At 37.0% G+C, this 71,646-nt stretch overlaps 7 protein-coding genes and 3 long non-coding RNA genes across 10 annotated transcripts in view; 5 read left to right on the top strand and 5 right to left on the bottom strand.

Moving 5' to 3' along the window:
- Positions 1-16,395: 16,395 nt before the first annotated feature.
- LOC121755961 (homeotic protein knotted-1-like) lies at positions 16,396-21,602 on the top strand. Its single transcript, XM_042151411.1, has 5 exons — positions 16,396-17,584; positions 17,698-17,823; positions 17,906-18,041; positions 20,364-20,617; positions 21,217-21,602. The coding sequence occupies exons 1-5, from the start codon at positions 17,258-17,260 to the stop codon at positions 21,418-21,420; spliced, it is 1,047 nt and encodes a 348-aa protein (XP_042007345.1). The 5' UTR covers positions 16,396-17,257; the 3' UTR covers positions 21,421-21,602.
- On the bottom strand, positions 17,689-20,357 carry LOC121755962. The gene is made up of 3 exons (XR_006040882.1): positions 18,223-20,357; positions 17,915-18,136; positions 17,689-17,829 (listed from the first exon to the last, which is right to left on the bottom strand). It is a non-coding gene; the product is annotated as an uncharacterized LOC121755962 (long non-coding RNA).
- A 17,069-nt stretch (positions 21,603-38,671) lies between the features above and the next one.
- LOC121755569 lies at positions 38,672-39,056 on the bottom strand. The gene is made up of 3 exons (XR_006040776.1): positions 39,022-39,056; positions 38,823-38,938; positions 38,672-38,728 (listed from the first exon to the last, which is right to left on the bottom strand). It is a non-coding gene; the product is annotated as an uncharacterized LOC121755569 (long non-coding RNA).
- Positions 39,057-39,708: 652 nt separating this feature from the next.
- LOC121754873 lies at positions 39,709-40,389 on the top strand. The gene has a single exon (XM_042150165.1). The coding sequence runs from the start codon at positions 39,709-39,711 to the stop codon at positions 40,387-40,389; it is 681 nt and encodes a 226-aa protein (XP_042006099.1).
- Positions 40,390-40,852: 463 nt separating this feature from the next.
- Positions 40,853-41,382, bottom strand: LOC121754872 (serine/threonine-protein phosphatase 7 long form homolog). Its single transcript, XM_042150164.1, has 3 exons — positions 41,345-41,382; positions 41,182-41,269; positions 40,853-41,095 (listed from the first exon to the last, which is right to left on the bottom strand). The coding sequence occupies exons 1-3, from the start codon at positions 41,374-41,376 to the stop codon at positions 40,853-40,855; spliced, it is 363 nt and encodes a 120-aa protein (XP_042006098.1). The 5' UTR covers positions 41,377-41,382.
- A 3,043-nt stretch (positions 41,383-44,425) lies between these two features.
- LOC121754175 lies at positions 44,426-47,132 on the top strand. The gene is made up of 3 exons (XM_042149524.1): positions 44,426-44,539; positions 46,301-46,723; positions 46,829-47,132. The coding sequence occupies exons 1-3, from the start codon at positions 44,495-44,497 to the stop codon at positions 47,042-47,044; spliced, it is 684 nt and encodes a 227-aa protein (XP_042005458.1). The 5' UTR covers positions 44,426-44,494; the 3' UTR covers positions 47,045-47,132.
- Positions 47,133-48,174: 1,042 nt separating this feature from the next.
- LOC121754871 (1-aminocyclopropane-1-carboxylate synthase-like) lies at positions 48,175-51,539 on the bottom strand. Its single transcript, XM_042150163.1, has 5 exons — positions 51,535-51,539; positions 49,883-50,042; positions 49,660-49,791; positions 49,415-49,575; positions 48,175-49,033 (listed from the first exon to the last, which is right to left on the bottom strand). Exons 1-5 carry the CDS (start codon positions 51,537-51,539, stop codon positions 48,175-48,177), a joined length of 1,317 nt encoding a protein of 438 aa, XP_042006097.1.
- A 1,741-nt stretch (positions 51,540-53,280) lies between these two features.
- LOC121756533 (probable pectin methylesterase CGR3) lies at positions 53,281-56,634 on the bottom strand. The gene is made up of 6 exons (XM_042152097.1): positions 56,322-56,634; positions 56,147-56,186; positions 55,592-55,630; positions 54,465-54,839; positions 53,844-53,899; positions 53,281-53,495 (listed from the first exon to the last, which is right to left on the bottom strand). Exons 1-6 carry the CDS (start codon positions 56,442-56,444, stop codon positions 53,343-53,345), a joined length of 786 nt encoding a protein of 261 aa, XP_042008031.1. The 5' UTR covers positions 56,445-56,634; the 3' UTR covers positions 53,281-53,342.
- A 7,059-nt stretch (positions 56,635-63,693) lies between these two features.
- LOC121755128 lies at positions 63,694-64,588 on the top strand. The gene is made up of 3 exons (XR_006040639.1): positions 63,694-63,758; positions 63,834-64,018; positions 64,104-64,588. It is a non-coding gene; the product is annotated as an uncharacterized LOC121755128 (long non-coding RNA).
- A 2,442-nt stretch (positions 64,589-67,030) lies between these two features.
- The window catches only part of LOC121754263 (ATPase MORC2-like), a 10,968-nt gene continuing 6,352 nt past the window's right edge, over positions 67,031-71,646 (top strand). The window contains exons 1-5 of the mRNA XM_042149634.1: positions 67,031-67,112; positions 68,162-68,225; positions 68,610-68,691; positions 69,614-69,767; positions 69,942-70,056. Coding sequence (XP_042005568.1) covers positions 68,171-68,225; positions 68,610-68,691; positions 69,614-69,767; positions 69,942-70,056 — 406 coding nt within the window. The 5' untranslated portion in view covers positions 67,031-67,112; positions 68,162-68,170. The remainder of the gene's footprint in view (positions 67,113-68,161; positions 68,226-68,609; positions 68,692-69,613; positions 69,768-69,941; positions 70,057-71,646) is intronic.

Here is a 71,646-nt window from a genome sequence, read left to right as displayed (position 1 = left end):
CGCACATATAAGATGCTCCGCGCTCACTTTGACCGAGTCGACAGAGTGGTCAAAAAATTATACGCTATCTACAATAATGAAGCGGCTCATTACCAAAGCGGAGCCACGGGAGCCGACATTCTGAGGTCGGCTTTGCGAGTCTACTTCGACGACACCGGCAAACAATTCAAATATGTCGATGTTTGGGATGTCGTCAAAGACGAGGAAAGGTGGGCCGGCGGTGTGAGGTCCAGCTCGGGCTCGACCTCGAAGCGCACGAAGCTCACGGCGGGTGGCCAATACTTGTCTAGTGAGGGCGGTTCGGGCAGCGCCGCACAAGAGTTTGCCTCGCAGGAGGTTGAGGGCACGATAGACGATGCCGGGGGGTCCCCCCGTGGGTGCCGTCGGCCGCAAGGGAGAAATTCGGCGAAGGCGGCTAGAGGGAGGAGGGTCAGGGCCGAATCAAGCCAGGCGGGCTCGGGCTCGGGGGGACCCTCGAACTCCCTTATGTCCATGTACATGACCGCCACAATGGCGGACACTTTCCGCATGACGCCTCACCAATACCAAGCCTATCTTAACGGAATTGCGTTTATGGCAGCACAACTTGGCATTCCGCCTCCTCACGGTTTCAGTGCACCTACACCGCCTTCGGGGGATGATTCGCCGGCGGAGTAGTTTTTTTTTATTTTCTATAAAATTGTATTTTAAATTATGTCATTTTTATTTTTTTAGGATTTTAATTATGTGTTTTTTATTTTTTAAATTTTAAGTTGTAATTTTATTTTATGTTGTAATTTTATTTTATTTGAATGAAGTATTTTTTTAATTGAATTTGGTTGTAAATAAAAAATTAAATTGAATGAATAGTAATTTAAGGGACGGCTAAGGGTCAGAGGGTTGCAGGTTCCGTCCCTTATTTAAGAGATGGAGTAAAAAAGTACAATGTGGCCCATGAATAGTAATTTAAGGGACGGTTAAGGGACGGATAAGTGACAGCGTTGCGGATGGCCTAAGAAGACAAAACCTTCTACTATTATTAAATACTAATGTGGTAATAAACAATAGAGTAAAACCATTTTCATTTGATTAAGATTACATCTGATTAATCTGGGGTATTAAATACCTCTAGCGCATCTTCTAATATTTAAGTACATTTTAAATCCGTTTAATCCTCAAAATAACCAAGTCATATCCCATTAAATACAAGACTTCTTCATCACCCATAATAAAATAACATAGGAGTACAAAATTAAAACATAAAAATAAATGTAATTAAAATATATCATGGGCTTTGTATCACGAACTATCAAAGTAATAAATGAATTAGCTGATTTTATCAGCTGACCAGATTTCACAAAACTAATTAACATCCCAGTCCATGCTTGTTTTCTAATAATTCTCGAAATTTCCAGTCAATTAATGGATTCCATATAGACAAATATGCCACTTCATCACAAGAAAAAAAATTAACTTCTTTGCTCATTTTCTTTTTACCTTTTTATTTGTTTGAAAATACAACGGGATTAATTCTACCAATGAATAGTTCTATTAAATAAAAAATATTAAACAAAACAAAGTGAAAAATGTTTTTTTAATAGTTTAAAATATGTTCCTTTTTTAATGATGAAATATGTTCTTGTAATAGAGGCATATAACAATTTTCAAATTAATCTATATATGGAATATGACTGGATTTAGCTTCTCTTATTGAAATAAATTTATAATGGTGCTCTGAAATTTAATTTTCGAAGCGGGCCACTTTTAATAGATGGGCCTTATGCAATAGTGCAATGTATAAGACTATATATATTATATAATTTTAGCATAAAGTTCCCACATCGGAATTGATACACAAGAGCGACATATATTTAAAGAGATGACATACTATACTAGACACTACCTTACTTGAACAAGATCTGTTCTATAAGCTCGTACTTCAATCTCCTTGATTCTAAAGATGACGAAGATGAGCCATAGTCGTCATGAATTTATTGAGAAAAATGTGAATACGGAGGCGGGCCTTGTTGTAAATGCCGTCAAATCGACTGAGTTGCCTCTTCAACTGTTCCCACCGGACGTTGTCCACCAGCGATTGAGGGACCCCCTGCCTACTCCCCCCGCAGCGACAGGCTTACCCATGCATCTGGGGCATCATCCCCGGCATCTAGGGCATCATCTCATACCAATGCGGGTACATGTTGTAGTACCCGGGCATCATTCCCGGTGGCACATTTGAGACTGGGGCATTTGAGGCATCGCAGCGGACATCGGCGTACTCCCGCCGATGAGAAAATGGGGCGCCGGTGACTCGCTCGAGGTGGGGGAATCGCTGTCGTGGAGCTCCATTGTTGATTCGAAAGAAATGTATTTTGAGAGTGCAAATGAAATGAAGTTCAACGGGATGTATATATAGGAACCGAAAAAAAATATTTAATGAAAAAAGCGGAATTCCGCGGATGTCAACGCAATGACGGACGTCCGCACGGAATTCCACTGAACGCCGCGGAACTGCGAATTCCTTTGCGGAATTCCGTATTCGTGCGGGAATTCCGCGTGGACGTCCGCAACCATGAATTTTCAAATCAATATGCAGATTCACATCTTTTCATAGTCAAACTAAATTCAGACGCATGCATTGTGACATGACTTACACAATGTGCAGTCTCAGATGTCATCATTAAAAATAAAATTTCAAAGTTGTGATTTAATTTTTGGCGTTTATTTTGACAAAAGTTTAAAAAAGAATTAAAATAATAAAATATCTAAAAAAGAAATATAAAATCGAGTAATAATTAATTTTTAGTCAAACTCTATTATAATTCAAATTCACTCTTGTACAAATAACATGCATACCACATAATTGAGACAGTCGGACTTATAGAATATATACTAAGCTATATAATGAAATTCAAAATTATCGATATTTTTGTATAATTTATTTTAGATTGCTAGTGGTGACACTTGAAACTTTGTTTGCTTTGAATTGGATACTCTCCATCTTGACGTTGTTAGGTTAAAAAAAGGATACCTATCATCCATTTGGGAAACTTAGATTTGACATATGTGGCTCTTATACACTTAACTTTACTTTTCAATTATTCAATACATTCAATTTATATGGATAGCCAAATGTCGAAATAACAATATTAGTTCAGAACGTGAAAATCAAATTGTACTCAATGTCTTGTATATACATTGGACATTTAAATAAAGTATCTAATATATTGTGCCCAAAAAATATCGAATTTTTTATATACCGTGAATTTTGGTAAGGTATCTATGATTATTAGGGGAGGGATATACATTGATATTCTCATGCCGGAAATATTCTAAATTTATCATCTTTAATGGGATATGGCACAAAAAAAATGAGTCATTTACGTTAGGGCATAGGATGTTAGTGCATCATTTTAGCACGTAGGGATATACTCGATTACGCAAATGGATGTCTATGTTACTTTAGCTTGTCATGTAGGGGTGAAGCCAGACCGTTAATTGCATTAAGGTCTGCTAGAAACGCCATGATCACATTCGATGTGCAAAATACTTTGTGGCATCTTCAGAATGCAAGAATGGCCAATTTCCCTCCAACGGCGAACACTATCGATTTACACACTTTTAAAAGATCGTATCTAAATTGTGCACTGATTTAAGATTTTTTTTTTGAAATTACATTGCTGAATTACAATTTTACTCTGAAAAACTTATCATATCTCCTCATTCAATCACTTCACACTACATACCATTTGCACACCAAAATTATATTCCAAAATCGCCACCATGTATATACTAATCATAATATCAAGACCTAGACTTCTCTTGCTATGATAATTCATGTTATCACCATCACCCTATAATTCATGAAATATTAATAATCACATAACCATATTATCCATGTATTACTTACTATATGGGAGTATATATGAATTGTACATTGTTGTCACACAATCATTTGGGAGTTGCGAAAATCACCGGTGGGACCCGCCGCCCCTAAAGCGGCCGTGGCCCGCCGTCACATCGAATTGATAGACTTCCACCACCAATATCTTCACCACTATAAAACTAATTACTTTTCACTATACTATGATTGGACCAATGTGTATTTTTTTAGTTTGGTGGGCCTAATTTCTTCACACACAGTTCCATTTTATGTCTGCCCCCACCCACATGCCCATACACCAACCTTGCCGGCCTCTCTCTCAATTCATACAATAATTATCAACTCTAATTATTGCTATTTACTTCTCAAATTGTTTCATGATTATGTGATTAGTTGGGGTAATTTTGCTAGGGTAATTTATATTGTCGCTTACATTACAACACAACTTATTTTTTTTCTTAGTTGGGAAGTGGTATCTGAAAATTTAGTAATCACATGTTTATATATTTCTTTCCCATTATAATTCATTGATATTTTCTGAATTCAAATATAACATTCAAAGTTACATACAGTATTTTAAAACAATATTAATTGCATATATTTTTATAATTTTAGATGTATATATATTACATTTATAAATAACGATAATAATCACTATTGTTATTTTTATTACTATATAAAAATTATATACACGTTGTTATCCAAAAATATATAATTATACTATAGTAATAATTTTATTTTTAAATGCAAGGTGTATTTTTTAGTTATTATCTATATATGCACATTAGTTTTTTGTATAAATTAAAAATTAAAAGTACTCCTATATATAAACTTCAAATGTTACATCTAATTCATAAAATACTAATGAATTTCGATCAATTATACTTTCAAGAGGTTCATAGGAAAAATGAGAAAGAAAAATTTAAGAACAACTTAAATGTGATTAATAATTTTATAGAGATTTGTGGTGATATTCTTTCGAGTTTAATAACCAAATTTGAACTTTACTCTATTTTTTTATAAAATGTGATTAGTAATTTACAGAGATCTAATTTATTTAAAGTTCACTCTACTACCATTTGTTTTGTAATTAATCCAATTCTTGATAGGTCCAATAATAAAAGTACTGGCAAACAAACAAGAACAATTAGGATTATAGTTAAATAAATCGGAGGGGAGACCCTCACTAAAAATAACAAAACCAGTGTCTAATAAAATACATGTCATCTTAACAAACTCCGATTCACTAAATTGAACACCTTTTTTTATTTTGAAAATAATGTATAAATGTTGATATATATAGTTGAGTGTGTGTGTGTGTGTTGAGGAAACAAGTCCCGCGGTGTTTTCGCGGGCTGAGAAAAGAGGGACCCTTCCACCTTTATTATCACTCGATATGTCTTGCATCGTCTACACTGTGTTTGTACTTTCCTTTCTACACACTTCTTCCCCTTTCTTGTTTAATTAAATCAACTCCTATCATTGTGTTTTTCCGGAGTTTAATTAGTTTTATCAAGAAACGTATTCGTTTGCCCGAACTCGGGCCCTAGTTTCACCTCTAAAATTCATCGCCGACGTGAGAATTGATGAGCTTCAATACCCTTGTGTTCTGCTACGGTTCACTGTTGATATATCTGGGTTAGAATCATTGTGCACGACCGTCCAAATTTAACGACCCTCTCAATTTTTAGAAAAAAAAGCACTGATTTACAGTGTTTGGAAACAAAGTCGTAAATGCTTATTAGTTTAGGATCAAAATAGACACTAGTCCAGTGTTTAAGTTACAAAATAAATCAACAATGCTTTTACCATTAAATTTAATGGAACTATCACTCTAGGATAAAAATAGATCAATTTATAATAGGATTGTATTAAGATGACAACCCTTCTTAAAGTGACAACGTATCACTAATCTCGTGTTGCCATGTGGCACATTATCCGGCAATATTAGGGGTGTATCCAACAATATTCATTTAGTAGACGTTTACAGATTGCATGATAGTAATATGTGAATTGCAGTGTAGATTGTTGAGTATTGCAGTATATGCATAGAATGTTTCAGTTGCAGTATATATATTGACATATTGCTTTTGTATACGGTTATTTTGCATTATAGACAATAATGCAATACTCAACAATCTACACTGCAATCCACTTAGTACTATCATGCAATCTGTAGAAATCCATCTAAAACGCGTACTATGATATTGCTGGGTACGCCCCTAATATTGCAGGATAGCGTGCCACGTGGCAGCACGAGATTGGTGGTACATTGTCACTCTAACTATAGCGGCACCCCAATGCTCCCCATTTATAATATACTACTAATGTTTAGGACTTGTAAATTGTTAAACATCCAAACTAAAATCATAAAATGGCTATAGTAATATTTTACTTTATGATATACAATTAACTAAAACACTATCAACTATATCAGATTGCGGGCTACAATGTTTATATTGATTTGGATTATGATTTTTCTGACTCTAAATTTTTAATCATAACCTTATAGTATTATCGGGTCATGCATTTGGGTTAATCCTTGAATTTCAACCCCTCGAATTTCCGGTTGAAGTGGCATCTCTAGTTATGTATAGACTAAAATCGTAGATCATATCATTATGATAAAAAATTAACTTTAGTCTATTATAGTTGTAACCACACGCAATATAATTAAGTGAAATAAGGTAACTTAAATAATAATCGTTTCCTATTATAGTCAATTCTTCTATCTAAATCACCGTCAATTTACCTATTCAAATTCATTAGATAATCAGTCACCATACCTCTTTAGTCAAAGCAAACATTGAAATTTAGATTTATGGAGAATATTTGAACCAACCCATAAATGACAGTTGTATATATTGGGATTAATTGATTTACCAATAATGCTAAGCAGCTGGATGTTAGACAAATATTTAGATCAATCAATGGATCAAAGAATGATTAGTTAGGGAAAGTAATTAGGTAAATGATGGTAATCCACACAGCTATTTAACTATATAATATTTGTGATTAATTATTTCCTATCTGGTCCCTTTTTGAATGACAAGAATTAACAAGAGTGAACCCAATTAGTTACCCAACAAATTATATGATTAGATTTAGAAGGGATGGATCATGTTATTACATACAATAGTGACTTCCCACACAAAGTTATTTAAGTACTGCGTATTATAATTAATATTCAAATATGATCGTATATTATCATTTCCTACCAATTTTAAATATAGATTATATGACTGTTGATTTGTTTTCTTTCATTCTCCCCCTTCAAATTATTTAGAGGAAAAACTAAACTATATGATTTTATTATTCGATTTTAATACAGTAGTAATTTAAAATCGAAAATTTTATATTACGAAAATAGAAACCTAAAAAAATAGTCATCATTTAACTTTTTCTAGAAATGCTTGGGCAACAATAATATGTCTATTTAGGATCATTCTATTAGATAACCTTAATATGATATGGTTGAATTCAAAAAAAGTGAATGTTTATAGGATTCTTGAAACTATGCTTAATCAGTAATTATAGTATTTGTTATGTTTTACTAATAGATTTATATGAACCAAACCCTTTAGACAAAATAGTTATAGTTTGTTTGTGATATGGAAAGAATGTTGCAAACTAGGAGTTTGTTTAATCGTTTATTGACACACACACGTGTGTTAATAATTATTACCTGAGAATATTTTCAATCATTAGATCATAATGATCTATGATTAAGGACTGAAAATAATTTCTAATTCCTATCCTAAGAGAAATTTTTATTTTATTCAAATTTACCCTGAATACTATTCCACATATAATTCTTATATTTAATATTTTCCATGTTTTTAATATAAGAATAAAGGGTCTATTTTTAGAACTTACATAGAGGCTAGAGCCCCTGATATCTTTGATTACATTAAATTTCACCTTATTGGAATCAATTCTCCTCATTGCTAAACTTTCAATCTTCATTTTGCTAAGATTTATGTACGAATATCATTAGTGAAAAAATAATTTAAAAAGTATATATAAAAAAAGAAAACCATATAGTTGGTGTAAGAGATAGAGATAAATAGAGCACTGCATATTCAACGGCTAATAGTGAAAAGTTTAGTGACTGAAGTGATGTAATATTATGTGTGTGAGTCATAAGATGAAAGTAGATACTGTTTGTGATAAAAAACCAAGAGTTTGCAGAAAAATGAATAATACATGCATCCAATATTATTCTAGAAAGAGGGTGATATTAATTAGCTAGAATAGTCATGTGTTAATTTTGTGAAGTGTGTGTGTTTTCAAGAGAGACAAGTGTGATATGTATGGCTGAGATGGGATGGGACGGAATGGAATGGGTGGCTATTAAATCCCAAGTAGCTGGGATTACATTAAATATTATTGTAGTTTGTTGAGCTTTGGTAAGTTGGAAATAATAGTATACTACTGCTATTTAATATCACCTTCACCCGTTAGCTCCGTTCTCATAATAAAAGTCATATTTTTCCATTTAGATCCGTCCCTCAATAAGAGTCATATTTCACTTTTACGATAAATATTAAGTAGGTCTGATACTACACGAAGGAGTGAACCAAAACGCCATTACAGTGAACTAAATCATTGAAAGAGTAAATACTTCACTATAAAGGTATTTTGGTTCACTCCTTATTTTTAAATCCATATTGTGAACTAAAATGTCCATATAGTAAACTAGATCGTTTTAATCTAATGACTGAGATTTATTCTCTAGTCATGTATTTAATATTTAATGGTTATTAAGGGTTTAGGGTTTATAAATAAATTAATATAAACTTGAGAAAATGTAAGAGCTAGTGACTGATGTCACCATAAATAGAATGAACAATATTTTGGAGAACTAACTAAAATGTCTAAAATTCAATTCTTTAATGTTAACGTTTTTTGAGAATTTTACTGTAGGAGAAAGTAAGAGAAGTCAATATCAATATTTATTTTAATGAATCAAATAAATAGATGCATAATAAACCACGTATTTTATAATTCTAAAGACTATAAATTAAATCGTGTGTCAGGTCATTATCGCAGCCTTATCACGACAACTATTTAATCATAATAAGACTTAACCTAACTCACAAATTACACGGTGTTTATATTGAGTTTTGTGTCATGTCCGAAATTCTAAGCCCTTTGCAAAAACTGAATCCCTTTTCATTATCATTAATTGTGAATTTCTTGTAGAGAAAATAAAATTATGACATTCCCTCGTCACACATCTTGAGTAGCATGAGGTGGAGTAGTTGTTAGAGAAAGAATAGAATGAAAAAGATAATTGAATATTTTAATAAGGAGAGGGAAAAAAGAAATTTATTTTAAATATAGAAAATTAATATTTTAAATGAAAAAAGAAAATGTAGACATTTTGAATGTGACAGATAGAGTATTTTTTTGCTAAACTGAAAAGCTTAAACCAATAAAAAACGGTGGCCAAACCAACATGTCGTAGCGCAGTTGGCAGCGTAAAGTAGTGGTGACCTTGAGGTCACGAGTTCAAACCCCGCCACTCGCTTGGAGACATTCTGTTTTAATTCGCAAATCCGGTCGAGCAGAATTAACCGGATTCCGCCAAAGATGGATTCGATACACACGTGGTAAAAAAAACAGTGTACAAAAGAGTAAGTACAACGTCCAAATGTGATAGATTAACGACTCTATAGCAATATATAGCAAACATGGTAGTGATAAAATGCAAACTCATATATTGTACAAACTCCAAACTATGATCTGGACCGTTAAAAATATCAACAGATGACAAAATAGTAGCAACAGAAATGTCAACACAGTGTAATTTTGAGTTTGTACAATATTTAGAATTTGCATTTGATCACGTTCCATAGCAGACATATATATGGTTTGTTTCACAATAAATGAAAACGATTAAAGAGATACAATTGCAAAGTTGACTTGTTAGGTCGTTCTCAATCACTGAGTACTTTGGTGAATGATTTTGTCTTCATCTCCTATATAGGAGTCTCCCTGTTTAACTTAATTCACTATACATCAATTAATTAATGGTCTTTCGATTAACTTTAGCACTCCCTTCGTCTCATGTTACTCTCATGATACTCGCACTTTTTATTTTAGGCTGTAAATTTGAGATTGATTTTTAGTGTAATTAAATTAAAATTTTAAGTGTAATAAAACATCACTTAATAAAGGAGTTCCTAACTTAAACTAGTATATTAATTAAATGCATTAATTCTAACTTAAACTATAAATATTGTAAGGAGTTTGTGACGAGCCGAAAAGCAACAGTGCAAGTAATATGGGATGGAGGGAGTATAAGATATCCACTCATAATTTAAACAATATATTAAAATTTACATATCCACATTATTTGGTTAATTTAAATAATTGTTTCTATTTAATGGAGTACTCCGTATTTGTATAGTTCGATATATCCAAGGTGCAAATTGTACCAAAAGCAAGTATTGTAGCAACGTCATTGACCTTGTGTCAGATAATATGTGGACGTGCATTAATGAGAATATTAAGCATTTTAGTGATAATGGTAGTATACTCAAATACATGAAATATTGCCAAAAATATGTTAACTCATTAAAAATTAATTGTAGTTTTAATAAGAGGCAATACGCCCATCTACACCAACTTAAATGCAATTCTGTTTTTGTAGGTAAACTAAAATATGATATTTCCAAATGCAAATTATTATATACTAATAATCTCATATATTCTACGTACGCACACTGATAGAAAGAAAATGTCTCATCAACTGAGTTGTGTTTGTGATCAAATGACTAATCCTTGAATTACTATGGTGTTTCTCCGCCCCATATATATATATATATATATATATATATATATATGGATGTAATCATTTACTTTTTGTATTTTTTGTTCTAATGTTCTTTTTAATCTCATCATCACGATTTTGTCATCCAACGGTTAGAATGATGTCACGTGTCATTTAATAATGCAGATTTTCAGTTGAATAATGCACACCGACTAATAATGCACCATTATAGTGTAATAATGCAGATCATCACAACCATCTAATTCAAGGATCCAATGGCTGTAATCTGATTGAAGCTTAGACTGAAAAGCTGCGAAGGACCTTAAAATACCCATATATATATATATATATATATATATACTCCTATTGAATCAGATCGGTAGAGTTAACTTTTAGTTTAAAATGAATACTCCTAGGGGTAGGGGAGAGAGAGGTAGAAGGAGAGAATATGTTAATGAAGGTGGGGTAGTGTCTGTGAAAGAAGAAACGTGGGGGCAGCAGTGGGTGAATACGCCCGGAAATTACGCGCTACAAAAAGGGTGGGGTTAGGCACTGCTGCCAAGTCAGTGAATGCATTCGCCTTTTGGCCCCCATTTGTGACATTGCATTTCCTTCCCTCTTTCAATCCTTCTTTTCTCTCCACTCCACTCCTAGATTGGACGTTTCCAAACCTCTCTTCACTCACCTCTTCTCCTCTACCACCTGCCACACGTAGCCATCCACGTATTTTAATGTAAAATTGAAAAAATACAATGTTTATAAGTATTATCAGACTATTTTTTATGGACGGTTCAAAATTAAAAATAAAACTATTTATTGCAGATGGAGGTGGTACTTTTCCTCCTTTGTGAAGTTATGACCGGTAAGGATCCGCCCTCATGTTTAGTAATGTAACTTGAATCTTTGACGTGTTGGTTAGAGAAGAAAAGTTTGTTCTTTTTCTGGCATGTAACATAGGTACCGAAAGCGATGTTGTTTGACGCTTAAATCTTTAAAAAAAATCTGCAGGATATGGGGACAATCATAGCGTTTCCAGCCGATCTTAAGAGAATATTAGGGCTTCTTGGTGACCGCACGTTCGTTTTTTTAAGATGTCAAGTGTGTATCTTGTTTGTGGGATGTTAATGTTCAAACCATCCCATATTAAAGAATTAGAAAAATGTGCAAATAAAAGTAGGTCTTTTGGGGATTGTCTCCATACTAAATTGTGAAGGTTTAGCACAAAACAAACAATATTAGCGGCACGTAGTTTGTTAAAATAATGGGTTGTGAAGAAATGTTCAAATTAAAATAAAATATTCTCATTTTTCGTGGACGACAATAGGGCGATTTGTTGCACATCTTTTGTGGATGCATCAATTTTTATAAGAATATGTGAAAAGCACTTAAATAATTAAACTTGTTTCTCTTCACAAAAATAAAAAAGATAGCTTTAGGATTTTTGCAACCTCTCAAAGTAGCAATGGTGTTTAGACAAATATTCTAGACACATTCATGTTTGCACACTTATGATTATGACAAGATGATGTCGCGTGATCCAAAAAATGAAACACCTTATACATACTGCATACATACATACTAATATTACGCATCATATATAAACATAGTATAATAAATAGCACTACAATATTGTGTATATTTGTAAAACCCATACTGAAGTGCTTTTTTTGAGTTCGTCAATATATATATATAAAAATATGCTAGGTTGTAATTTTTGACATAGTAGTGAAATTGCTTTTTAGGATGGCACCTTGCAATAACTCAAAATGAAAAGTTTTTTTTTTTCTTTTTTTTAGTTTTTTATTGAATTTGATAACTCTCCCTCCCAACTTGACTTTGTGAACTTCCAAAATTTAATATTAGCCGTGTAAAAAGCTATTTATCTGACGTTACATGTTGACAAAATTCACATTTTCTTTAATTAGCTAAACATTATCACAAAACCTTCAACAAAAACTTAGTTTAGTTAAGTGAGCTAAAAGGAAATCTACACATCTTTGGATAACATTTTATCGCCATAGCCTATATGCCTATTTTAATACTCATTAAGATACAAAGAAAAATGTCATTTCAAATCTAAACTCATTACCCTTTTAAAAATACTTAATAAATATTAAAAAATTTAAATGACATGACATATTACAACTGTTTAAGCTTGCTAGTACTAGTATGAAATTTTGAGCAATGTATTAAAAAAAATAAAAATCTAAACAATGACTTTGACAAGCTATCTCAAGATTCTGAGACCGAGAAATAGGCACATGAAATGATATTTGATACAAAAAAGATTATTTAAATTATATTAAATATTTCTTAAATTCTAAACATTTTTGATAAAGCGAATTTAATTTCCAAAATATAGTGCATTCTAGTACAATATAATAGAACATCAACTGTGGTAAGCATCAGAAACAAAACTATAGAAACATATTTTAGCCAATTTCACATTTTGAAATATAAGTAAGTACATGCAATGATGCAATTCTATTAAGCCAAACCAATAAAGAGTAAAGTACTCCGTGTTACTAAAAAAAGAAAAACACATGATCATTTTAAAGTTGTCAATTTACAATAAGATTCAACTTTAGGCAATTTGCAAATTTGGTTATAATATGCGACTTATCAACTTTTAATTATACAGATACCATGTCTTAATTGCCTAGAATTTCTCAAATTAACTAAACTTCAATGTGACATAACAAATTATAAACCTTATCATATATTATCATGATAATTTGAACAAAAGAGTAAATTTCTGAAGAAGGGGATTCCAACGGTCACATAAAAACAACTAACATATTATTCGCAACCCACAAAGATATGCATTATTTTTGAAGAAAAAAGTATGATCCATGTCAATAATTATGTTTATACATATAGGGAGAGAGGAGGAGTTAATATATAGTACTTGGCCAAGACCTAAAAATTTATTTTGTTATGGGCTATATATATTCTAAATTTTGTGCTCAAAATTTCAAGATAATAATTTTCTTGTGTTTTGTTGTTATTATCAAAATCAGCCATAGTTAAAAATATTTCGGTGATAATCTATGTGTATAGAACGTGGTGGACTGAACCTCCAACATATTAAATGAATGAGAAATATTTTACCAATTAATTAAATGCTATACATTGTCCTTTTAGTTGCATCTTTCGACATAAACAACATTTTCACACGTGCGAGGAAAAGGATATTATAATCGACATATAGTTCGACACATAAAATAAAATATGAAAATGAAACTATTTAGGAATTCAAACTATATCATAATCTCAAAAGGCTATAAATAACTAGTAATTAAGAGCATTTATTTATATACAGCCTTGCTTGTAGAACCATATTATTACTCATCACCTTTACAACACACAATTGGCCACAACTAAAACCTGCTATTGTTAGATGTAAATAATGATCATAACTTTTAATAAAAAGTACACTTGAATTTAATGTAGATAAATCCATAGTGCTGTCTATTTTCATTTCATGACAAGATCAATTTGAAAAATGAACCTATAGTAAATTCAACTTGAATTTAATGTAGATAAATCCATAGTGCTGTCTATTTTCATTTTATGACAAGATAAATTTGAAAAATGAACATATAGTAAATTCTATCGGGACAAGCTAGAACCTTAACATCATGGTGGGATTCAAACTTTAGTTTTTTAGGAAATGAACACATGTCATCCTATGAATTATTTTCACCTTTTATCCATTATGGTTGTCGAAGGAAACTGTCATAAATTTCTTTAACTATGTAACTCTTGTGTCATTTTTCGCAACACATACTTTTTTGTTAAATTAAAAGCTATTTCGACCTTCTTTTTAACTGAGTGCAAAAATGCTCAAAGCTGATATGAATCGACGAGTCAGAATTCACCAAAAAATATGACAATCCAAATAACAACACACCATTAGAGCATCCACATCCGTGCTCTTGTCAACGATCACGGATGTGAGCCCGAACCCCCATTTACTCTCTGCTCTTAGGCAAGAGCACAACACCCACATCTGTGCTCTTCCGCAAGGACAAGCTCAAGGGTCCCACCATTCTATTATTCAATTTAAATAAAAACATTTCCACAAAATTAAAATGCATTAAAAATATCGGGAATACTTTTACAAATTACAAAATAATTAAAAATTACATAATTAAATTCATAAAATTTAAAAAACCACTACTCGTGGCCGAATTTTGTCCAAATGTGTTTGATTAGGTCTTCTTGTAGCTCAATGTGGGCTCGGGTATCGCGCAATGTGTTCCTTGTTTCGATCCTCTCGCCCACCGTCGTATGCACACCTCGGCGTGAGGGAGACCTCGCGGTTGAGCTTCCGGCTTCATCCTCGTCGTAAAAGCTAGCCGTCATCTGTCCTTCATCAGCTATAATCATGTTGTGCAAGATAATACACGTGTACATGATGTCGGTGATATTTTTCATGTACCACAGCTGAGACGGGGCCTTCGCAATGTTGAATCGGGCTTGAAGGACCCCAAAAGCGCTTTCGACATCTTTTCGAGCGGACTCTTGACGTTGCTCAAAAAGAACCCGTCTCGGGTCTTGCAGGTTGTTGAGCATCTTCACGAAAGTCGACCACATTGGGTATATACCATCGGCGAGATAGTAACCCATGTGGTATGCATTTCCGTTGACGGTGAAGTCGATCGCCGGTGCTACACCATTCAAAACATCATTGAAGAGTGGTGAAGATTAGAGCACGTTCAAGTCATTGTTGGATCCGACAATACCAAAATATGTATGCCAAATCCATAGACGGTAGTCGGCGAGTGCTTCAAGGATAAGTGTTGGGCCGCCGACTTTGTGGCCGCTGCCTTTGTGGCCGCTTAAGTATTGCCCCCTCCAAGCAGTCAGAAAATTCTTCCACCTCCAATGCTGCAATGCATGCAGTCAATGCTGCCGAGTATACCGGGAAAACCATGGACTGTTTCGTGAAGACGAAGCAACCGTTGGCAATCATCGGTGGTGGGTACCCGAAGGAATTCCTCACCGAAAGCTGAACGAACGTCGTTCCAAAAAATTTTAAGGCAAAGGATTCCAGTTGACTCACCGACATGCAAATACTCGTCGAAGAGGTCAGCCGTTTGCTCAATAGCAAGTTGTCGGATGGCACACGTACACTTCTGCAACGCAGAGAGACTTTGCCGACCGGTTGCATCTGTACTTGTTTAAAAGTATTCAACACGGGCGGATAGCATAAACAAGCGTTTTGACATGTGAAAACGGTGCCGAAAGTAATCTTCCGGAAACCGCGGCTGGTCGAAAAAATAGTCGGCAACGAGCCTTTCGTTGGCTCCCTCCCGGTCACGATGGATGTAGCGGCGAGTTGATCTAGTTGGTCGAGGAGGAGGGGCGGGGGTATTCGCGGTGACATAGGCTTTATAGGCGGCACGATATTGTTAATATGATTCTTGTTATTAGCGCTCCGCTTTCGCAATGTGTTGGTGAAATCCATTTGAGAGGGTTTGAGTGAGAGATGAATATGTAGATAAGTTGTATGAAAAAAATATGAAGGAGAGATGAATGGGAGATGATTTGATGTGAAAAATGGATGATAAATGTATATATTTATAGATGATTTTGGAAATAAAAAAAATTTAAAAATTCCAGAAAAACGGTAAAAAAAACTGCCATATTTTTGGGAATCTAAAATTTTTTTGGTATTATTTTCGATTTAAAAAAATGAATTTCCAACGGAAATGTCGTTGGCCAATCAAAACGCGCCACGTCAGCTGCTCGCTGGCACGGACGTGCTCGATGCATCGAATAGGGCCGCGCCAGCGGCAAGCTGGTGGTGCCGCGCCGCTGGCACGGACGGACGCACCGCTGCGAATGCTCTTATAACACATAAAAACAACAAAATAAAAAAAAATAAAACAAAAACCGACTAATTATCAGCCAGCGACAACAACCTACAATAATATCAGACTTACCTATCTTCTTTAGCAAAGACATCGATCTCGCCTAACATCACATATGCTAATTAGTCAATAATATCAAGAAACGGAAAATTCACGAAGATAAACATTAACTAAACCAAAAACCTAACCCTAACAAATCAACTATTGAAGGCTTAATATCAGAATTAAGTTTAAAAAAAGTCTCATGAAAGTTAGTGGAGGTAAGAAAACACTAGTAATAGGAAAAGAAAAAAACAAAAACGGATAAAAGCAGAAAAAACTAACTGGTTTAATTGTCAACTAGTAGTCTAGCTTTCCAACATTTATTTGTCTTCAAGTTTTTATTTATATATATTCTACTACTACTATAATTTATTCTTTGCTAAAGAACATCTCGTCACCCACCCCACCCCACACCGCCGTTGCTGATAATTCCGGCCGCCAAATTCCGGCTTCTTTTCTCACCATCAAACATGCTCACACCTCACACCTCCAACTTCGATCCAAATTAACAAAAAAATACTCTTTATTTTTCTAAATATAGATCAATCATCTCTTGTTTTTGGTCACATAATTTTATTAATTCAATCTTCATAACTCTTCTAGCTAGGGTTTCATTTTCCACCCTTACTCTCTCAAATTCCCAATAACAAAAAAGGGTTTTTCAACCTTTTTCAATATCCGAATTCATCAAAAGATATGGAAGAATACAATCATCACCTCACCGAGACCTCCAATTCAAGAGGCGCCGCCTTCCTCTACGGCGGCGGCGGCGGCGGCCCGGTTCTCCCGCCCTTCTATGCACGGCCAAGCAGCGGCTCCAACGGCGGCGGTGGAGGCTTCCATATCCACTCTTGCTATGACTCCCCGGCCGTGAAGACCGAGGCCGGAACCTCGCACCCTAGATTCCACTATCCGGCCACTTTCAATAGTCTCGATCTGATCGAAACCGACACCATCAAAGCCAAAATAACTGCACATCCCCAATACTCCAATCTATTGAAAGCTTACATGGATTGTCAAAAGGTTACATTTCTTTTTATTATTACAGCATCACATCAGACATTAACCACTCTACCACTTATTAAAAAAAATAATTTAATTCTCCTTACTTGATTTGACAAACATGACATATGAAGGTTGGGGCGCCGGCCGAGGTTGTGGCGCGGCTGGCGGCCGTGCGGGAGGAGTTTGAGGCGCGTCAGCGGGCGGCGGTGGCGAGCCGAGACGAGTACTCGAAGGATCCGGAACTCGACCAATTTATGGTAGTACTATTAATTTTATTTTTTTTTGGTAAATTTGATTTAATAAATTTTGATCATAGAAAAAAAATAAAAAAAATTGCAGGAAGCTTACTATGATATGTTGGTGAAATATCGAGAAGAGCTAAATCGTCCCTTGCAAGAAGCCATGGATTTTATGCGTCGCATCGAATCGCAGCTCAACGTCCTCACCAACGCCCCCGTCCGTATCTTCAACTCCGGTAACCTCTCTTTCTCGAACCTTTTGATTTGAGGGGAAACGTCTTATCAGCCAAGATGCGACTGCTTCTGCTTTTTTCCATCTCGATCTTCTTACCTATTCATAGTTCAGAGGAAGCCTATTACTAACTGAGCTGTGCTTGTTCGCATATATATACAGCAGTCATGGTGTTTTTTTTTAACTCATTGAAAAAACGATTTATCAACTGAGCAGCTGGATTTGTCAAACCCCAAATAGAGGTGATGGTGTTGTTTCGGCTCAAACTTCTGACTTATTGGTTCGAGGGGAAACGTCGGAATTGGGGGTTTATTGTCTGCAAAAATTTACTGCAACTGCTTCTTGTTGAATGAATAGTAGAGATGGTGCGATTTACGAGTGAACAGAAGTTTGACTGAAACTCCCCATTAAAATAAAACCCTAATCACGAGCTGTATAGTGAAAAAGATATGATTTGGTTCCATTATGCTTAATATAATATTATCACCTTTAAAACAATCATATATAATCACTCTATTTTATTACTTGTTTCACTTTTCATGGGTTCCATTGCTAACCATATCCATTACTTAAATCTCCACCACATTCCAATCTATTTTTCTCCATAATCTTTGACTCTTTGTAACCTCTCTCTCTCTATATATATGTACTCCATATATGTATGTATGTTTGCATTGAAATAACTGTGATATTTCTCCATAATCTCCATGGCCTCTCTCTAGATATATATTTAAATGTGTATATTGTGAGAATTATACATTTTATAAAAAATGAGAATATTGTACTGAACATGTTTGTACTAAATAACTGTACTTTTTAAATACTAGAAAATATTACATCGAATATATATATATATAGGGTTTGGTTATTGTGAAAACTACATTCTTTTGTCCGAATATGAGAATAATGCAGTGAATACATATTTTACTCTTTGTTTTACTAAACTAAAAAAACTCTATATTTGTTTATTATATTTATATTTAATATTATTTTATAGTAATACTGGTGGAATCTGAGAGTTATGTCTGAGATATGTGGGTAGACATAGATGACACACAACCATTAAATTTGTCATATCTTTAGTTTTGCAATTTAGCTTTTTAGGCTTTGGAAAAATGAGAAACATAGGATGCTGTTCAAATCTGTGAGCTGCCCCATCTAGTCTCTGTGCCATAGTAATTTCAGGTTTTTTTTATTTCTTTCCACTACATGCTGCCTTTTTTTTTTATATTTCTGCTTTTTGCTTATATTTGGAGGTATTGTAATATTCCAATATTTTCCTAGGTGAAATAATACATGCCATTTCTATCTTATTCTTTTTATAGTGGTGTCATCCTTTTGTTGTCTTTTCTGAATTTATTTTATCAACAACTGTAGATTGAACCATCACTTCGATGTTCTATTGAATAGCCTCTTTCTTTGGTTATTAATTATAGCCTATTGTGTATTGTGTCATGACATATATATACAAGTCACATTTCTCCTTTACTATTGAAAATTTTCAAAAAATTATGAATTTTTGTGCGTAGTGAGAATCTGCAACCGCTATCTTTATACGCATTAGGTGTAATTTGTGATATTTTTTATAATGTGGAAATTTACGTACGGTCGTTATCTTTAGTGCGCGTTGGGTAAAGCACGCTATTTCTATGTGCATTAGGGTTTTTGTGATATTTTTTTATGTCGCGAGCATATGCAGTCGCTATCTTCAGTGTGCATACGGGAAAATCCCCGGGTAGGAGTTTACGAAGATATTGGTGAATTTGATTATGAGATATTTGGCTCTAGAAAAAAAGATTAGGATTGATTATTTGGAACCGTTTGAAATTTGTAGTGTTAAAGCCATGATTAGTTAATTATATGAATTTAGATCTTGTTTTTATCTATATTTTGAAGAACAAAAGGATTGGATAAGAGTAATAAATGGTTCAATTAATATTTACACATCATAGTCTTTGTAGTTTCCATCATTTTCCCATTTGTGACACGAACTATTCTTCTTTGACCTTTCTTATCACTCATTTTTTCCTTTTCGTTGCTATTATTCATTCTTTTTTTATTTTTGCTTAGAATTCCAATTGTTGCTTGGAGCTCTTCTTTAGGCAGGTGTTGTTGTGAGCACTTTTATCTCTATGCTTCTGTATTCTTGTGTTCGTTTATTGCTTTATTTATTATAAATTTTGGATAGAACGCTTGATTTAGTTTTCACGTTATTTCTATTATGAACCGCTCGTCATCTTTTTGGTTTGAACATTTAAACACAAAAAAGTGCAATTAATATTATACAACTTCAATTTTACTTACCTTGTTTGCATTAATTGAAAAGAGGACAAGAGTGAGGGCATCGGTTCGTCAGAGGAGGAGCAAGAGAACAGCGCTGGAGAGACAGGGCTGCCGGAGATCGATCCACGAGCAGAAGACCGAGAGCTGAAAACCCACCTCCTGAAAAAGTACAGTGGATACTTGAGTAGTCTCAAGCAAGAACTCTCCAAGAAGAAGAAGAAAGGGAAACTGCCTAAAGAGGCTCGCCAAAAACTTCTTAGCTGGTGGGAGCTTCATTACAAGTGGCCATATCCATCGGTATGTCGTCTACGCCCCTCTAATAAAACGGGATTATGAACTTTGGTCAAATTCTAATTTTTAAATTTCTCTACGTTGTTATACTACTAATTGATTCTAATTCTTCAACCAAGATATGATCATCCCCAAAATTTTATTATATGGATTATATGCATCGTGCAAAATCAGAATTTGGCCAAGATTCATTAAGTTACATGTTGTTATCCCTAATGAAATATCCATGATGGATATATAATTGTCAGTACATTATCGAAAATTGGTCAAATTCTGATATTGCAACTATATGGAGTATAAAACAATTACTATGATTTTATATCGAGATCAGTTTACCATAAATGGGTGGTGATATGGTCACACGAATATATCGAGGCAGTCACATCACTATCATTTTCGGTAAATAAATCTCAATATACTATAGTTTGAAGAATCAAAATTTGGTCAAGATTCAGTCATGTAGTGATTGACCATAATGGCTCAACCTCCAATTGCTTGGAAATGAAATATGGATATAGTTGTCAATAAATTATAAAACTTTGGCCAAATTCTGATTTTGCATGAAATATTCGGATAAATTATTTGACAATTGTGTCCCCTTGCAGGAATCAGAGAAGGTGGCATTGGCAGAATCAACTGGTTTGGACCAAAAACAGATAAATAATTGGTTCATAAACCAAAGAAAAAGGCATTGGAAGCCCTCAGAAGATATGCAATTTATGGTGATGGATGGACTTCATCCACAAAATGGAGCCCTCTATATGGACGGCCACTATATGCCCAACGGTCCCTATAGGCTCGGGCCGTGAGGCTAGACGCGCCTCGCCCTATGTATACGAAGTCGTTTTGGGTGAAGTGGAGTTGTAATAGTTTGATATATAGCTCAAGCTTATATATAGTTGTAAGCTATTGATTGTGAGCAATAACATTATGCAAAAGATTAAGTTAATTTTCTTTTGGTATTGGAAAAATATAAATTACTATCAATGTATTTGTTGTTACTGGTCTAAATTTGGAAGTTTTAGAATTTGATAATTTATGTAATTAGTGAAATTGATTTGGTGTAGCGATGAATTATATAGTGCATATGAAGAATGATTTGTTTAATTGGTCGATTAAATTTGTTATTTTCAATTGTAGGTGAACTGATTTTGTTTTGATTTCTCATTTTTTCACTGGAAAATATAGAGCCTATAGGTGTCAATATAAAAATATATAGCATAGGGTAAATCAGTTTATATTAATATTCAAAATTGTCCTATACATTTGCCCAAAAATCTTTACAGTCCTATGCAACAAGTGTGATAGCAAAACAAAAAATTGTCTTACATATCAAGTGTGATAGCTTTTGTATTCTGGTCCTAGACAATATGTTTTTACTCATATTTAATGGTTCGGTAAAAAATTGATAATTACCATGGTTTGAGTGAATTAATTAGGTAAATCATTTTAATCAATCATTTTAGCATAATTAAGTTAGTCATTTTAACCTAATTATTTTATTTTATGTGTTAATATCTATTGTTTTTAAAGTATAACTTAATTAGTTTAAAATGATTTATCCAGCGAAAATGCGTTAATATATGCTAGAACCGTTAAATATGACCAAAACATATTATTTAAGACAAAAAAAATATCATACATATTGTATAGAACCAAAATTTTTTTAAACAAATGAACAAAATTAGTTTTAAATTTTAGATTAATTTTTATGACCCTAATATATAAGTAGGAAAACATTTAAAACAAATGGTTCATCAAATGGAAACATCAATCATTCCAAACATGACTCCAAAAGTAAACTAGGAGATAGTTTTTCAATAAAATAAAAAGTTGGTAGCAGTGTAGAACAAGGTTTAAATTGAAACAATCGAAACAACAAAAAGTACAAGACCATCCACCAAGACACAACAGACACCAACTAAGAAACAATCCACCAAAGCAAAAAAAAAAGGATATTAGAGGGTAAAAACATGAAACAACACAAAAGAGAATAAGAAGGTCACCTAAGCAGACTTTGGCTTTGGTTCCTTTCCTCCAATCTTGTTACTTTGAGTAAATCCTCGCAACGAGAAAGGAAATTTCGGGCACCAACCTCTAATCCTAAGTAGACTTAGGCCTTCGAGTATAGGTTAGGGTCAAGACAAAGTCGAACCAACTGTGCCCCTTTTCTTTTGTAATGGTGATTTTGTGTTCAACCACAAATCTACCAATTTCCACATTTGCAAAGTGGGAAGCAAATGCCTTCCTTGCAAACATATCTCTACCTGAAAATTGTTGGTGTGTGTTAGTATTTTTGGGATAATTTTAATGTTTAGAACCAATAGTTTTATTAAATAAAAAATGTTTAATTGTCCAATTCAATATTGGTAAATGAATACACATATTTTTAATTCTTTTCAGAATTTGGCAGGTGTCTAGATTTTGTTGACCAATCAATCCAAAGATGCCATTGGTAAGCGGAATTCAGACAGATGCCAAATTCCAAAATATTCGAAATTCATGTATTTCGTTACTAAAACACAATTTGATGCCATTGGTGAGCGGAGTATATATAATTTTTGTACTTACAGACAACTAGTACTACATTAAAAAGCAAATCTAACAAATACACAATATGTATGTTGAAAATTGGAGATGAGATAGTAAACCTCATTTTCACTGAGTAAGTGGAGCTTTTGCATGAGATACTTTTTGATAGACGATATTGTAACATTTCCATCCCTGTAAAATATACACAATGAAATCAAATGCAAAATTCATTAACTGTTCTAGGCTTCTAGCAACCTCATCATGTAATCATCTAATTTTACAAATATTCTTTTCTATCATGTAGAAATGTAATTCTATACATACGGAGGAATATATTTTGTCAACTGCCATATATATATTTCATTGTTAGAAAAATATTATATTTGCAAAATTACCATTAAAGGATTTTATTCAACCAAAACAAAAACATAATGAATTCTGTAATGAAGCCAAAAATTAAATAAGAGTAATTAATTTTTGTGATTAACTTACTTCAACCTTATGTACCTATATGGAATTTGCTCCAACGGCACCTTGCATTTCCTAAAATAAAACACAAAAATAAAATAAAGAATTAGTTAAATAATTATAAATTACTAAAAAACATAAATATTTGACATGGAAATATAGTATACCTCACTGGTTTTCAGAAGCAATAAGAGAAAACCAAATTGTTTTCATTTTTTCATTGTATTCATCATCATCGTTGGTATAAGATATAGTTTTGGATGAATTTCTTGATCTTCTAAGTGCAATAATTGAATTTTCTTCTCTTCTTCTTGGCCTTAACTCTCTAGTTTGATTAAACGTTCCTTCTTCATCGTCAACAAGATATATCTGCAAAAGCAATATATACAACGATTAAATGGTATGATGTTTCCCTTTGATCAGTAGATTGTAGGTCACTATGACAGCAAGGTAAATGGAGAATTATTCATAATTAAAGAGGAACATTGATGGAAAAACCATGAATGTTAGTCTGGTTTGTCGCGCAACTTTAATCAGCCGAAAAAAATAATGAATTTTACCAACATTTTTCTCGATTTTACAATAAAGAAAGAAAACAAAACATTTACAAACGCTCTCGTCCTTGTAGAATTTTTCGGATAACACACTAAATGTAAATAAATTAAAATTCATGGAAAAATTTAGAAAAAATTTAATATTCACAATTTTTAATGCTGATTTTTAAAATTGCAGGACACATCAGAATTTGACAAAATTCGATATAATTCTTTTTCCCAATTTGACTTTATAAAAATAATAAAATGTGAGTACTAAATATAATGGACAAGAAAAAAGTTTAGCAATTGGATAGAAGAAATTAACTACCTGTTTTTTTATCCCTTCACATCTTGTTTTGAAACTTGAACAGATTTTGCTAATTCGCATTCCCTGTTTTCTCTTTTTCTGGCCAATAATATAATCCACTCAGTTAGATCAATGAATATAATATATAGTATATAAAAACAATAAAAATAGAAACTAATTATTCTAATTAATATTCAAATACTTTTACATACTTAGATTCTCTAGCCAACTATAAACAGAGATTTGATTATTAATTTAGTTATCCTTGTTTTTCCCACCAAAACTTTTCAGAAACAAAAATTAAACTACAATTAACTTTATAGTTTTATCCCATATTAATTGATATTCAGAAGTATATATTTTTGCATGGTGAAGATGCCTCACTTTTTTGGGATTATCCCAATAATTGTATTTTCTATCTCTTCATTATTTATTCATTTTACCTTTTTCTCTTTCCATTATTTATTCTAATTATGATAAGATTCTTTCTCTAATAAGTTGATTTCCATATTTTCACTAACAGTATTTCGATCACTTTTTCTCTTTATCACTTACTGTATCAATTCTACATTGAAACTTGTACGTCGTGTCGTCCACTACCAAAACTATTTGTAAGAACAGGTTACATTACATCCTGAACCATATCGTCCACTACCAAAACTATTTGTAAGAACAGGTTACATTACATCCTGAACCATATCTATATATTGAAGCCAACTAATAAGAGAGAAATTAATTTTAGAGAAAAAGAAGTGAAATTGAAGTTCAATTAAATATGTACCTGAGTCTTTGAAGAGGCTCAGAAGCAAGATCAACTTTACATATCGGACAATTATGCAACCCCTCTTCAATATCTTTTGTCATGCACTCTTCACATACTATATTTTCCAAAATCAATAATTTGAATAACATGTGGTAATAACTAATTACTCTGGTAGTCCACAAAATAATCCTCGTTCTCATCCGATTTCCAATAATTATATCCTACACAACTTGTTTAATTCTAATCCTCAACATTAAATTTTATTTACCAGTACTATAATCATTGGACCCACCATAATTATTATCACCTGATAAAAATGAGATTCATATTCAATCAATTTAAGTTTACAATAAAAATAATACTCTTATTAACAAACCCAATTAATTTCGTTACACAAAAGCAAAATGGTCACTATTTGGTAGATGGAATGAGGATAACAAAAGTGATCAGCTTATTCAACAAGAGTACATCCAACCAAATCATTCAAATCAAAATTACACTAAAAATTAAACTATTAATTCCTCATTACTTCGTCTGAGAAGCTTATGGCAGATTGGGCAAGAAATAGATCTCCTTATATTGCTTTGTCTCAAAGCTAAATCCATTGAAAACCTTTTTTTTTCCTTAGAGAATGTGTTATATATGAGAGAAGGATAGAGAGACAACTGGGTTTTTGTGCCAAAAATGAATGTATAGAGTTTTGCATATGTGTGTTCATAGCTGTTAAAATATGACAATGAAATATCTTGGTAATAAATCGGCAACACTTTATTGCATACTCGTTTTAAGTAGGTGGGGTATAAAGCCATGTTTTTGTTTGCATGTATAAAGATTTTCAAAATGGGTAATTTTATTTTATTAAGGTTAAATAGGAAATACAATAAAAACTTTTACAATATTGAGAGTATTTAGATACCTATCACAAAATATGGGTAATTTTATTTTATTAAGGTTAAATAGTGATGGGGTACGTACTAAACAAGCCCAATAGCAGTGACGGCCCATCAGCCCAAAGCCCAAGGAAGAGTATCAGTTCGGCATTACCAAAGAGTTCGGCCCTAGCCTACAGCTCGGTAAAAGCCGACCAATCAGTTCGGCATTACCAAAGAGTTCGGCCCCAGCCTACGGCTCGGTAAAAGCCGACCAATCAAGCTCTACTCTCAGATCGGCAAAAGCTGCTCGGCAATAGTTCAGCAGTTCGGTCTCAGTATTCGACCGAACTGGGAGATAGTGGACCCATGCAGAACCTCCACGACCTCCACTACACGATCTATTTAGTGGTGGACCCATGCAGGATCTCATGACCTCCACGACATCCACGACATACTTAGTGGTGATGTAAGCCACGACCTAGTTAGTGGTGATGTAAGCCACGACCTAGTTAGTGGTGATGTAAGCCACGACCTAGTTATTGGTGATGCAAGCCACGATCTTAGTTCAATGTATAAATAGAACTCAGATCAGATAAAGAAGGGTTAAGTTCTCTAGAGATCAAATATCAAATAGCAAGTCTGTATTGTAAGCTGTAGAAAACAGATCAAGCAATACAACTCTGCCCTCTTTTCTTCCCGTGGACGTAGATTTACCTCAGTAAATCGAACCACGTAAATCTCTGTGTCGTGATCTGCATTTTCCTGCATTCATCACCATCAAAAATTCGCCCAACCATCACTGGCGCCGTCTGTGGGAATCAGAGAACCAAATTTGTGATAAAGCGAATTTTTGACCCTTTTTCCACCCCAAAAAAATGCATACCAGATCACATACTACCCGTAATACCGTTCGTGAAAACCATGAGGAAGCTAGTCCAGCCCGCAGGTCCGGAAAACAGCCTCGGGAGACATCTACTTCCAGTTTTCACGATGAAGGAACAAGCCGCTCAAAAGGTCCACACACCGAGTCTTCCCAGCAGCCTGATTTGAATGAGGCTGTCAAGCTGTTCTTGGCTGAGAAGCAGGATGAGTTCTTAGCCTTCCTGCAAAAGAGCCAAGAACCGAAGACGAAAACGGTGGATTCTCCTTCCTCATCCAGACATGAAAGTCACTACCGCAGTAGTGCCGTGTCTTCTAGGAAGAAGAATCCTCAACCCCGACATGTTCCTGTTCCTCCTCGGTACCGGAATCACAGGAGATCTCCATCTCCTCCATACCGAAGAGATGTCGGGTTCGCCATGTACGGAGCATTGAAGACTCCGTTCTCGGACGATATCACCCGAACTCCCCTTCCACAGAACTACCGAACTCCGTCGATGACTTATGACGGGTTGGTGAATCCTCATGACTTCCTGGGACGCTATCAGTATAACATGGCGAACCAGGGTCTCAATGAGGTCCACATGTGCAAGCTGTTTCCCGAGCTGCTTATCGGGAACGCAAGAAGGTGGTTCGATAGCCTCCCCCAAGGCAGCATTAGATCTTACCGAGATCTAATGGATGCTTTCCACAGGAGGTTCTTTCAGAAAGCGGAAGCCCGAATCACTTCGGCTCAGCTGCTTTCTATACGTCAAGGTCGCGACGAAAAGATCAACGACTTTATGACGAGATTCCACCAGGAATGCCTACAAGTAGATGATCTCAATGATCTACTTGTCATTTCGGCATTCCAAAATGGAATCCTGCCCGGAGCTCTCTACAGAAAGCTCGTGGAATGCAGTCCGCAAACAGCTCAAGAGATGTGGGACATTGCGGACCAGTTCTCCCGTGCCGATGAGGCAGACCGTCGCAAACGGTCTTTAGACAGCTCATCCCGAGGAGACAGGAGGAAGCCCGATCATAGCGATCAGGGACATCCTCGCCGAACTCCTTTTGGCGATCAGGGACATCCTCGCCGAACTCCTTTTGAAAGGATTCAAAGGACTCCGGTGCAAGACCGATTGGGGCCACGTCTCAATTCTGAGAAGCCGCCCGCTCAGTTCGTACCATTGAACAAGTCAAGAGCGGAAATTTTCGAACTGCATTCCGATATGTTCGAAAAAACCAAAGCGGATGACGAAATCGGCCGCGCGTCGACCTCAGGATCAATATTGCTCCTTCCATCAAGACCACGGTCACGATACCGAGGAGTGCCGACATTTGGCTGCAGGTATTGATGCTCTTGTGAAAGCAGGGACATTAAAAAAATACCAAAGCAAGCAGCCGAAAAAGAACAAAAAGCAAAGAGGTGCGAACTGCGCTCCTCAGGATCCGAAAAGGCAACAGGATCCCGAAGACGATGACGAGCAGCAATATGATGGAGTAATCCTGACTATTGATGCTCTCCCTGCCGGGAAGACTAAATCGTCCCTGAAGTCAGAGCGCAGAGGCTTCAATCGAGAGGAGCCAACGCATAAAAGGCTGAAGCAGGACGAAGTGATTACTTTTTCAGATGCAGATCCCGTCCCGGCCATCTCTCCTCATCAAGACGCTATTGTCATCCAAGCCGGAGTGGCAAACAAACTGATCCACAGAGTGTTTGTGGATACAGGAGCGTCAGTCAGCATTCTTTTTAAAGAATGTTTCGATAAACTAGAAGTGGATCCAGCTCGGCTTAGTCCGGCACCACTTCCTCTGAAAAGTTTCGCCCAGGAGGACACCCGCCCTGAAGGTATTATCAGCCTTCCGATCACGGTGGGAAAAGCGCCTACAAGCTCCAGTACGATGATCGAGTTCTTTGTGGTAAAAGCTCGGTCTCCGTACAACATCATCCTGGGAAGAGACTGGCTCAACGCAGTTCGGGCCGTTTGCTCTACTTATCATCTCACCATCAAGCTCCCCACTAAAGGGGGGATAGCGGTCATCCGAGGTGATCAAAAGAGAGCAAAAGAGTGTCTGCAGATTGCGCTTAAAAGTGCCGAGCAATCAGATCGGCATCATCAAGCATAGCAATCACAACAGCCGGAGTCAGAGGCAAGCGAAATGACCGAAGTCACACCAGAGCCGAACTCAATGACCGTTCAGTTATACGAAGATGATCCATCCAGAACGGTCAAGATCGGTTTCGCGGGAACGCCTCTACTCCGGGAAAAGACCATCCAGCTCCTCAAGGAGTACAAAGGTGTCTTTGCATGGTCTCCGTTGGACATGACCGGAGTGCCTTCTGAGGTAATCACTCATCGGTTAAATATTGATCCATCAGTCCGGCCTATAAAACAGAAGCAAAGACTCTTTGCGGCAGAAAGAAATCAAGTCATCCATGACGAAGTCCGCCAATTACTGAAAGCGGATGTATTATTCGAGGTGAAATATCCCTCTTGGGTGGCCAATCCTGTGATGATCAAGAAAAAAGAAGGAGGATGGCGGATGTGCATAGATTTTACCGATCTAAACAAGCACTGTCCTAAAGATTGCTATCCCCTTCCGAACATAGACAAAAAAGTAGAAGCTTTGATCGGCTTCGAAATTTTCTGTTTTCTTGATTTATACAAAGGCTACCACCAAGTCTTAATGGATGAGAATGATGCTCCAAAAACGGCTTTCATTACTGACTTCGGCATCTTTGCTTATAAAAAGATGCCGTTCGGTTTAAAGAATGCCGGAGCCACATATCAAAGGATGGTAGATAAGCTTTTTCGGCATTTGATCGGAAAGGAGGTTGAAGTGTATGTTGACGACATAGTCGTTAAAAGCAGAAGCACTTCGGAGTACGAAGACAATCTCAAGTCCACTCTCGACGTGCTCCGAAAAGCCAACCTCAAACTCAATCCCCAAAAATGTACCTTTTTGGTAGATTCGGGAAAGTTTCTAGGTTGTTGGGTTTCAAAGGAAGGACTCAAGGCAAATCCGCTAAAAGTTCAAATTGTTCAGAACATGGCAATGCCGAAGTCCATACATGATGTGCAAAGGCTAACTGGATGTCTAGCCGCACTGAATAGATTCCTTTCCCAAGCAGCCGAAAAGCAAATGCCATTCTTCAAAGTGTTAAAGAAGGCACCAAAGTTTGAGTGGGGAGTCGAGCAGAAAAAGGCTTTTGACGAGCTCAAAAGTTATTTAGCCGAGCTTCCTATTCTCTCTGCTCCAACAGATGCTGAAGTGATATTCTTATACTTAGCGGCATCGGATCAGACCATTAGCGCGGTGCTTGTACGAGAAGAAGGCCTAAAGCAGCTTCCCATCTACTTTACAAGCCGAGCATTAAGAGGTCCAGAAACAAGGTATCAACCTCTGGAAAAAATTGCTCTGGCATTAGTAAATGCAGCAAGGAGACTGCGGCCATATTTCTATGCTCACAAGGTATGCGTCTTAACCGATCTTCCACTTCGGCAAGTTTTGACCAAGCCAGAAGCATCAGGCAGAATCGCCAAATGGGCCATAGAGTTGGGAGAACACTCAATCGAATACCTACCTCGGAAAGCCATCAAGGGACAAGCCTTGGCAGATTTTCTTGCAGAAGCAAAGTTCGATCAAGCAATCCCTGTCATTGCCGAACAGAAAAATTCTACCAATGCCGAACTAGCACAGCCCCTGGAATCCGAAGTAGAGCCACCGGACTGCTGGAGCGGATTCGTAGATGGAGCTTCGAATAAAACGGGAAGTGGAGCTGGTATTTTACTTATCGCTCCCGACGGACACGAGGTAACTTACTCACTTCGGTTCTTATTCCCAACTACTAATAATGAGGCCGAATACGAAGCTCTCCTTGCCGGACTCAAGCTAGCGCAAAGTCTATTTATCAAGTCTCTCAAAATCCATTGTGATTCACAAGTCGTAGTGAATCACATGTTGGGTACAAGTGAAGCCCGTGATGAGAGGATGAGGAAATATTGGGACAAAGCGCAAAGCATTAGCCGAAGTTTCTCTTATTTTCGGATAATCCGCATTCCCAGAGCGGAAAACAGCCGAGCAGATATTTTAAGTAAGTTAGCCTCATATCCAAGTTCAAAGGTGGAGGAATTGATGCACAGAAGCATTGATGAAGCTGAGGTACTTTCAGTAGCCAGCTCGCCGAACTGGATGACGCCGATCTTACAGTATCTAGATCAAGGACAACTGCCCGAGGATAAGAGAGAAGCTCGGAAAATCACATGCCGAGCCCTTCGGTACGAACTTCATGAAGGAGTCCTATACAGAAAGTCCTACCTTCAGCCGTTATTGCGATGTGTAGGGCCAGAAGAGACGGACTACATCCTTAGAGAAGTTCATGAAGGATCTTGCGGTAGCCACATCGGAGCTAGAGCTTTAGCTAAAAAAGTTCTGAGATGGGGTTATTATTGGCCAACTTTGGTACAAGACGCAGTGCAGCTCGTCAAGACATGCATGAAGTGCCAAATCCATGCAAATATCCCAAAGATGCCGCAGACCGATCTATATGCTATGCAAAGCCCTTGGCCTTTTATGCAATGGGGCATAGACATAGTGGGACCACTACCACAAGCTCCTCGGCAAATGAAATTCCTTATCGTTGCCGTGGATTACTTTACAAAGTGGGTAGAAGCTGAACCATTAGCTACGATAACGAGCTCGAAGGCATTGGATTTCGTCTGGAAGAACATAGTGTGCCGATTTGGCTTACCCCACATCCTCATTTCGGATAACGGGACTCAGTTCACCGACAAGACATTCAAGAATTGGTGCCAAGAGCTGAATATTCAACAGCGGTTCACTTCGGTCTCCCACCCACAAGCAAACGGACAAACGGAGGTAACAAACCGTATCTTGGTGAAAGGGTTGAAAGCTCGGTTAGAACAAGCCAAAGGACAATGGGTAGAAAATCTCCCTCAAGTCCTATGGTCCTACCGAACTACACCCAAAGCTTCCAACGGTGAAACTCCGTACAGTCTGGTGTACGGCGCTGAAGCCGTGATTCCGGTTGAGATCGGCGTACCCAGTCCCCGAACTCTAAATTTCTCCTCAGAAATGAATGATGACGGACTGAGAGCCGAACTAGATCTGGCCGAAGAAAGAAGAGAATTGGCCTGCATAAAAACAGCCAAGTACAAGGAGCAAGTAGCCCGGTATTATAACCAAAGGGTGAAAAAGCTGCAATTTCAAGTGGGAGATCTTGTCTTGAGAAACAACGAAGTAAGCCGAGCAGAAAAGCTGGGCAAGCTCGAACCCACATGGGAAGGTCCATATCGGGTGTCAGAAGTCCTCGGCAAAGGGTCTTACAAATTGACTCACATGTCAGGAGAACAAGTACCCCGAACATGGCACATTTCCAACCTCAAGAAGTTCCATTTGTAAGAGACAGTCCGGTCAGTCCGTCTTGTGTCTAGTTCGGTCCTAGAGGTATGTGTTTTCTTTGTTTTTTTACTTTGTCTATGTGCTTTTTGTTTGTCTATGTGCGTCTCGTTCGTTTATGTGCGTCTTGCTTGTCTAGGTGTGTTTTGTCTGTCTATGTGCGTGTCGTCTCTTACAAATGTTACTGAGGTATCTTGTTCTTCAAAGGCTGATCCCCTTTTTAGAACATATATAAGCCAACGATTGTGAGTCCAAGCTTCTAAGGAGGATACAAGACCACAATTCAGCTTAAAAAAACAAGCAGTTCGTCTGAAACGAACTGCAACAATAAGCCAACGATTGTGAGTCCAAGCTTCTAAGGAGGATACAAGACCACAATTCAGCTTAAGAAACAAGCAGTTCGTCTGAAACGAACTGCAACAAAGGGAGAGTCCGATCCACGCGATAAAACTCGCCAAATTAGGACAAGGGAAAGTCCGATCCGAGCGATAAAACTCGCCAAATTAGGACACAAGCTTAGTCCGGTCAAAGAAGTTTATTTCATAAGACCGAGGACTAAGTCCGGTCAAAGAAGTTTACTTCATAAGACCAAAGACGAGTCCGGTCAAAGAAGCTTACTTCATAAGACCGAGAACGAGTCCGGTCAAAGAAGTTTACTTCATAAGACCGAGGACGAGCACGATGAAATTTTTTCGCTGAGCTGTAAATACGCAGTGATAGAAGCGAAATGAAGATTTCATTTATTAAAACTTGTTCGGCATACAATTCTGCTGCCCTACGAGAAGGCGTTACGCCATTACAAAGGACTATTCTACTGTCCCTGGTTGCTAAAGTTGAGCCATCTATTCACAAAATCCTCGTGAAGCCGAGTTCGGGCGTTCTCGGCAGCTGAAGAATAAGTAGGTCGACGAGATGCTCTAATCGACCTACCGCCTCTTCCCTGAGCCCGGGAAGCTCTAGCACCTCGGCGGCGAAGAGTCTCTTCACGAAGCATTTGTTGATCTTGCTCACTCATAATCACAGCTCCTCTACGAACTTCAGTCCGTCCTTGTCTTGACGTTTCCGGTTGCTCCTGAGTCCGTTCTCGTCTTGACGTTTCCGGCTGTTCCTGAGTTCGTTGCTGACTTGGAGTAGGGTTTTGAGCAAGTGAATCAGGGGTTTGAGCTGGAGTGCGACCATCTGTTGGCGGGAAATGCCTAAGGAATCTCTCGATTGAGGGACGCCGGGAAAGAATGATGTCGTACCGAGAAGCCCAGCGCCGCAATGATGTCACGACTTGTTGGCAAGCCGAGCTCTCCAGCGCATTGTTCCTCCGGAGTACATGATATTCCTCCCACAGTTCGTCAACTCGTTCCTGAACTTCAGAGATGGTCATTCCCCCGCGCCTGCAGATAAAATCCTCATACGCAGTCCTCTCAGCGACGGCGGTATTCAACTCGGCCTCCAGATCTTTCTTTTCGGACTCTAAGTCCTTATTGTCGGCCTCCAGCTTCACTGAACGAGCCAAGAGTTCGTCATTCTTCACCTGGTCAGCTATGGCTCTTTTCTCAGCTTCGTCTAAAGCCGAAGAGTACAGCCGCTTCCAGTGAAGTACCTCCAGCTCCTTAAGAGTTCAGAATATAGAGCAGCTATGTCAGTTCGGCATTTCAGATTACTGAGCAGGTAGTAAACCACAACAGGAGTAAAAGAGAGTACGAAAGGCTATACGAAGACACAAGAGCAGAAAGAAGAATTTTTTCATTCATAAGAAAATTTTTTTTCTACACAAGGGCTTCAAGGCCGTTTTACAAGAAGGAAGAAACTAAACTAAGAGAAGGGATACGAAATCATACTCCGCCAGCTTCGTCTCCGCCTTCTCGGTGAGGTTCAGCTTCCTTCTCCTTGTCTGCTTCAGCTTCAGCCTCGGCCTCCCTGCTCTCCCCAGCCTGCTCGGCGCCACCATAGCCGATCTGCTGCGCCTCCTGCTCGGCCTGCTCATCGCCGGTCTGCCGCTCATGCTGCTCGGTCTCACCCTCTCCATGGAAAATTGGAGCGGGTGAAACTGACCCTATGGAGGCAAAGATAGCTTCCATGTTCTCATCGCGGTCAGCTCGGCAACTACGAACTTGGTCTGCAGAAAGCAGGACCGAGGACGAAGCAAGCTCCTCAAGCACCGGCAGACTCTGAAGCCGAGCTGCTATCTCTCGGCCGTACAGCGGCAGGATGACTTCGGGACCCTGCTCGGCTTTATCGGTCATCAGTTTCAGCAGATCACCGACAAAGGCTGAAAATTGGTTGCTCAGAAAGAGTTTCTCCGCGAAAGCACGGAGAGCCTCTCCTTGGGCAACCACGGCGGCAGCATCCCTCCGTTTCGTCTGCTCTCGCTGGATGACGAGCTGGTTTTTGGCAAACTGAGCTTCATCCTGGGCCGAAATCCTAGCAGCTCTGGCTTTCTCAAAGTTTGCCTCAGCCTGCTCGGCCCGGTGACAAGCAGCCGCCAACTTCCTCTGCATCTCAGCATAGTCGTTGGACGCTTTGGAGAGTTCGACGGCGACGAGCTTGGAGAGCATATCGTTCCTCTGAAAATGGAAAAAGCAAAAAGTCAACAGAGGGGCCACAAAAAATACAGGAAAAAAGCAAGGCCAGAAAATCAAGAAGAGAATTCACCTCGGCGAAGTCCGTGGGCCATAAAAATGGCTCACAGATATGTTCCGAAGGAGGCGCCAAGACCACGTCTTTCTCTGGCGCTCTTGGGGGCTTCTGGGTCTTCCCCTTCCCCTTTGCCGAAGTGGACTCCGGCTTTTTTGGATCCGAAGAAGAGGTCTTCTGCCTCTTCGGATTCTTCTCGGCATCAGACGCCGAGCTGGTGGTTTTTGGCCTCTCCGGTTCCTTAGATTCGGAGGATTTGCGGCTAATCTTATTCAGCATGTACACTGCCAAAAAGCAAGAAAACAAGGTTAGTTTTCGTCGTCAAGGCAGTAATGCACAAAAAAGAATTCCTCACCCTCGGTCTCTTCATCCGAAGACGAGGAGTCGAACACGAAGTCGCCCTTGACGAGCTCAGACTTCAGGTACTGCTTCCTAATCATAGGAATCTTATTGAGCTCGCCCTCGAGCTCGGCCAACGGTTCTAACCGAGGATGAGGAATCACGGACTTCGGCCCTCTCCAAGGAAAGCCCGGAGCCGCTGTCCTATTATAAAAAAAGAAGCGATGTTGCCACTTTGGCCACTTGGTTTTGCAGAAGGCCCTAAAAGGCTGTAAAGGGATCAAGTAAAACCAAGATCCTTTTCTCTTAAACTGGAAAAAATTAAGGATTGCCCTCAGAGACAGATCCTTATCTAGCCTACGCAGTTCGGCAGCAAAGGCCGATAAGTGCCTCCAAGAGTTCGGAGTCACCTGACCTAAAGGGAGTTGAAAAAAATCTAGCAGCTCTACAAAGGCAGGGGGAAGAGGGAAACGAAGCCCGCATTCCAAGCCGGCTTCATAAACGGTGGCGTAACCCTCCGGCGGCGAGTCAGCCCTATGAAGGTCGTCGGGAATCGCAACCTTCCCCCCAGGAAAAAAATATTTTTCGTGTAAGGATATCACAGTATCCTTACTCAAGATGCTGTGAAAATACTCTACGGTCTTCTCCCCGGATTCCTTCCGGCTAGAAGACCCCTTATCCCCTTTCCTACCGCTACCTGACTCAGAAGAAGAAGAAGAAGACATGGTTCTTACTCTTTGAAAGTCTGAAGAAATTCTGAAGAAATTCTCGAAAGCGGAAGGAAATTTTTACGCAAAAGAGAGAGATTGCAGAAGAAGCAATAGCAAAAGTGTTCAACTGATGAAGAAAGGACGTATTTATCAGATTCGGAGAAGATTTCAAAATCATCGCACCGTTTCGAATCCCACCTTTTCAGGATTCAACGGCCGGATTTTACTGTCGCATTTAATGCAGTCACGCGCAAGGCACGTCCCCTGACGTCAGCCTCCCCCGTACCTTTATCCAGAATGCCGAAGTGACTCGCTTCGCCGAAGTGATTCACTTCGCTTTTCGGGGGGGGTAGTGATGGGGTACGTACTAAACAAGCCCAATAGCAGTGACGGCCCATCAGCCCAAAGCCCAAGGAAGAGTATCAGTTCGGCATTACCAAAGAGTTCGGCCCTAGCCTACAGCTCGGTAAAAGCCGACCAATCAGTTCGGCATTACCAAAGAGTTCGGCCCCAGCCTACGGCTCGGTAAAAGCCGACCAATCAAGCTCTACTCTCAGATCGGCAAAAGCTGCTCGGCAATAGTTCAGCAGTTCGGTCTCAGTATTCGACCGAACTGGGAGATAGTGGACCCATGCAGAACCTCCACGACCTCCACTACACGATCTATTTAGTGGTGGACCCATGCAGGATCTCATGACCTCCACGACATCCACGACATACTTAGTGGTGATGTAAGCCACGACCTAGTTAGTGGTGATGTAAGCCACGACCTAGTTAGTGGTGATGTAAGTCACGACCTAGTTATTGGTGATGCAAGCCACGATCTTAGTTCAATGTATAAATAGAACTCAGATCAGATAAAGAAGGGTTAAGTTCTCTAGAGATCAAATATCAAATAGCAAGTCTGTATTGTAAGCTGTAAAAAACAGATCAAGCAATACAACTCTGCCCTCTTTTCTTCCCGTGGACGTAGATTTACCTCAGTAAATCGAACCACGTAAATCTCTGTGTCGTGATCTGCATTTTCCTGCATTCATCACCATCAAAAATTCGCACAACCATCAAATAGGAAATACAATAAAAACTTTTGCAATATTGAGAGTATTTAGATACCTATCACAAAATTCAATACGTACGTATTTCCAAAATTGTTAAGTACGGAGATCTTCCAATAAAATTGTTTATTTTAGAAAAGATCGAGGTCTTTCTTCTTTTGTGCTAAGAGAGTAATGGAATTCCAATTTAATGAAGGAGAATAGATTCATTCTAATTGAGGGAGTGACGCATAATGATTGTGCGTCGTTCTTAATGAAACGCATAACCATTATGCGTCGTTAAGTAATGACGCATAAGGATTATGCGTCGCTTAACGACGCATAAGGGTTGTGCGTCGCTCATGAACGACGCACATTGGTTATGCGTCGTTAAGGCGGCTTTTATCTGCCTCCAGTCACACGCAGATCACAGAACGCACCTTCATACACTTTCAATTCCTCTATCTCGGCGATTTCCGGCGTTTTCTGGCAATTTCCGGCGATTTCTCCATAAGATCCGGTAATTTGTTCATCAATTTAGCTACATTCATCATTATTCATGTTTATTGTGCTTTCATTTGTTAGTTTTACCCAATTTATACAAATTAGGGCTTGTAGGAAAATGTCCATAATTGTCGTTGGTTTATATGTTTTTGATGCAGAAATCATGCAAGTATTTGTGAGTTTGTATTGGGGTGGTAGAGTAGTTCAACTACCACATATGGGTATTGGTTATGACCCACCTCGTGCGAGGAGCTCCATTATATTAAATTCATGTGTTTCCTATTATGAGTTGGTAGCAATGATTTGTGATGCGATGGGAATAGATATGAACCAACACACAATTGAATTATTATGGAGACAATGTATAGTCTATGGTTCCGGTATGAGTTATACATGTTCTGTGATTCGCAATGATGATAGTGTAATGTTTATGTTCAACAATGCTCAAAATTCAAGTGGGTGTATTGAATTATTTGTTGAGTATTCACCTGTGAGGAGTGAAGAAATCCCACCAGTTGTTGATTATGGTATTGGAGCATCTGCGAGGTTTGAACAAATGAGTTTTGAGTGTGGTATTGGATCATCTGCGAGGGTGGACCAAATGAATGAGCAGAGAGATGTTGAAGATGTTGTAGATGTTGTAGATGTTGCTGATGTTGGTGTTGGATTGAATGATGAGGTAGATGATGCAGATGATCTTGATGAGCCAAGGCCACTATCCGAGACAGAGCCAGACCCCGATCTCAGTGATGGTGATGGTGCTGATGATGTCGGTGCTAGTTCTGATGATGAGATAGTACCATGTAAACCTGTTATGCAAGGTGAACAACCACTTCCGGAATACAATCCTAATGGGTTTAGATTCTTTCGTGAATTACCAAGTCGTCCTTCTGGAGTATCGGATGATGTGGGAGGTAATGAACACAGCCTTTTGTATTGGAATGAGAATGAGCCGCATCGGATTGTGTTGGGAACAAAATTTGATTCCAAGCTACACGTGAAAACTGCTATAACTATGTGGAGTTTATGGAATGAAAAACAGTTTAAGGTTGTCGAGAGCAAATTAAGAAGGTGGCATGCTGTATGCAAATTTCCAGCAGGAACGACAGTCACAGGGGCAGGCATCATCAGCACCACCGATGCTGAAAAGGCGAGGGAATGTAAGTGGGAGGTTTCAGTTACACAAAGGTCGCATGACGATATGTGGGAAGTTAGGAAGTGGAAGAATCGACATACCTGTATAGGCCATCGTGCTAATAGAGATCATGCTAACTTTTCAGCCCCAATGATAGCTCTGTTGATTCGACATCATGTGCGACAATGTGCCGATTTCAAGGTCTTCTCAATAATAGCTGATATTCAAGACAGATTTGGTGTGTTAATCAGTTATAAGAAGGCGTGGTATGCAAAGAGAAAGGCTATAGAGTTTGTATACGGTGGATGGGAGGAGTCGTTTAGGCAGTTGCCAAGCTACATGTTTGAACTCCAGTCACAGAATATGGGCACAATTGTTGAGTGGAAGCATAACGATCTGTTGAGTCAGAGGCGTACAATGGTGTTCAACTATGTTTTCTGGGCATTTGGGCCTGCAATACATGCGTTCCAGAAGGCCGCACCGGTGTTAACAGTGGACGGGACTCACCTTCGAGGAAGATTTAAAGGTAAGTTGCTTGTTGCTTGTGGTTTTGATGCTAACAAGACATGCTTGCCTATTGCATATGCTGTGGTGGATGAAGAAACCAATGACAGTTGGTCGTGGTTTTTGGATCATGTCAGAACTCATGTAGTGAAATACGAGAGGGAGGTGTGCATTATATCAGATAGGCATAAAGGACTCTTGAATGCAATGGAGTCTGAAATCATGACTAGGGCCCCGCAGATACACCACAAATTTTGTTTGCTTCATGTGAGGGCAAATGTGTTGAAGAAGCACAAGGGCCCCAATGTGAAGGCCATTATATGGAAGTTGGGGGTCAGTTCTCAGGAACGTAAATTTGCCAGAAGACGTCGAGCACTATATGATGTCAACAGTGGTGCGGTTCGAATGCTGAATAGGATTACAAAAGAATGTTGGTCACTGTGCTACGATGGTGGAGTTAGGTGGGGGGTGGCCACCACAAACATGTCGGAGTGCTACAATAACGTCTTGAGGGGTGTGAGAGAGTTGCCGATTAGAGCGTTGGTTGATTTGACATTTTGGAGGACGGTAAAATGGTGGGCGGAGAAGAAGACAACAATAGAACACACCGAAGGTGAATTAACCCCATGGGCGAGGGACAGACTTGCTAAGAATGACTCAAAGGGGCGAAAACATTACATCACTGTCATTGACCGAGATCTAGGGAAGTACCATGTCCGAACTCGAGGAAGAATCGTACAAGGAGTGTCAAAGGGCAACAATGTTCAAATAGTCAGGTATTTGGAATCGAGTTGCAGTTGTGGTAAGTGGCAGATGTGGAGAATCCCTTGTTCGCATGCTTGTGCGGTTGCTAGAGACAGAGGTCATGTTATGATTGACCTGATAGATGAGAAGTACTACCTAGGTACATGGAGATCACAGTACTATAGTGAAGTTTCATTTGATGCACCAAGACATGAAGAGTATTGGGTTGCACCTTCATGGAAATTGTGCATCACCCCTCAGCAGTTGATTCCTAGAACGCGTGGCCGAGTTAGAAGAAGGAGGATACTTAATCAAATGGATGTCCAGGAGGAGGATGAACCGAGAGCTCCCCGTCGTTGCAGAAATTGCGGGATAGAGGGGCATGACCGAAGAAATTGCTCAGCCGGTGCCGTTCAGTAAAGTCATGGTAGCCATTTGCATCTGAACTTGTGTATTTGAGATGTTATGTATGTATCAACATTTGTGAGATGTTGTCGACATTTATGATGTGTTTTATTATGTCTAGACTAAAAATTTTGTAACATTATGTGTTTCAAAAAGCCACACACAACCCGGAAAAAATGTTCAAAAATGTGAATTCAGTGTAGAAACGAAATTCACTTGGTGACGCATAAGCATTATGCGTCACCAATAAACGACGCATAACACTTATGCGTTACCAAGTAACGACGCATAAGAGTTATGCGTCACCAAATAGAGACGCATAATAGTTATGCGTCACAAAAGCAATTTCGTTCAGCACTGTTTAGTCCAGAAACTTCGCCCGGTCGGGCGATTTACGTGCCTAAAATGCCCGATCGGGCGATTTTATGATTCAAAATTTGTTATTTGTTTCATAATACGGTTTATATTTGGTATTCGTTTATATTTGTAACCGAATTTTACTCAAATGGCGGTGACTTTTACTCAAATGGCCGGAGCTATGTAGCATCCTATCACAGTACTGAGGAATACGCTGGTAGCGGTTAAATTGTCGACAAACGCGTCCAGCCTCGTGTGCCTCGACAAATGACCAGCACACCAAATAAGTATCGCACAAGTAGGATGCAGTCGAATCAATGCAGTACTCAGGGAGGATACAGTCTGCATAGGGTGTCCACAGAAACTACAAACAAATAAAATAAAAAACACAATTAATTTCATACTATAGTAAGTAAATTCATTAATTAAGACAACACAAATAAATTTCACCTGGCCAGGACGGATCAGTGATAACTGATCACGATAATGAGCTACTGAATGTCGGGGCGCATTTCCAATTTCAGTAACTCCGTGCCACCTATACATAATATTAATGTCAAAAGTTATCAACAAAACACATAATTATGTGAGTTAATTTAAACAAAAACATTACTTGGCTCCGCACGGGGTATACGGCGTGTGCATAGGCGATATCAAGAAGGCTGGCCTCAATGTAGGCATTCTTTCCCAGGCCCACAGCTGCAAGAGAACCATAGGTCCACCGACATCTCTTCTCTGTCTGCCTACAGAAGCCTCGCACAAATAATGATACAGGTATGCTAACGCAGCACTACCCCAACTGATATTAGCCACATCTTCCGGATCGTCTAAGGCATTTAACCACATAAAGGGGACCTTGCACCCTGTGGTGTCCGGTAAAATAAGCCCCCCTAACAGGATCAGAGCATGTATGCGTGCTCTTTGAATGTATGCATACACAGGCAGCCCATCACCCAACGGCATCGTCGCTTGGTGGATCAGAGACGTCATCAACAAACCACCGTGCTTCGTTTCGGTTTCTGAGTCAGGTATCCATCCCAACAAATCTCTACACTTGCTGGACCAATCTTCAAATCCAACAGGGTAGTCACGGCCAGTGAAAGCACGACCGTCTGCTCTCAAACCCCACAGGCTTTGCACATCCTGTAAGGTAACAGTAACTTCCCCAACTGGAAGGTGGAAACAGTGTGTCTCAGGCCTCCAGCGCTCGATCAAGGCAGTTATTAGCTCATTGTCCATCCTCATCGGTCTTCCACATTCAACCACGCCTCTGAACCCCCATACACCTAGCCAATACATCACATTTTCATGTATAGGCAATGCCCACACCTTACTCTCCGTCCTACGACTTCTCAACACATTTGTTGTGCCATTCGCCAACAACGAGCTTGAAATGTGTTCGCTCTGATGAAACAGTAGTGATGGATCCTCAGGTCCATAGCATAACTGTTGTTCGGAACTTGCAGATGCCATCTACTTCAAAACATTCACCCATGCTTCAAATTTTTTTCATAACAACTCAACAATCAACAAGCTAACTAAATTGCAACTTAGGGGCACAATATATGCATAAAATCGCCCACCAAAAGGGGCACAATTACAAAAACTTAATCAATTGCTACTACCCATTCAATTATATGCATATGAAATACCCAAATTACGGAAAATCGACCAACAAATCCAACAATTTCATCATAAACGCTAATTTTGCTAAATTAAATCCATATGAAATACACAAATTACGGAAAGTCGTCCAAAAATTCCATCAATTTCATCATAACCCATAATTTCATCATAATCGCTACTTATATGCAACAAAACAACACAAAAATACCAAAAATCCATCAATTTAATCAAAAACCCTACTTTTACTAAATAACGGAAAACCTGCCCAAATTAAACATTAAAGGATGTATTTAGCCAAATTGAAGAACAATTACCGGAAAATGGTTGCAAAATGGTGGTAATTCGCCGGATTTTGCTCGGATTCGTCGGAAATCGCCTGCCTCGCCTGCTTCGCCTCTTTCGTCGCGTTTCTGCCTGATTCTGCCTTCTGCCCGTTTTAAAACTCAACTAACGACGCATAAGTATTATGCGTCGATAACTAAAGACGCATAAGAGTTATGCGTCGCTATTAAACAACGCATAAGTATTATGCGTCTCTAATAAACGACGCATAAGTGTTATGCGTCTCTAATAAACGACGCACAATGGTTATGCGTCATTAACTAACGACGCACAATGATTATGCGTCGTTTAATAGCGACGCATAAGGATTATGCGTCTTTTTGTTAGTGACGCATAAGAGTTATGCGTCACTCCCTGAAGCGGAATACGACTAATGCTCTTCATTAAAATGGAATTCCATTAAAATCCTTTACCAAAAAAAGAATTGATCCGAAAAGATCGAATAAAATTGTTAAAATCTCTCAAGGAACAGAAATTTCATTTAAAATTTAATTTTATACACTCAGTGAAATAATTTTAGTATTTTTAATTTACGTTAAAAATGTTTTTTTTTTAAATGTTAATATGTCCTATATAGTATATTTTAGGCTTTATACATTTCACATAAGTTTAGAGTATTTTTGTATTTAACTTCTATAAAATATTATGTGAATTAGTATTTATTTTGATAGGTCCTGTTAGGTTGAGATTTTTTAGCTTAATTGAAAATTGAGATGCATTTTTAGCCACTCATCCACGACATTTTCGAAATGTCAACTGCAAGTAAATTATGTCAACTATGGGGTATTATCATCAATAGCATGCACATCAAATATCAATAGCATGCACATCAAATGTCAACAACTTATAGTTGACATTATATGTGTATAGTTGACATGAATTATATATGTAATTGACATATATGTGTAGTTGACATGAATTGGATATGTAGTTGAAAAAAAATTAAAATTAAAAAAAAAAATTTATTAATAAAATATACCATGAAATTACCATTCCGCACTTTCATAATTAATTAATCTAAAAATATTTTTCATGTGACAAATTCTCGACCACTCATTTAATAAAAATGAGTGACTGATAATGCATCTCAATTCTCAATTAGACTAAAAAATCTCAATTGATCACAACCATATATATACACGTGAATAATTTAAATTGTGAATTCAACATGCGCCATATATTTTCTACAAAATTAATTTAATATCTACATTTGATGTGTGATCGAATTAATAAAATTCGTAATGCATGGTAACATAAATATAGATCCATTGTCGTGTGATGACTAAGCAATGAATGTTTGGTAAATTAAATAGAGAGAATTAAGTGAATCAGTGTTTGGTAAATTAAATGGAGATAAATAAATAATTTAAGAGGGTAAAGTTAAAAGGATTAAATGCTATAGAGTTTATCATAAAAAGAAATGATTTTACTGTAATAAAATGATTGAAAAAGAATTATTCAACTTGAGTAAAGGTTTGAACATGAACTGAAAAAAAAAAGAAATCATTATAAATTCAAAATAAAAATGCATAATCTTAAATAATACTTAAAGTAGTAGCAGACAAACAAAAAAATAATTGGTAGAGTACTAGAATATATCAAGATTAATATTTAGTTTTTCCCAAACTCATTATTTTATTGGATAAAACAACTTTTTGTTTAGAAATAAGGTTAATGACATAACTTAAAAGAATAAAAGTGTAAATTCAACTAATAAATTTGTGTTTCAAATAATCCATTTAAGCTTAACCCATTTGCACCCTCACCGCCGCAACCACCTTCAACGACGGCGAGAATGGCGTCAGCGGCGGCGTCCGCACTCACTCCTTTGAATTCACCTGTAAGTTTGTACAAATTCTTTAATCACATATATCTTCATCTTTGAGTGAATGAGTCGCATTACAGTTCATAGAAGGGGAGATAAACCCCTAGGTTTTGAACTCAATTGTGATGGGAATGGGGGAGTATCACCATCGCTCAATGTTGCAATTGAGAAATTAGGGGGAAAAAGAAGAAATCAGTGTTTTTTACCCTATTTGTTTTAGTGGATTTGCTAATTGAGATTATGTCGTTATAGGATTTCGATTCAAGCTTCGATATATTTGGTATTTCACATTTGATTATAACGTAACGCGCCTGAGTGAGAATTCAGAGAGAGAGAGATTGTTGATTTGGATGATAAATTAGGTCTATTATGATTTAAGTGACAATGTGTAAATCATAGATGAATTGGGTAAATCTTTGTTCTCTGCCTGTTATCTTACTCAAAATTGGTTTTTGATGCATATACACACGCATAGAATTCTTCGATCCAATGCAATATAGAGAAAGTCGGATGTTTATTGATAAGATAGATTCATACAGAATGTTCAGTGGAGTACAATGAATTATAACTAGACTATATATCCAGTTTCAACTCCCTTCTCTTATGCTTAGTGATAGCCTTCAACAAACCAAGTGGTGTTGCAGGCTTGCAGCTGACATAGATCCTCACGACTAACTTCCAGCTAATTCCGTTCTTCTTTGGTCATTAAGTTGTTGAATGAAAGCTTGCACGATCATCTTCCATGGAAACGACAAGGGGCCTAGTTTGTTTTTCCCTAGAATTCCAGCTATAAATCTGGCATCAGTGGTACATTTTGTATCACACTATCACTTCATTTTTATGAAAGTAGTTTAGTTTTACCTCTCATTTCCGAGTTAAAGGTATAATTCACTTTATTTTATGGCGGAGCTACTTTCGGGAGCGGGTTTCATTGATTGAATAAGGACCCTAACTAGTTTTGAATATTGTATAAGAATGGAAGTTGCTTATAGTTTGCTAGTATTTATAATTTACAACACTAGATTCTGAAGAGTCCTTTTTGCAAATATTGAACTTCGACCAGAGACATTTATGTCTGATCTGATGACAGAAAACATATGTATTAGAACATAAATGGTGTTGATTTAGTTTCTATGACTCTCTGTCTGCACCTGGTAACTATTAAAGGTTTTGATTACAATATTATTCCCAACCATAGTGGATACTCATTTAAAGACAATATTTTGCATTTTTCTTATGATGGAAATACCAAGCGAGTCACCTTTGTAGCTTGTCTTTTTTTTTATATAGACAGAAAAGGTCCTATTCGAAAGTATATTTTGGATGCATTTATGACGTAAATCTTTTCAAGCCATCAACATTGAGCATGATCGGTTTGTGCTGTGACTGTGCTAGCTCATACTAAGGTTTGTGAGACTTCTGAACTATGTAAACTTCTAAATGTAGGGAATGGAGATTGTTTGAAACAAATTTCTCCATTAATTTGGCTGATGGCTTCACATCTCCAACTTATTTCAGGCTTGAACATCAAAAACCTGTATATGTTCATTTCTTCTAGCTAATTTTCTGCCATACATGTTCGTTTCTTTTCCTTACCAAATTCAAATTTGTATAATCCATGAACTGAACATGGTAATTGATGAACTATTCTGTATCTGATCACTAGATATGAACTATGGTTCTTTGCTGCTTATCATTCTACCAAAATCTGGTTAAAGCATTGGTCATTTCACTTCCTAATTATTCATGGTTTTACATCTGTTTTGTGTTGCGCAGCTTGCATCATCTAAAAGCCAACTGCATCAACTCCGTAAACCCTTTCTGATAAATGTCCGGAAGAAACACATATCAGTGTCCTGCTTAGCAAAATTGCCAGGGATGGAGCACTTCAACGACCCTTCTAAGCTCGTAGTCATGCTGAGTAGTACACAGAAGAAATTGTGGAACATGATTCCAGATTCAGTTAAACAATTTCCTTGGAAGAAAGCAGAGACTGTTGCGCTAGAAGAGTTCCTCGCTTTGGCAAAGGAGGCACTGAAGTGGTGTCTGCTTGCATACTTTGCATTTAGCTGCCTATCTGATATCTCATATTCTATCTCTAGAAACAAAGAGTTGGTTATCCCATTGGGTCTCTTTGTTGGAATCACGACAACCAAATTCTTCGATGAGATATCCCGAGAACTCATGCCTGACAACCAGGTAAAATGCCCAAACGGGCCTGGCACTATAAATCAGGATATTTGACCCAACATTTGATCTTACACAAGTTTTTGTCAAATTATTAACTCAGTCTTCTTCCCTCAGGATGGACGCGTTACTTGGAGACTTCCGAGCATAGCTTTGTTCTTCATTTTTGTGAAGGCTATATCAACATATTTGCCTGGAGTAAATCATTTTCTTATGCATGCTGCAAACGGCGGACTGATGCAGGTCCTGTGGAATTGGAAAGACGTGCAGAAACACGATGGAGACGAATCTTCTTCGGATGGCTCTTCGAGCCCTGTTGATGCTGGTATTTAGGTAGTTTCTGAGCTTGGTTAACTTCCAATGTTGTAGTTTTTGTGACATTTTTGAATGATATATAATGAATGTTAGTGTCACTTAGGTATGTAGCCCTCTCTCAAAAGGCATTAATCACCATTTTTGGTTTCATAAAAATCTGTAACTTATAATATAATTATAATTTCACTATAAGACTGTTTATTTGATCATTTTATGTAATTTTTAAAGTTTGTATAGACATATTGCACCAAATAAAAGTCCACAAAGTGACGTAGATTTGTACAAATTATATGTCGAATTTAGTTTACGTCACTTGGAATTGATTTTTTCAACATTGATAGTCAAATTTGTCATGTAGCTTATCCTGATATTATGAATCACTTTCACTAAAAAGGGGTAATTGAGATGTACCATGTCTCATAAATGCTATCTAAAGTATGCACCTAAACAAGTAATATAGTTGCATTTCAATATTTTATTGCGTACATTGAGTTATGTCACATCTAAAAATATTGCAGCGAGAGAAATTACAAATACTAATTAACGTAGGTGGTGAAAATTAATTTTTAGTTTTTATACTTAGACCTTAATTAACGTAGGTGGTGAAAATTTAATACTACTTTTTTTAGTTTGACGTGGGATTCAATATAAGGTTCATATGTTGTACTACTATCTCATTCACATATTTTTGTTTCTTTAATGTTATATGCTTTAATATAATTGAATATTGTACTTATCATCATATGTTTATTATACTTGATAAGAGTAAATAATTAATTTTTTTTGAATTTAATGTCATTTTATTAGATAAAAATGTTTATTAAAGTTTGAAGTGTTTCACTTTAATTCAACATATATTTTCGCATAGCAAAGTTGTAGATATTTTCGGCTGAGACATCAACATCAATATCCTGGTAGCCGAAAACTTTTTCGACATTTTTTATTAAACTATGTGATAACATCGACCATTTATCTTGACGTGTTACTACTATATTATAATGATTTTTTATTTATTTTTATTTTTTTATAGGCAAACAAAACAATTAATTTAGTGGAAATCAAATCTCAATAAAAAGAAGTCGACTCTATTTACATCCATGCAAGTAATGCAACAACATTGTTACATAACATTACAACAAAAATGAGGTTCACCGGCGGATGATCCCGGAATCCGCCACGACGGCCTTAATCCGCCTCAATGCGACCATCAGCGTCTCCTCGGCCACATTCGCTAAGCAAACCCTAAACCACCCGGGCTCGGAGCAATGGCACGACGACCCGGGCGCCACATTCACCCCAAACTCCATCACCATCCTCCTCCACAGCTCGGCCTCCGCCTCGAACGTGGCGGAGGCGAGCAGCCCCCTCATATCCACCCAACAAAACAACCCCGCCTCCCCGCTCAGGCAATGCAGGGCGGCCTCCCTGAGCCCGGCCCGCATCGCCCCCCGCCTCCTCCCCAGCCTCTTCCTGTTCTCCCTCGCGTACCCCCGGATAAACCCCTTATCCACGAGGATACGCGACAGGAGGAACTGCGACTGCGACGAAACTAGCCCGAAGCTAAACATTTTCGTCGCGGCCGCCACAAGTTCAGCGTTGTGAGAGTATATCACGCCGATGCGGAAGCCGGGGAGGCCGAGGTCCTTGGAGAGGGAGGAGACGACGTGGAGGCGGGACCAGGCCGGGTGGAGGGGGTCGGGGAGGAGACGGGAGAGGGTCTCGGTGAAGGAGGGGGTGGGGGAAGAGGCGGTGGCGGAGTAGATCTCGTCGCTGACGATGTGGAGGGAGTGGGAGAGGGAGAAGGAGAGGGGGAGGTGGAGCTCTTGGGGGGAGAGGGTGGTGCCGAGGGGGTTGGTGATGAAGAGGCCTTTTACTTTGAGGTTTAGGGTTTGGGCTCTTTGGAAGGCTTCTTCTAAGGAGGGTTTGGTGATGGTGAAGTTGTTGGAGCTTGAGGTGTGGATTGGGATGATTTCCACTCCTGTTCTCCACTTCAAGTCCCTGTCAAACCTAGATTGACAAGAGAGAGAGTATGTTAGTGAAATGACAAAATAGATTTTATTCTTTTAGGGATAAAGGTTATGCAACAAAAGGTATAGTTAGGTAGAAAAAACCAAATCACATTTAAGAGTACTACTTAAAAATGTAAAATCCAACATAATATTTATGTTTTAAAGTAAATCATACTACTTGTATATCTAAATAATCTTTTGTGATATCAAATGTATGTGTGTGTATACAATGACGGATCCAGGTGGGGTTCTTGGTCAGCCAGCAACACCTCTAGCTGCTTGGTGGCGACAACCTTCATCACTGTGTTTTTCGACCCCACTATTGATTTTTCATGAATTCGTAATTGTGTATATTATTTTGGAAGAGTTGTGTGGTTACCCCGGATAATATGGAGTCGGGATCAAGAATGCGTCTCCCGGTTCGGCCAGACAAAACATGAGAATCTCATTTGCGGAGGTTGAACCGGCTGTAAGAACCAGCTTATCCACATCAAATTTCACCTTATTTCCCCTTATTTCAGACATGTATTCTGCCAGCACCTGAGATGTGTATACATATATATAAGAGATATACATAGAGAGAGAGAGAACGAGAGAGAGAGAGAGAGAGAGAGTTATACACACTTTCTTGAATTCAGGAAGGCCATGATAGTCTTGGAAAAGAGCTAACTCCCTAAACACAGATCCACCTTGTTTTCGAAACCAATTCGATTCTTGATTTTCTTCGATCCAAGACTCAAGAAGATCGAAAGAAAGCTGCGAATAACAAACACAAATGTTAACATTTCATGCATGGAAATGTTACTATATAAACAGGGGCGGACGTAGAAAAAAAGAATAGTACTACCTGATTTTCGGCGAGGCCCATCTGGATGATCCCGGATGGGTTGTGGATGGGGTCGAACGGGTTTTTCTCGTATTCTTGCCATCCTAGGAAGTAGGAGGAGTCTTGGCCATGTGATGTAACTTTCCTAGACAACACTTTGTTTGCTATCCTTGAACACAACCTAGCTTGGAATAAAATTTAGTGGGAGACAAAGGTGTTGTGGAAATGTGACAAATTGAGGGTCTATTTATACAACAAGAGATGGATTGAGACAAAGGGCCGACAGTGTTCTTCTTCAACGGTCATTAGATTTTTGTCTGATGATGCATCACAAGTAGTTGCTTTGTTGGACTTTTTGTGAAACTATGGTCTTGTCGAAGTTAATGCCCATTTCTTGGAAAGAAAAGAGAAGAAGGAAATAAATGTGATTAAGAAACATGGAGTGTTGCTTTTGGATATGTAACAAATGTTGCCACTTTAAGAAACTATGAATTATATGCCCGAAAACTACATTTTTTCATGCGAACGTGACATATGTACACATGAATAACGAAAGCAGTGGATTCACCTACAGGATTCGACTAGAACGTGTAAAAAAACAACGCAACAAGTAAGTAATTGTATCGGTTGTGTTTAATTGCTTGAAGTGAAAATTGGTTATAAATCTAGATCATATATCAAGATGGATTACTTCATGGACACCCAAAAAAAGAAGTGATTAGTTAGTGTCTGAGATCAATCAATCATGCATATTTTTTTCCATATGTGGAAGTGGAATCTACAGTGCTAGACTCTTATCCGTTGAAACTTAATTAGAGGAAAAAGTAAATACTTTTAGCTCCAATTTGCTTTGGCAAATTGAATCATATTTAGAACACATAATCCCTTAGATAAAGCATTCTTTAGTGAGGTTTTTCTTTTCCAAGATATGCTAATCAGCTTAAGAGATTGCAGTGACTAATCTAGGGTTTTACATCTCGTCTCTTCTCCGATGAAGACGAAGGCTAGCTTACTCGCAATAGATTGGACGATCCGATAAGATTGGCCTAAAATCCATGTGGATTGAACTGATAACCAAAATAGAAAAAAAAACCCTAGGTAATTATCAAATTGCAGTATGCTCACAAAATTAGTTTCCTAGTAGTAATAAAACAATGGTTCAATTTCTAAGTGAAAATCATGGGAATGTGATTGATTCTTGAGTCTTAAAAGAATGAGGACAAAATGTTGTCACAAGACCATTAGCTTACGATGGTATAAGTCATGTCCTAATTGTGACATCAAAACCGGTACAAGTCAAGTTGAATAATTTCTCTACATAAATTTGTTTTACATTATTATCTTCAATCCATGTGACTATCGTCATCGTTAATTATTCCATTCTTGAGGCCTTGTATATCACATCATTCTCCAAATTAAAATGCTATGAATATGAAATTATATACTCCCAATGCGTTGCATAGAAATATGTCATTTAGGGTCGGCACAAGTCTTAATGCGTAATTAATAAAATAAGAGAAATGATAGTATAGTGGATGACGGAGCCCATAAATGATAAAGTAAAATAGAGGGAGAAAAAAGTTTCTACAAATAATCAATATAACTATTTTTATGGGACATACGAAAAGGAAATTCGGCAGATTTCTATGGGACATAGGAAGTATATAACTTACCCCATGCTATATTCGTAACTAAAATGCACTTCTGTGTGATGCTAGTTTGCTTCTGTTACCATGTTTCCGTGTGATATTTGATAGATCAATTACTTTGTTGTTATATTCTGAATTGTTTTATACTACATAAAAAAAATGATCAATTCGGGCTAAAAATATCACCACCAAGTGATCTCAAAGTTCGAGCTATTTTTTAGGAATAACTCTATGTATATATGCATGCCTTTAAGACAAAAGCCATGACTAGAAAAACTAACAAAAAGTCATTGATGCCTACGCAACAACTTGTCCTCCAAAAACATAGATGATATAATGGGATTTTAGTGAAATATATCCATGCATAAAGGTGTTTATTAGTTAGTTAAATAAAGTGATTATTTGCGCATACTAATAATAATTGGAAGACCATAGTCACCAAATTGTGGTAATTAAATCCCAACTGTGAACTCTAACTATATATGTTAATATAGGATAAGTGTGGGTTTTGGCTTAGTTATCCAATGATTTTTTATGAATACAAAATGCTCAAATTCAAAATCAAAGGTGCAAAAGTTCGACAAAAGAGAAAGAACTGATCAGACCACATTGTCACAACTCACAAACCATAAGGTACTCTTGCTTAGTCTTTAAACTGTTAGACCTTTGCCTCGTCATAGACATATATATTGCTCTAAATTTTTTTGGGTCATATAAAAAAAGTGTGGGTCCCACTATGCATTTTAGAACTATTTGGAATGAATTGAAACTTTGATATTTAAGGCTGTAGAGGCATTCTACTGATATATAAATAGTTTGGATAAAAACTAGTAATATGTGTCATTGAAATTAAGTTGAATTGGTCAATTGGACATCTTATACCACTAATTAAGTTGAATATTGGGGTTGTGTTTGTAGAAAAACGTACAATTTGTGTTTGTTTTTAATTCATTTTGGTGTGTTTTTTGTCAACATATATGATGTTTAAAATTCTTCTACTAAAACCAACTTGAATACTAGCTCCTACTTTTATCCTTGCTTCTATCAGGTTCTCATGGTTCAAAAGTGGATCTAGTTATTTGATCCACATTTGAATATCTCAACTCGTATTTTGTTAATATTAGGATCACATGAGCCATGTCACCTCCGAGAGCACATTCAACTCGGGCAATGAGTCTGTTTTGATACCATGTTAAAATGTTATAATCGCTAGGTACTTGGGTTTTTTTTTTCTTTTTTTATAAAAATCATACAAGACTAATAATGGTTCTCATTTACCTATATAATAGTGATTATTCAAACCCACGACGTATTGATTTGATTTGAAAAGGAAACGTCTCACCACAAAGTTGTTTAAATTGATCGTTTTCTACTTTACACTTTTATGTGGAACAACTCATACGTACGTGAATATTTCAGCACATGACGCTAGACAAGTTAATCGATTCACTTTGCATCAAAATCTTGAGCTGCAAGAAACAATCTCCCTCCCAATTATACATTTCATATTTGAAAATGAACTTATGATTTAATCAGATATGAAGTAAGAAATGTTTGGGAATTATACTTCAACTCTTTCCAATGTACTAAATTGCACTCCAATAAAAGGAGATGAAATGGAGTTTCATCAGTGCAGAGTGGCTGAATAGAGGCAGTAGTTTTATAGGTTTAGCTATCAAAGTTCTATTTCCCCATATATTGTATTAATAAAAGAATAGTAATGACCCTATTTTGGGATGAAACAAAAATGAGACAAAATTTGTGGATTTCTTTCTGAACTATTCAACATTTACTTGATATATATGCAGAGACATTCTACACCTAGTAGGACATCATCGGTAAGACTTGAGATGAAATATTTGGCAATTTGAGGTGAATGATCTCTTTGCTGCAGCTTGCTCAAACTTCTTTGTTGCAGCTTCGTTCTCCTCTAGGCTCATCTGAAGAAAATATCTTATCCACCATGTCGAACTCCTTGACTTAGCCTATTAGCAAAACATAAGGAAATGGCCTTAATTTGCATGCAAAATAATGTGTACTTTATGAGCAAAATATTAGGATAACATATTTCCCAGAATGATATCTCTGAGGAGATTAGGTGTTTGGCAAGAACATCAAGCAAGCTCCCATTATCGGAGCTCAGATTTGAAATCCCGAGCATCCAATTACGGAGAAGGTTGAATGTTTCTTGCCTACTCCGGTTGGCCATATTTAATACTACTTGATATATTGTTCTCAACAGCCAAAAACCAAATGGAAGTTCTGCAGTATCCTTGAGCAAGAAAGGGTGAAGTTAAAATGGATGAAAAAATCGTGAGATAAAGATAACTTACAGAACGTCCATATCTGGCTTTATCAACAGACTTTGCTTTTTGTTTGCTCGGATACCCTACAAGTTTACAGTAAGGTAGTTAATATACAAGGCCCATGGAAGCAGTAACAGCCATAAAAAGGATGGCTTGAGCAACATGAGGAAAATAAAGAAGTATAGCCCAGTGCGAAAATGCAAGTTGAACATGTATGTTAATACATCTAAGCCAAGGTGATTGAGTCCTCTGCTACCTTTAGTGGCCAAAAACTTGAAGTCACAACAAGGTAGTTCCATAAATCAATGCAAGTGATCAGTACTTGCCAAGCTACTATCTTCCAATGAATAACGGCCGAAGTTGGCTTTTCCCAATGGGTAATCACCATCATTGTAGGGAAATGACATAAGCAAGAATTTGTTTGTTGTGAACAGAACCCAATCTAGTTGGTTAAAATAATAGGTTGTACAAGCCATGCATAAATCAATAACCGGTAGTCCAGATTAGTTTTCGTCATGTATGATGCCTTCTATGAGGATTTTTGGCTGTAAATTTGGAGATAAAATGAAATAGACTAAATCCCATAAATTCAGCTAACAAAAAGAATTTCAATAAAGCTTGTAAAGAAACATGGCATTAACTACTTACTCGTGAATATGACCAGACCATCAGATGATAGCCTTGTTAATGCAGGCAGGCTCCTGTTGAGATATCTCGGAGACAAGTAATCCAACGCATCCGACACAATGACAAGAGGAAATGATTTTGCCTTGTAGGGAAGAGGAAATTTGATATCAGCCACACGAACAAGGCCTTTGTGCACCAGTCTCTTGCATGCCTCATCAGCATCTTCAACATCATAAGGTTCCACACCAAAAGCTTCAGTGCCTTCCTCCTTTATCAATCTTGAAACAACAAAACAAGTCTCTGGACCAACATGCAATACCTTGAGCATAATGTCACCATATACTTTTTTTAGAATCGGAATGGCACGTTCAACTTCTCCAGTGCATGAAATATCTCCTGCATGTAGAACATGATGATGAACCCCAAGATAAATGTCAGCATGCGCACCAACCATCTATTCTCATCGTTAAGCATGTAAGTGAAATCTGTCAACCAAAAAAATAAATATATGCATCCATGTTCTGAGGGAAGCTACGGTGGTCCAGAAGTGCTACCTCTTGTTTTATTGCAAAACCCTTCATAGATGTGTTATTTTAGGAAATAATATATGCAGACGAGTCAAAATGTAATGAGAGTATTTTAGATTAGATAGGGAAGACTCAAAGAATTTTTAAAAAGTTAAATAAACATTGACTGTTCTGGAGCTCTATATGATGCAAGTTTTCTCCTAAATCAGCAGGCAATCTCATAAAGAAACTAATAGCATGCCAATCAAGTACAACAAGTAAATAATAACCGGGCATATTGTACCTGAGAAATATTTTCAACTGAAAAAAAGGTACTAATTTGATGTGATAAATCATGTAAACTGCTAAATAGAAGTCTCTATTCATGAACACTGAAATTTCATGAAGCCTCTGCCCCAAAAATCAGTATTCCTTTCTCAACAAGAAACAGAACAAAGTAACCTAGACCATGTACCATTTATATTCAAATATTTCTCCATCATAGTGAACTATGGATCCACCATCATGAAACAGGTTATAGACAACAAAAGAATCAGAACTTAAGCCCCATTTATATGCACAAGATTTAAGATTGCTCAGTTTACAAGATTCGATAAAATAAAGAGCTCTCAGTACAATTACCTTCCACACGATTCAGAGCTTTAGGATTTCCAAAACCACCTATCAGGAAATCATTTCCTTTCAGTCAAAGCATAAAGTATAAAACACACTGGTCGACATCATAGCATAGTAGCACAAAAAGCACCATGAAGTATCTCAAGTTGTTCAAATATAACACGGTAAACCAAAAGTGAGAAAACTATTACTACTACCATGCTAGTCATTTGGAACACACAAAACAGTTTATCTTCTAATATTTGAAAATCTTTGCTCTCTTACATTCGCCAATATCAGATTGAATCATATAAGCATTTCTCTTCACGTCGTCACATCACATCCAATATATAAGAGCAAAATGATATACACCACTACTCAAATTTGCAGACAATTTATAGCAATAAAAATATCAGAGAAATTCAAAAGCATTTCAGAGCAAACCTCCTACATCTATGCATTGATTATCAACTACTACTACATACATTGTCAACATCCCCAATCTACACGAATTTGATTTCACTTAAAAGCAATTCCAGCTAAACACAAGCAATTAATTTTTCTTCAAAAAACAATTCGAACCTTGGCCGCGATATAGATAACCAATCACAAACAATGCCCCCTGCAAAATTGAGATCAAGCTGAACAAGTCAAGCAAGGAGCGCGTTCAGGTTCAATTTCGCCAATCAGAATCCGCTTCATTCAAAAACAAATTGAATCACAACACACACACGCACAGATATAGAAATGAATATACCAGAATGAGCGCAATCGACAAATAAGAAGGAGAACGGGATCTGGATTGCAACGAAGACGATGATAGAACTGCTCCAGTCTCAGATATGCGCCGAGAGGGATTAATCGGCCTTCTAGCTGCCATTTCTTTGTCAAGCTAGAGTTGATGTGTGTGTAGATTTTTGTGGAAAAAAATTTCTTCAAAAATGAAAATTGAATCGCTGCAGTGTGTGAGAAGTGATGGAAGATTGATCAAATTAATTAATAAAAAAATTAAAATTTACGTAACTATATGATAATCATCACTTATTTTGTGTATATGATACTATAATTATCCCTTAATTAATGACACGGGTACAAAAACAATGATGAAGCCGACACAAATTTAGTGATAATTATATCTTATATGGAGTACCAAATATATCATTATTTTAATTATACTATAAGTTTAAAGATTGTATAAATACTACTCCATAAAGTTCCCATACCAACTTTTTCATACGAATTTTAATTGAGTTTTTTTTTGCAATAAATTTTCAACCAAACTATAAAACCACAAAAAAGTCATAAATTATACTCCTATTTATTCACTTCACCATCGTTAGTGAGAAGGAATGTTCTTCCGACATTTTAACTTCCAATTTTTTTCATGATGGAATTCAATTATCAAAGAAAGATATAAAGGATTAAGTAAATAATTGACACGTGAGTTCTTGAGAGGTCGTTATCTATCTCTGGGATTTTAAGTACCAAATAAAATACACAAAAATTTAAAAACTTGGGTCCAGAGTGTCCACTATAAGGTGGACACGCCCAATAGCCTTGCCCCAGTTTTTTGTCCATAGCCCCAATTTTGTGTCCATAGCCCCAAAATTTTGTGTCCGGCACTATAGTGTACACATCCAATAGCCCCCAAATTTTATAATCAACTTTCATTTTATAATGTTTCAAGTATTTATGTATAAATTTATCGAGCTATACGTAATTAGAAGAAGCCGACTATACGAATAATTGGAAGCCGACTATAACAAATTCATGTCTTTTTCCTTTTCCTTTTTTTTGATTATTATTCAAAGAATTAAATCTCCCATACACTACAGTGCTACAGTGTGATTTCGTCGCCAATTCTCACTTCTCTCTCCATTCGGTTGCAATCTCCTTGGCAGCAGAAACCGCTGCGGCCTCCCTCCCCCACTATAGGCGCCGCGCCTATAGCCCCCCCGCTGCGTCCTCGCCCCGCACCCGGCTATCGAGCGTCCGCCGCCTCCCTCCCCCTTCGCCGCGTCCGCCCCCGGGGCGGACACCCTTCCCACTATAAGCCGCCCCGCTTTCGCCCCAAACGCGGCGTCCGCCGCGTCCTCATTATAGTGGACACTCTTAGATAGTAACGTTTCTTAGATGAGCCAAGAGTGGGCCTAAATGGCTAATTTACAATATACTACTATATACGCATGCATTGTTTGAATGTAACTGAAAAAATAATTCACATTGTTCACTATAACTGAAATAATTTTATACAGAATCAATGATAGATGTAGGTGGACTTGGAGGATCGACTGACCCAATGCCAACCATGAGGGTTGTAAATTATCATTAAATTTGGACTTTGGAGTTGATGCCGAGTCAAAGTGCGACAACTCCAGCCCACCATTTAGGGTTATGATTCGCTTTTATCTTTCGGTCATCATTCATTGCAAGCTAAACTCGTGATACCACTTTTACATTCTGACACCGTCAATGACCTAATTTAGTGTCTGATCTTACAAATTATGTTAAGTGCATCCGCCACTATGCAGAATAATCTATAGTAGGTGAGTTACACATCAAGATTATTTGAAATGTTACATATAAATTACTAATCCTATATATCATCGTCTGAAATTGCCCAAAATTAATTTGAGGGTGTTCATTTGTTTGAGATTGGTCTAAGACAACCCTATATGAAACATGAGGAAGGCCAAAACTCATAAGTTAAGACTAATCATACATGACATTGTCAAAGCATCATTAACGCAGCGGGTCGGACCGGAGTTGGGTCCCGGCCCGCGTCACGCGGCGTTGGAGAAGAGCATTTTGCAGCCTAGGCCGGTCCCAGGGACGCGCCCGGGGTCCGGCTCGGCTCAGGGTTAAGTGTATCGGGATGGGCCGCAACGCGGTCCGGCCCAGCGTTAATTGGTGTTCGGGCCGGACGGGCCGCAGCTTCAAAATATATATATTTTTTGAAATTCGAAAATTTATCTATAAATACCACTCAATCCATTTTCATATCCATTCAACTTCATTTCCCTCCCTTAGGGGTGAGCAAAAAAACCGGAAACCGAATATCCGAACCGAATCAAATCGAAAATTTGAAATTCGGTTCGGTTATTTCGGTTTTTCTATTCGGTTCAGTTTTGAAAATATAAAAATTTCTGTTTTTCGGTTCGGCTCGGTTCGGTTCGGGCGAAGAAAAAAACCAAAAAACCGAATAACCCAATTTATTTAATATAAATATAATAAAATATATATATATAACTCTAACCCTAAAAAAATTTCTGCATCCATTCCCAATCTGCCTCTCCGCCTCCATTCTCAATTTCTCCACCTCCATTCTCAATTCTCAATCTCTCTTCCTCCACTCTCAACTCCGGTTTCCACTCTAAGTTTCTAACCCTAAAGGCTAAATCTCACGAGCTCTAAGCCTCCAACCCGTCGCCTATCTCTGTTCCAACCCATCGTCTCCAGCCATCCACACCGTCTCCGCCCTCCAGCAGTGCAGCTGTGCTTCAGCCATCTGCGCCGCCTTTGGCCGTGCTCCAGCCATCCACGCTGTCTTCAGAAGAAGGTAAAATCTCAAACTTATCTATTTCTTCACAGTTCACAAATTAGTGTTCAAAATTAAAATACTTCTAATGTTATTGTGTTTAGGCATTAATGTGTTCTTCAGACGATAAGTATTTGGATCTGTTCTTTTAGGAACCATAAAAGAAGATAAGACAGACAAACTTTGATATTTAAAAATGATATTGCAAGTATTGAAGCTGAATTCATATGCTTAAATTAAGTGTTATGATATTTAAAAATTGGATGCTCCCTTAATCATCCAGATCTGCTGCCCCAGATTCAATTTTTTTTTATTCTTATTTTCTCAATCTATCTATTGTTAGTAGCATTTCCAGTTTTCTTATACATTCATATATTCTATGCTTCATTGTACTTAACTTATGGCATTATTTTGTATTTCAGATTTTACAAAGTTGATTCAACGCTTATGATAAAAATTATGGCGAAAAGATATGGCCAAAGCTCATCCTGTGGAACAAAGAAGATTGAAGACTTGGGAATGGATTTACATTGTTAATTTGTTATAATATGTTGTAAATTAATTAGATATCATGAAACTTTATTTTTATTACGTTTTGGTGGATGTTATTTATGTTACTATGATTTTTTGTGTTATTTTTTATTTTAAGTTTTTAGGCTTTTTAAAATTGCACAAAATTTCGGTTTTTCAGTTTATTTCAGTTTTTTAAGTTCGGTTTTCGGTTTTTCGGTTTTCAGTTCGGTTTAATTTTAGCCTAAATTCGGTTTTTTCGGTTTCGGTTCGGTTTGGGTGAAAAACCGAACCGAAACCCGAATGCACACCCCTACCCTCCCTAAAATTTGAAAAAATATCTCATCGTCAAAGAGCAATCGAAGCTCAAATGGCCCGAATGTTAGACGCGGCGATGCCGGCAATCCAAGAAGAAATCAACAACGAAGTGGAACGCTACCAAACTGTTGTTCAAGCGTGGAACGAACAACACGTCTGGGTACCATGTACTCGGATGTATATCCACCGAGACCGTGAACAAGCTGGTTTGCGGCTTGTTCATGCGCATCGTCAACGCAGTTGTAGCTCGTGACTCGTATTTCAAGCAAACCACCGATGTTGTGGCCGGCAAAGTATATCGACTTTGCAGAAATGCACATCTTCCATACGTCAACTCGCTTATGGAACTACTTCAGATATGTTCGATGAGTATCTCCATGTAAGCGAGCATACTGGACGGGATTGCCTAGCTAAATTCTGTCGGGCAACCATCGAAGCATTCAAGGATACATACTTGAGAAAGCCAACGACCGACGACGTTAGGAAGTTGGTGAACATGCACGAGCGGACGCAAGGCTTCCCGGGGATGCTGGGAAGTATCGACTGTATGCACTGGCAGTGGAAGAATTGTCCAACGGCTTGGAGGGGACAATCCACTAGCGGGCACAAGGGCACACATCCCACGATTGTGTTGGAGGCCGTTGCCGACCAACGATTGTGGATCTGGCATGCCTACTTTGGTATCGCTGGGTCGAACAACAACCTCAATGTGTTGAACGAGTCTCCATTGTTCAACGACTTGTGTGTCGGGCGAGCGCCGAACGTAGAGTTCACGACCAACCACCATCGGTATAGTATGGGGTACTATCTGGCAGACGGGATCTACCCTCGATTGCCCGTGTTCGTGAAGACTATCACATGTCCGATAACGGATCGGAGGGCATTGTTTGCCGAAAAGCAAGAGGTGGCTCGGAAAGATGTGGAGCGTGCATTCGGAGTCCTCCAAGCACGGTGGGCTATTGTGAAGGGAGCGGCCCCGTGGTTGGCAGCGTCCACTAATCGCCGACATCATGTATACATGTATCATAATGCATAACATGATCGTTGACGACGAGGAAGAAAATGTCACTTTGTGGAGCGACGATCTGCTCTCCAGCACCGGGAGTAACCACATTGTCACCGCTCCACCCGTGCAGGGCGTTCCTCCCGACATCCGCAATGTCATGGCCTGTTCAGCTGCGATGCGCCAAGAAGAACTACACACTCGCCTACACGCCGATCTAATTGAAGAGATTTGGACACGCTCCAACGTTTTCCAGCATTGACGTTATGTTTTAATGTTTTTTTTTATATTTTTAATTTTCTATGTTGTAATTTTGAATTTCAGAATGAAGAACAACTTTTCCGTGTTTTAAATTTTTCAGCGTATTTTTATTTCACGCGTAAAATAGTTGTAGATTGTGAATAGTGCAATTTAATAGTTGTGGCCTGGGATGGGGCCTACAGTGTTAGAACAGTTGTGCCCTAAAACTCAAATTTATGGGAATGATAACGTGAAGGGGACTTAGGGCATTGGGATAGGGTTAATGATGCTCTCAGGATATTAAATTACTAACCATGTTTGGTCTATCTAATCGACACATTCATGACACATAATCTTGTCCAATATAACTGAACAAAAGACAAATTCACTTATCTAATGTGTATACGTTTTCAAATATATATGGCGGGGTTACGCAAAATCCATGAAAATGAAACCCCATAAGCTCAAATCCCTATCTTTCTTGATCCAATAAACTGAAAACAATTCAAGAAATGTCACAACTTTTTAGCAGGCATTTTGAAAAAAAATCCTTTTTATTCTTTTCTTCTTGTTATCATTCCTTTTCTCATCATTCCCATATTTTGCAGCTGTCTTCCTTGATTTTTCTCTCCATGTATAATGACTCATAAATCTAGGACACATTGAAAAGGTTGTTTCCCTTTTGGAGGGTTGTTTTCACACTTCATCTTTTGCAGAACACCCTTTTGTCTTGAAACTTCAATCATTGAAGTAATTGAATCTAATCATTTTTTTTTCTTTTTATATTCTTGTTCATTCTTTACTCTCCTAAATCCCCCCCTTTAAAGAGTTGAGTTTGTTCCCTTCTCTCTCTAGCTTTCTCTCCCTCAAAAAAGTTCAATGGCATGCATGAAATTCAAATATCTGCTGGCTTTATTACTAACTTTGAGTCCACTCCATTTCATGGTTGAAGGTAAGTAAACTTATAAGTTATTTGTACTACATTTTTACCAAACACTTGGCTAATTAGTGTGATATGCTATTTGTTATTGCATTTTTCAGGAAGACAAATCTCCAAACTGTCTAATGATCTCACAATGGTATGGTTTCTTGAAATATTTACAGCAAGAGTTTGAAATTTAGTAGTAAAAATTATTTTGTATAATGAATTGGTTATGCATATATGCAGAAAATAAGTGAAGAAAAGGTACTCAAAATGAGACCATTGATAGGATCAAAGCCTCCAAGATGTGATGGTAAAAAATGTAAATCTTGTGGAAATTGCGAGGCAGTTCAGGTTCCAATTGTGACACCAAAGAAAATCATGTTCCAAAAACAATTATATTCTCCAAGAATTAATATTATAGCATATTCGAGAGGAGATTATATTTCGAATTATAAGCCAATGTGTTGGAAATGTAAATGTGGAGATTTATATTTCAACCCTGGAGAGGCCTAAGAAATCCAAAATCTATAATTTCTGTAATTTAATTATGTTTATCGAGCATATCATTTATAAGGTTATTATATATACCGAACTCAATCTCATTGCAAAATACAGAATCAAAAGGCGGATGATTTTTTTAGATAGCATGGAAGTCATTTTGAGTTTGTTTTTTAGTTCGTTTTAGAAAAGATAACTTGAAACGATATAAAATAACCTCCATGTTTTTAAAAGCAGCATATCATATGCTAAAACGAATTGAAAATGACATTTGTGTTGTCAAAAAATGACAGTTATGCGTTTTGCAATAAGACGTGGTTTAGTTTTAATCATAATTCTAAATACGCACATTTCATGTGTAATTTTTCAAATGTGATATTCGTCTTGTGTTCTTTGTAAATTATTTCAGAAAATTGTGATTTTCTTTTTCCTTTTTAAAAGTACTCCAAAGACTACAATAATTACCTAGGCAATTAAAAGTTAGAACTACAATTGAGGTCCCATAATAAATATATGCTATTTGCCGACACATTTAAAATGCCTTTATCCCCACTCCATCTCATTAAAATCTCTCAAACTACCAACTTTTTCACATCCACTCATTTTTTTTTAACTTTCCTTCTCAAACCAATCTCTAGTAATCTTGAAAAGGGTCTAGCCACAAAAGTTAGATTACAAATATATCCAAAGATAATGTTCCCATTATTCAAGAATCAATGCTTATTACACTTTTGCAAGTGACATGATTCCTTTGTTTTCTTTATATATTTGACTCTCTACACTCAGGCCCGTCCCTTGGCCCGTGCTGCCTGTGCGACCGCACAGGGCCCCCAATTTTCAGGGGCCTCTGAAATATTTCAGCCCATATACATGTATTCCTATTTTTTCAACCCAACAAAGCTATTTCTCTTGTATAGCAACGCCCAGGCCTTTTTCTAGCACCGTGACTCCAATTCTGATCGGTTTCTTTTCCCGGTCGTAGACCTGGGAGCCGCCTGTTCGTGTTCGGTGTTCCTCATCGACAAACGCCGCAACAGGGACCAGCTCACCAGAGCCATCGTTGATCGCTTCTGCAGCGCCTGCCATCGTCGGCCATTGCGATTGGGAGCAGCGCAAACGCATCAATTTGTTCAACGAGACGACGATCATCCCATCAGGGCAGGTACGTTCTGCTCTCTCCATACCTCTTTTTCTAATCTGTTGCAAATTTATAGAACGAAGCTTTTCTAAATTGAAGCTATTGAAGTCATATTTGTGTTCTACAATGACACAAGATAGACTGAATGATTTGGCCATAATCGCACTCGAGAGTGAGATGTTGGAGAAGATTGCATATGAGAACATCGTCGAAGATTTCATTTCAAAGAACACCAAAAGAATGATGTTGTTCAAGTAAAGACTATGCAATCGAGGTTCGAAATGGTATATTTATTTAATTATCATATAGCTTTAAAATGCATTGTCTTTTTTTCTATAGTGGTAGGCCTCATTTTAGATTTTTGCACAGGGCCTCTGATTTTGTCGGGATGGCCCTGTCTACACTCTATAAGCATTGGTGAGTTTGCCATGCATCGAAATTTGAGAGCTAAAGGGCTTGAAGGTGAAGCATGTCATTCGCATATTTTTTGCTTGTGGCCATTTGTGTGTGGCTTCTTTACAATATCAAGAATCCACGAGACATGAAGAACGATGAGAAAATCGGGAGGAAGGAGCTGAGGCCGCGGATGGATGGGGTTGAGAGAGGCAGAGGCGAAGAAGTGGAGAGTGGAGAGCGCGATGGCGAAGAGATGGATGAATGGGAGAAGGAGAGGAGCGGAGAGGTTCGAGTTGAGGTAGAAGTAGAGCATGATCAAATGCAAGATCTCATTGATGAAGACGACAAGGATTAATTTTTGGGATTTTCATGAAAAAAGAAGAGGTGGATTGATGAATATTGTATGATTTGAAGGCAACCAAAAATGCAACTTTTTTTAGAGGTGTGTATAGTACAAAGTTTGTGTGTTTTAATTGTATAGCATTTATTCTTGGTGAATAATCAAAAGCATCTTTGTGTGGAGCTAAGTAAGACAACTATTTAGAGATGGAGAAAGTAATGTGCAAGTTGAGAAATTTTCTAAAATGCCATGTTTTGTGTGGAAATTTTTTTCATCTACTACTACTTTAAATTTTCAATGCACTCATTAATTATTTAAAGAAGTTTAAAAAAAAACTTTCCAAGTGCTTTAAATTTTACAACTAAGGAGTATATGAAAATGGAATACATATATATTGTAATGAACTTTATTAACTCGTTTTCCTCCAATAATATTTATTAAAACCCTTCATATTTATTAAAACTCGGGTAAAAAAAAGACTCTGGTGGAGGAATAGAGTACTAATTGCATAAAATAAAGAAAAGAGGTAAATAGGATAAATATTTAGAGATGGAGAAAGTAATGAGCATGTGAAAAAGAGGTAAATTAAATAGGATAAATTTGACTAATTGTTGAAGTCCCCATTTGCTCTCATTATCCCTTTAAGGAGCTAGAGCATAATTACTAATCCCCCACCCTATAGCATGTGATTGATTTTTTTTTCGGCATAAGATTTAAGAAAATGATATTTATTGAGTTAAGTGGAAACGATAAAGTAAAAGAGATAAAGAGAGAGTAAAATAAAAATAATTAGATATTTTATTTTTAACTAAAAATGAAAATCAATCACTTCTACAGAAATAATTAAAAAAGATAAATCAATCACAGGTGATATGACAGATAGAACACATAAAAAATTGACTAGTTAGTTTTATTTCCCATATAATAATGAATGATCAAGTTGTATACGAAAAATATATTCCTTGAATCTCATTTATCTTGTACTACTTTAAATGATAAATAATTATATATAAATGAAATTCATATTCAACAAACTTTTTTTTAAAACCACTTTGTTTCAAATGAAAAGAAAACTCCAATATAAAATAAGAAAAATAACTAAATAGGACAGTTATTTAGAAAGGGAGAAAGTAATGTGTATTAGGAAATTTTTTCCAAAACGTAATGTTATGTGTGGAATTAGCCAAGGGCCCAAGTGTATCTAAAAAATACTCAAATCTATCTGTATAAATTGAGGATTTAATCAAACACCAACTCACAAAAAAAAAGCATCTTAATTTAACCTCCAACATTAATATGGGAGCTAAAGTAATGGCTTTTCTTGAAATTTTTCTTCTCATAGTTCTCACAATGTCACCACAAGCTATTGTAATTTGTAGCCAGGGAACTTCCCAACATCTACCGTATGTTGTTTCTTCTCTCTAAAACATTTAATTTCGTCTTGAATGCAATAACTTTTTATATAGAAAATATAAAATGTCTTCTCGAGCCTCTGAACGTGAAACGTCTAGCCCTGAGACGATGGAGAAGTCACAGATCAGCCATCCAGTCTTTTCCTATATTGAAGACCCTATTTGGCCAGGGCCCTCGTGTGGAGGTAAGCATTGCCGCAGCCCTCCGCACAGGCCCACTCCTTGAGCATTCAAGCCCGAACAAGGGAATTTAGCTATATAATTAATTAAATAAATTTCAAACATTTTATCCACACTTTAATGTTGATGATCATATCAATATATATGTCACTTATATTTTGGTGAGATGAAAATCGAACTTCTACTTTGTAATGATTGAGTGACATATTTTATAAATTTGTAGGTGATAAATATACGGACGTATCGCTTAGCTGAATCTCCTCACACCTTTTATAAGTTGTGAAAATAAGATTTAACAATTTATAAAATCCGAAACAATATTATTGCAACTCCATCTCGTATTTTTATGATCTAATAAACATCAATCACTTTAATAAAAAGTAAACAAGATTTGGAAGATACATAAAATCAGATGGGCACATATATAATCAATATTCAACATAACGTCACATTTTGTGGCTGAATATATTGCCCTCAATTAGTTATCATAATTGCAAATTACATTCAAAATGGATTCATAATTGATCTCAAATCTTTATATTTATATAAAGGTGAATTATTTACTAGTACTATTAAGAATAAGAACCAATTTTGTATAGTGCTGCAAAATTAGTCATTTATTTTCTGTTGCCTTTCATTTTAGTTCTATGATATACAAATAAAAGTGAATGAAAATTATAAGAAAAAATGAGTCCTATATCTATAATAAAATACTACTAATAAAATGTTTTACTAAATATTGTGTCAATTTATTAAAATTAGTAAAAAATAAATGGGATTACAAATATGAAACATTACATTTAATTATGAACAATGAAATTAAATTATCTATATGAAACATTTACATCGGGTAATATTTACAATTTACCATTATATATTACATTTCACTTTTCAAAGTTGTACGGCTCCAATAATCAGCGGTTATTTTATAGCTGTAGCTACTGTGCTAACGTCGAAAGCAATTCTCTCTCTCAGTCTTCAATCAGAAATTCTGGGTTAGTATTTGCAAATTCTCACGAATCTCTCTCAGTCTTCAATCAGAAATTCTGGGTTAGTATTTGCAAATTCTCACGAATTTATGTATACACATTGAAGCTAAACTAGCTAAATACTAATATACGTACACGAAAATATAAAAATTCTCACATTTTGCTGTTGTTGCTTCGTTGTTTTGGCGTGTTTTGATCATCATATACAGTGTTCCCCTTTTTTGTAGGTGGTAGGGTTTTGGTGATGAGACAGCTATTTTGTTTTCCCGCTTCGTTCGAAAATGTCTTTCCATTTGAATTTTACTACAGTAGCTTCAGCACCTTTCAATAGTTTGATTGCATGGCATAGGGTTATGATATTTTGTATATGCTGCAGAATTGAGTGATAATGTTTCAATTTTATGATTTTTTGAGTGTTTCTTGCTTTGAGTCGATTGATTTTACTGTAAACATTTCCTCGTCATTTGAAATTTTGCTAATTCGTTGAGTTTTTGAGCTGGATCTTTTTGTGTTGTGTATGAGGCTGGCGCTTTACATGTAATATTTGTGCTGCTCGTTGAATGCACCGAAAGTGATGCTCATAGTGCTGATTATAAGATACAACTTCATAATAGTGTTGCTTTTGGTAACTGAGTGTGGCTTTGATTGATGATGGCGTAATTTTTGATATGATAGCAAAATTCTCTTGAAAAAAAGCTCTGTATTGCGAATTATCTAGGTGATAAGTTAATTCTACATACTTTAGATGAGAAAATTTACTGGTGGCATATTTCAAAGTCACGTCAGGATGTGATTAATTAGGCGCCGATGATGAAATTAGAAATGTGGGCGGCTAGTGTTGAGAGTTTGGTCAATGGTTGCACTCCACCTTCTCCTACTGCTCTTGAGTTTTCATTGTGTGAAAATTATGGTTGAAACAATGATTTGTGTGTTACGTATCACAAGCTGCATATGGCTGTGATCCATAGGAATGCTATCGTTGAACTTTCTATTTTGCGTTCTTAGATGATGCTTTTTCAAAAGATTTGTTGCTAAATTATAAATTTATAAAATGTTTGTCTGTTGAGCTTAATTAAAGGAACTTACCCTCTCTTCTCTGTTTCCTAAAAGTTACATGTCATGACTGGATTTGTAATGGGGGATCATTTCATGGAAGATACTCCAATGGGAGAAGGTGATTGTTGCACTTCAACTCATCCGCATTGAATAATTCTTTGTTTCGTTTGTTCCTGTATATTGTCTCTCTCTCTCTCTCTATGTTTCCTTCCTTCTCTTTTTTTCCACTCAAATGAAACATATTTCCTTTCACATGCATCCATATTGATTAGATTATGAGATTAGAGAAGGACCCCACCCCCCCAAAAAAAGATCAATGGAAATTTGTACATTGCATGTTGTGAGTTAAGTTGGTGGATTTATGTTTTTTGTGCATGAGCTTTGATATTATGGCAGCTTTTACTCTTCCACTCATGTAAATGCTTTGTGAATGAATAAATTTCTATGAAATTAAGCCTTAAATAGGCTTCTATATTTGACCTTTTTATGAAATGTTCTGCAGGTTGTTCCCAGACTCTTATTAAACTGACAAAGGATAAAAGAATTATAAGTTGTGCAGCATGTGTCAATCCACCCAGTCAAATGTAAGTCACCACTGCAACTGATGTATTGACATGTCCTTTAAGATTCTCAATGAGGCAACATACATCACACTCATGCTGTATATGATGCTGAGTGGAAGTTATTATACTATGGTTCGTCTTCACTGGACCTTGTATATAGCTCTTCTACATGCCCATGGTTTGTATTACTGTAGCTATTGACCATGGTACATTATGCTTATATTTCCACCCGATGGGTAATGTAGCTACGGGTTGAAGTAACCTACTCGCTGCTAGTATATATTTAAAATCTGTCATTTACAATTTTGATTGGCTGATGAGTGATGATATTAAAATTAAGGTGACACATGAATTCTTACACGGACTAAAGGATAAAAGTAAATGTATAAGTTTTTATCAACCTCACTTGTTTGACTAATTGGGAGCTGAGTTGAAGTATGAGTAGATGAGAATCATACTCACATTAACTTGTGTTAGCTGTCATGAAGGCACATAAATGGCCTATATACATAATGGCCCAAGCATTTATGCTGTCCCAACAGAGCTTGTATCAACACACATGACAAAAAATATTTTTTCACGAAGTCTTGAAATTTTACCTGCATTAACATATCTGATAGTAGAAAATGGAACAACTATCAGTTGGATAAATAGAGTGCAAAATCCAAAACCATTTTTAGATTTATTAGTTGTCTTCTCTCAATTTCACAATATATGAATGTGGACTGTGGATTTATGAACTTGTTAGTACTTAGTAGTTTGTCTTATGTATACATGCTCCCGCATAGATACTGATCATGTCAAAAGAGCCTGACATTCTAGTAATCTTTTTCCCTTTTGATTTCTAAGTTCTTCTTGTCACTTTTTTGTGCCTTTAATTTGGAAATCTAATTGCATTCTTTGGTTTATAAATCCAAGCCTTTTAAAAGTACATGAATGACAGGCCTGCAGTTTGGGACATAACTTCCATTGTCAGGAAAGACAAGGTCAGATTTCTATCTTCATTGCCTGGTTTTTCTATAACACCAGCCTGTGAAGATTCCCATCAGGAAAAAGAATGGGGGCAGTTCTTGGATTTCCTTCAGAAGCATAACAGGGTAATATACAATTGCAAGTATTCTGGAACTTTTTTTACTGAAGTAATGTTAGTCCCATGAGTAGAAGGTGACTGGAACTATTTGCTTTTCGTGTCTGGGACTTATAATGGACCTAGGTCTCAGTTGTTGTGTTTTTGGGGAAATGTAATGTTGTCATGTTTGCTAAATTTGAAGGTTGCTATATCAAACTTCGGATTGTTTGAACTCTACATACTACCTCCTCTTGAAGGCTCAAAATATGACCTTGCAACTGTTCGATTCAAAGGGAAAGCATCAAAAACATCTCCAGGTTTGAAGCATAACATGACTTTTGAGATTTATCATCACTCTTGCATTCTAAACCCCCTAGTAAAAGGTGGTTCTTTGCTATTTTACTAATTATGCAAGTTAGGATCTAGAGAAGAAATATAATGTGTTGCTTTGATCTAAGAGCTTCATATCCCAAGTTTTCTAGAACCATTGACCCAAATCTTAAATGAATGATAATCAATGTATCCTATCAATATGTTGTAAGTTGTATTATACAACATAAAAATGGAAAATGGAAGATATAAACAAAAATTGAAATTATCTTAAATACAAGATAGAAAGGAAAATTGAAAATATCTTACTTACTTAGCAAGTTTCATCTTTAAAATTCCATAGATTATCAAGAATATTCCATAGAGGCCATGTTATCATTTTTCTTTACGTAATACTCCCTATGTCCTGTATTATTCGCACTTTTCTATTTCGGCTCATCCCAAACTACTTACACTATTTCTATTTTAAGTAAGAATTAAGGTATTTAATTAATATATTAGAGTTGATTAAGTGTTCCTTTATTAAGTGATCTCTCATTACACTAACATACTAATAACAACCCCAAATATACAACCTAAAACGAAAAGTGCGATGCGAGTAACATGGGACGGAAGGAGTATGTATGTAGGAGGTGATTGGTACTAAAAAAATGTACTAGCTAGGGGACATTTCCTATAATTGGTATGTGCACTGAATGAAGCATAAATTAAAACATCAATTGTATTTTCATAGTATAATTTATAAATTGAATAAACTCGTTTGTGTGATAAACTTTTCTTATAATTACTCTTTAATTGAAGTGTAGTGAGTAATATTATTAATAATAGTAAAATTACTCTTACATGCTTAAGCTACATTTTTTTGTATTACTATTATATAAGAAATTTCACAAAAAATCATGGATTTATTTAATAGATCTATTTTTTTTTACTGAATGTGATTTCAAATATCAAAATAAATTTACAATAGAATTAATATAAATAGCAAACATTTTATCAAGAAAAAATTAATTAATTCAAGTGATGATTTTTTTTCTTTCTAATTTTGTTTTAACAATTTATTTATTGAACTATGAAGTGGATACAAGGTTATTTTTCATCAGTAGCATTTAGTTAAAAATAAATAAAAAGGTAATCACGTTTTTCTTAGGTTATACAAATGATGTATAATTAGTAGTAGTATTTATTTAAGGGGGAATATGGTTATCTTTTTCATTTGAATATATGAACTAATACCAACAGGATAATTTATTTTATATTTTTGATAGGCATATATTTTTGCTTAGTAATAATTTTTCGCTGTCTATTTTCAGTTAAACTAAAATGTCAATATTAGTTTTAAAGAAATAAGTAAGTAATAGTATAACATTCATTACAAATAAGGAAAGGAGGAAAAGCCATATATTTGTTGTTCCTGATCCCAATGTTTTCATCAAATCATGAACAATGCAAATGAACTTCCTCTATTATTTTCATGTTATCTCCAGGTACGAAAGTTCAATTTTTTATCCTTGAATGAATCATATGTTCTTCCAGCTGTTTTTGACCTGGATACTGCTCCCATCCCATCTTTTATT

Source organism: Salvia splendens, chromosome 11, assembly GCF_004379255.2.
Source record: "Salvia splendens isolate huo1 chromosome 11, SspV2, whole genome shotgun sequence".
Lineage (NCBI taxonomy): Eukaryota > Viridiplantae > Streptophyta > Magnoliopsida > Lamiales > Lamiaceae > Salvia > Salvia splendens.
This window is presented reverse-complemented; position numbering and strand designations above follow the sequence as displayed.

Bases quoted from the DNA above. Each gene is read 5' to 3' on its own strand.
- LOC121755961 (XM_042151411.1), top strand. From the start codon at position 17,258: ATGGAAGAATACAATCATCACCTCACCGAGACCTCCAATTCAAGAGGC. The intron at 18,042-20,363 runs GTAACCTCTCTT...TTAATTGAAAAG, and splicing joins CGTCCGTATCTTCAACTCCG to AGGACAAGAGTGAGGGCATC. The intron at 20,618-21,216 runs GTATGTCGTCTA...GTCCCCTTGCAG, and splicing joins ACAAGTGGCCATATCCATCG to GAATCAGAGAAGGTGGCATT.
- LOC121754873 (XM_042150165.1), top strand. From the start codon at position 39,709: ATGTCGGAGTGCTACAATAACGTCTTGAGGGGTGTGAGAGAGTTGCCG.
- LOC121754872 (XM_042150164.1), bottom strand. From the start codon at position 41,376: ATGCACACGCCGTATACCCCGTGCGGAGCCAA. The intron at 41,270-41,344 runs GTAATGTTTTTG...TATTATGTATAG, and splicing joins TATACCCCGTGCGGAGCCAA to GTGGCACGGAGTTACTGAAA. The intron at 41,096-41,181 runs GTGAAATTTATT...ATTTGTTTGTAG, and splicing joins CACTGATCCGTCCTGGCCAG to TTTCTGTGGACACCCTATGC.
- LOC121754175 (XM_042149524.1), top strand. From the start codon at position 44,495: ATGGCGTCAGCGGCGGCGTCCGCACTCACTCCTTTGAATTCACCT. The intron at 44,540-46,300 runs GTAAGTTTGTAC...TGTGTTGCGCAG, and splicing joins TCACTCCTTTGAATTCACCT to CTTGCATCATCTAAAAGCCA. The intron at 46,724-46,828 runs GTAAAATGCCCA...TTCTTCCCTCAG, and splicing joins AACTCATGCCTGACAACCAG to GATGGACGCGTTACTTGGAG.
- LOC121754871 (XM_042150163.1), bottom strand. The intron at 49,576-49,659 runs GTGTGTATAACT...TACACATCTCAG, and splicing joins GCCTTCCTGAATTCAAGAAA to GTGCTGGCAGAATACATGTC. The intron at 49,034-49,414 runs GTAACCACACAA...TTGTCAATCTAG, and splicing joins CCGACTCCATATTATCCGGG to GTTTGACAGGGACTTGAAGT.
- LOC121756533 (XM_042152097.1), bottom strand. From the start codon at position 56,444: ATGGCAGCTAGAAGGCCGATTAATCCCTCTCGGCGCATATCTGAGACT. The intron at 56,187-56,321 runs GTATATTCATTT...TCAATTTTGCAG, and splicing joins TGTCGATTGCGCTCATTCTG to GGGGCATTGTTTGTGATTGG. The intron at 53,496-53,843 runs GTAAGTTATCTT...TTTTGCTAATAG, and splicing joins AAGCCAGATATGGACGTTCT to GCTAAGTCAAGGAGTTCGAC.